The 72,089-nt window shown below is 36.9% G+C and overlaps 1 protein-coding gene across 5 annotated transcripts; it reads right to left on the bottom strand.

The window, feature by feature from the left end:
* Nucleotides 1-25,076: 25,076 nt before the first annotated feature.
* NRB4 (mediator of RNA polymerase II transcription subunit 15a-like protein) lies at nucleotides 25,077-68,371 on the bottom strand. 5 transcript variants are annotated; one of them, XM_088972698.1, is made up of 13 exons: nucleotides 67,980-68,094; nucleotides 67,736-67,866; nucleotides 60,312-60,427; nucleotides 58,493-58,612; nucleotides 56,627-58,060; nucleotides 50,897-50,967; nucleotides 39,162-39,236; nucleotides 37,985-39,002; nucleotides 37,548-37,789; nucleotides 37,069-37,413; nucleotides 26,186-26,386; nucleotides 26,011-26,099; nucleotides 25,077-25,663 (listed from the first exon to the last, which is right to left on the bottom strand). In XM_088972698.1, exons 1-13 carry the CDS (start codon nucleotides 67,998-68,000, stop codon nucleotides 25,456-25,458), a joined length of 4,071 nt encoding a protein of 1,356 aa, XP_088828824.1. In that variant the 5' UTR covers nucleotides 68,001-68,094; the 3' UTR covers nucleotides 25,077-25,455. The 5 variants fall into 5 exon arrangements, with proteins under 5 accessions (XP_088828824.1, XP_088828823.1, XP_088828822.1 ...); XM_088972697.1 differs by lacking the exon at nucleotides 67,980-68,094 and adding an exon at nucleotides 68,118-68,371 and having other exon boundaries at nucleotides 37,548-39,002; XM_088972696.1 differs by lacking the exon at nucleotides 67,980-68,094 and adding an exon at nucleotides 68,118-68,304 and having other exon boundaries at nucleotides 37,548-39,002; nucleotides 67,736-67,906.
* Between the last annotated feature and the right edge of the window lie 3,718 nt (nucleotides 68,372-72,089).

Genomic DNA, 72,089 nt, shown 5'->3' with positions numbered 1-72,089 from the left:
AGGGATAAGGGCATGTGGTATGGTTATAGCCATGAGATAATGGTGTGATCGATATTTTGGGGTGTGGTATAGTCTACACCATAAGATAGTGGATTTTAAATAATACCACACCATAGAAAAACACATTAAAGTGGTGTGGTGTGTTTTGAAACCCACAATCTTGTAGGTTCACTACACTTACCGAACACCACTTAAACTGAAAATGATAGAGGATTCCAATACATTTGGTTAGGATTATAAACAAATAAATCAAATTAAGACCACCAATCGGATTTCAAATTCAAATTTGTATAAATGGATATTGTTTTCATTGGCTACGCCTTTTGGCCTAAAAAAAGGGATTAACATTTGGATTTGAGAAAATTATGAGATCAAAATTACCAATTTTTGGGCTGAAAAAATTTAGTTATGATATTGAAATTCAGCCAAATTATTTCATATTTTGGGTAATAATTATAGCTAAATTAATAAAATAGGCCGAAAAAAAGATAAAAATGCATACAAATATATTTATTATAAAGGTTCCATTTGTTTGCAGTGAAATTTCATTTTCAATTATGCAAATTTATAGAGGCACAAATAAGTTGAGTCTAAATTTTGGTTTAGGGTACCATCAGATTCAAATTGGAGTCCCTTGGAATTGGAATTGAAATAATCTATTTCCTTTAGGGTTTGCCTGAGACAAAAAAATTGGAACTGGATTCCATAAGATATGTGTTGGAAAATAAGAATGTAATATGGCTGTAACAGTGATAATACCAAATTCCAAACAAACCAAATCTGAACTACATGAAAATATATGTACCAATTGATAATAAGTGAGTGATGAACTTATCAATAATAGCTAAGTCACGATAAGTGTCTGCTCTCCTTAAAACTGATTTCATCGCTTCTTGGAGTATTCCCGTTGGTGTAGAAGGTTTTCGGCGGTCATCCTCTAGAATACAATAGCTCTCAGCATTGGTGTTGTGTGCACTCACATCCCACAGTATCGAACCAGAATGTTACATATGCCTAATGCGATTTAACAGAGTGGAAAAATAGTGTGGAAGAGAGAAAAACATGAAGAAGAAAATGCCTAAAATTCAGTGCACCAATACCATAACTATCTTGGCCATTAAGTAAGCTTAATACCAAAATAGAAAATAAAAAAATAAAGATAGGACAAGGGCCTAGACCTACGTGCATGGCTGAGCACAACACAGCATGGCATGACACAGTGCGGTGGATGCGCGTGCGTGTGTTAGCTTAGCTTGGCTTGGTCTGACCCGACCGACGCGTGCATGCGTGTGTTGTGGTCCAAGTGCACAAACCCAAGAGAGTGCTCCTCCTGGTCTATGTGGGACTCAAGCCACTCCATTGGCAAACAAAACAAAAAAGAGACAAAGGACAAAAAGCAAATAGTATTTAATTTGAATTACACAAATCCAAGAAAAATGTACTTACAATCCCTTACACGATTCAAATTATAACAACATGAATTGGTCACACTTCGAGAAGCAAAATGAATTAGTGGCGATGTCTTGTGGACTTGAATTGACACCTAGTGTTTATAAGGCATGTGCTATTGAAATTTAGTGAAACTAAGTCTTAAACTAAATTCTTTAAGTGTAATCCAAACGCACTTATAGCACACACTTTACCCTCTATAAAAACTAGTTCTTATGGTTTGGTACATTTTGGCCATGCACCCATACCTAGATTTTCATAAGCGTTCTAAAGAACAAACCCTTATTTTCATAGGAGGCAGCCCCACCTCTACACTCATATAAGTAAATTCATCAGGTGTGTACTGCAACTATCAATACCACCCATAAGGGCTATGAATTCATTAAGAGTAAATTACTCAACTTCCTTACGCTGTAATTAACCCCATCTACACCATAGGGATGGACACCCTCAACATATTATGATAGTGCTCTAGAAAACTTCCATTGACTTGTTATTATCCATGAATTTTGTTCATGGGATCTCCAATCACAGAGGTTTGGTGCCGCCACTTCTCATTTAATTTATGGGCTTTATACCCATCCCCCTGAATGTATCTAAGAGTAACTTTCTAGTCAGTTCTTTAGTCAGAGGATATGGTAAATTTTTCTCCGACCTCACAAATTTAAATATGACGATACCATCACTTATTAATCTTTTTACTATGTCGTGTCTTAGCTGAATATGTCAACTCTTCACTTTGTAAATACTATTTTTGTCCACAAAGGTAAGTCAACCAATGAATTATGAAGCCATTGGGCCTCCATACTACTAAGGTAATGAACTCATTCCAGTGCTGATCGTGCAATATAGGTTTATTTGGACTTCCATCAAATGGATCCACCACTTGAGGTAAATACGTACCACTAGTGAATTTGGAATCATTTGAATCTGAGATTCAATTTGCATCATAATAACCTTCTAACATAGTTGGATACCCATTAAAATGCAATCCAAAGTCAATGGTACCTTTTTGGTACCTTAAAACTCTAATTAAGGCATTCCAATGTCCATGTCAGGATTATGGGTATATCTACTTACTTTTCTAATGAAAAATGCAATTTCCAAACATGTATAGTGCATTAAAAATATCTAACAACCTATGGTTTTAGCATGTTCATGTTGAAAAACAACATCACCATTATTTTTCTTTAATTTAATACTAGAATCATAGGGTGTTCTTACAAGCAGACAATCAGATCGATTAAATTTCTCTAACATTCTTTTAATATAATGAGATTGTGTCAATGCCAAACCCTTAAGAGTTTTATTAATTTTTATTCCTAAGATCACATTTGCTTTTCCCATATCTTTCATATCAACGTTAGATGAGAGGAATTTCTTTGTATTTTTAATAACATATAAAGTCATACCCAAAATCAATATGTCATCTACATAAAAGCAAATTATTACTCTTAAATTCTTGTTGAATTGCTATATACATGTCGACACAAATTTCATGTATTTCAATTAACACAAAGTATAGAGGCAAATTATAAAAATAAATTTGTAATAAAGAAAACAAACAAAGAAATGAACTCTCTTTGATTTCTGCTCGATGATGTGAGCAACCTCTGATTAACAGTCGGATTCGGTGAAGACGAGGGTCATTGGCCTGTTTTTCGTATTTCTTGAAGTGTTGATGTAGATTTCCTTGATTTTGGTGCTTTGAAAAATTTGATGTAAATTTCTTCATTCTGGGCTTCATGCTTGATTGGTTGTAAAGGATGCTTCTCTAAGAAGGGCCATTTTGTGGTGGTTTGATCTTCTTAGGAGAGCCTGAATCCAAGTGTATTGTTGAGAATGAAGAAACTTTTCCCTTCTTTCTTCTCTCTTAATCTTGCAATTGCTAGAGTTTGCAGGAGCTTTTAGTTGCTTGCAATATTCAGTGTTGGTGTCTGAGGGTTTCTTGTAATGTGATTGTTGAAAGAAAATAGGAAAAAGCCCTTTCTCTTCCTAGGCAATGCTATTTATAACCAAGGACCAGGGCTGCCACCTCAGTGCACTTTGCTAACCAATCCCATGTGACATGGATTATGGGTTAGAGCTAACTCCCATACATGCACCATTATGTAGGAGTTAGTGGTCTTGCCAATGAGACCACCCTATTACAATAGGAGATGGGTCAGATTGGACTTAATACACTTGGATTCTTAGGCCATCAAGACATATTTATGTAGATTTGGGCCTTGGGCTCATAGAGGCCCATATTATTTAGGGGCTATCGTGTAAATTAAGCCCATTTATTTGGCTTAAAAATTCACATGTCTACAATACACAACTATCTACATCATTTACTACAAACCCATTATTTATTAGAACACTATTAAATTTCCTATTCCACCATTTAGGGGCCTGTTTAAGTTCATACAATGACTTGACTAGTTTATAGACTTTATTTTCATGTCCCAGAGCTCTAAATCCCTCATGTTGATCCATATATATTTCTTCTTGTAAATTCCCATTAGGGAAGGTGGTTTTTACATCCATTTGACATGTATAATTAATTTGTATATAGATGCTATGGAAATTAGAATCCTAATAGTTGTTATTTTTGTTACCGGAGAGTAGGTATCAAAGTAGTTTACACTCTCTTTTTGTTTGTATCCTTTCCTATCAGCCTTGCCTTAAATTTGTCTATGGTTCTATCAGGTTTTAGTTTTTTTTCCTAAATATCCACTTACAACCAATAGTTTTAGTTACTATCAGTAGGTCAACCAATTCCCAAGTATAGATAGCCATAACTGACTTTAGCTCACTACCAATAGCTACTCTCCAAAAGGATAAATCTATTGACATTATAACCTCTTGATATGTTTTAGGATCACCCTCCACCAAATAAGTAATGAAATCATCTCCTGAATTTGTTTCTTTTATAGGTCTCATACTTTTTCTAAGTTCTTGTTCATTACCTTTCTCATTTATCTTACTAATTTTCTCACTTATTTGGCCAAGTTCTCTTATTCTTTCTATATTTCTTTGTTTAATTAGAAACACATTTTCAAAAAATTATGCATCTCTACATTCAACTATAGTGTTTGGCTCTAATATATTATTTTCTGTTTGTAAAACTAGAAACCTATATGTTGCACTATTTTCAGCATATCCAATAAATATTCAATCACTAGTTCTCAGTCCTAGTTTCCCCCTTTTGGGTTCAAGAATACCACTTTAGCTAGACACCCTACATTTTCAAATATTTCAGATTAAGTGTATGTCATTTCCATAATTCATAAGATGTTTTCTCTAATTTTTTAGAGGAAATTTTATTTAATATATGACAAGTGGACAAAATAGCTTCCCCCCACATGTTAGAAGGTAGTCCTGAATTTATTAGCATTGCATTTAACATTTCTGTAAGACTATGTTTGGTTTGAAGGAAAAAGTAGGGAAAGGAAGGGAAAGGTAGGGAAGCCTAATACAACCTAAGTGTTCTTTTTTTTCTTTCAACTATTCCATTTTGTTCAGGTGTATAGGGGGATATTGTTTTATGTATTATTCCATTTTCTCCATAATAATTAAGAAACAATGTATTCTCATATTCCCTACTTCTATCATATCTTATTCGTTTTAGTTTTTTGTTTAACTGATTTTTCTACTTCTATTTTATATTTAATAAATGTTTCATCACTTCATCTTTGGTTCTCAATAAATAAACTCTAGTGTACCTAGAGTAGTCATCTACAAAGGTGATATAATAATGTTTTCATCCTCTACTCATTGTGTTTCTAAAATCACCTAAATCAATATGGATTAATTCCAACAATTCAGATTCTCTTTTAACTGATCTTGCTTCCACACAAGTTTCACTTTTTTCAAAATCAACATTTAACAAATTGGATATTAGTCCAAGTTTCTCCATTCTTTCAATAGACTATGTACATATATTTGAGTTTGATTCAATAATGAAAACCTCCCAATCGAATTTGATCTAAACTTCGATTGGGTGCATAAGAAATAAATTTGAGTTCGAGTTTGATCAGATGTATCAGATTTTGGATTTCACTCGACTTCAACATAATTAAACAAAAAAAAAAAATTGAGAAGAGAAACAACTGAACTAGAACAAACACCTGAAGCACAAAAAAATTAAAATTCAAAATCTAGAGAAAACAACAAGAGAGATTGTAACAAACGATTGTCGTTTCTAAATTGTTAAAGTGAACTAGGAAAGAACGTTTTCTCCCTCTCCTTGAAAATGGGGTTCTTTTCAATGCCTATAGTGGAAAAGAACTAGTAGAGATTTGTATTCCTAAAGCACAAAATAGAAATCAAAATTCAAAATCCAGATAAAACAAGAAGAGAGATTGTAAGAGATGATTGTTGTTTATCAAATGTTAAAAGTGAAACGGGAAAGAGCCTTTTTCTCCCTCTCCTCGAAAACAGAGCTCTCTTCAATGGCGACAACGGAAAATGACAAGAGGATAATTAAAAAATAACTAATAGAGATTTGTATTCTTGCTCGTTGGGAGTATTGAAATGGCAAAGATGTTAGGCCATTGAATCCTAGCTATAGTCTTTAAAATGAAGAAGAAGAGAACTTGACAAAATAGAATTCTCTAGATGGGCTTTCAAGTTGTAATCGATGGCTTATTAGATCCTAGGTTCCTAGTGTTAGCCTGTTTGGTTGTCTTGTCATTTATTGTTTGTAATGAGTAATTAGAAGAGGTCATAGGATTAAAGTTATAGATTGTCTTATCGAATTAGGTTGATAGTTGATATCATATATGTACTATTTATAATATATTAAAACTAATAAAAGGATAATCGGAGTTGGATTTTTATCGGATCGAATGCATCTCCATCTGAATTCAATCTGATTTTTAATCAGATTTTGCTCATTCCATCCGAATCTGATTCGATACATATATTTCATCCAACTTCGAGATAATCGGATACAGAGTTTCAGGTATTATTAAACCTAATTGTAGTCCTTCCCAACAAATTCCCCAACAAAATTAATTTATCAAACTCAAACATAAGCTTAACACTAATTTTATTAAGCGGAAACATCTTCCCATACCACAATTTCTGCATCACTTTTCCCTTTCCAGCAACAAGAGAGAAGTACTAGAGTTCCCTATAAATTGTGCTTTCACTACAAGAAATAGGCATTTAGCCAACGGTTTGAACCACTGGACAAAGTGAACAAAACCGCCGCAATAAGGATATCCCAATGGATGGATGACGGTCATGTGAGCGTCGTATAATCCAGTGTCATGGTAGCTTTGGCTAGCGGATGTATAGACCGCCGACCAAAACATAGTTAGGCCAGCGCTCAAAACCGCCATTAATAATTTTTACCAAAAAAAAGATTGATATAAATGACACTTTTAATACTTTTAGCGGCAGGTTTGTTCATGACTGTCGGTAAAAGGTATTAAACATCGATTAAAATTTGAAAAAATTATTGAAATTTGTCAGTAGAAGTTAAAATAGGTGACATTTTATATGGATATCCACCCCATTTATTTTAACAGTTGACCTCTCAAAGATTAAGATATTTTTTTTTTTGTAGATGTTCAAATTTACACTCTCATTTCCTTTCTTCATATTGCTTGAATGTCCCATCTATTTTTTGACTTCCTTTGGTAGACAATAGTAATAATATTAGAGCGTACACTTTTCAGACAAAAATTAATCCTTGTAAATCATCCATGAGTTTTTTGCTTTATCAACAAAACATTCCTACTTGTCACAATAGAAAGTATAAGAGAAATGGGTTTATGTTTACATTGTCTTAGATTTCGATTTTTGTGACTTTCAAGGTGTAGCATGTGATTACTCCATCTTTGTCAGTAGTAGCTACACAACCTTCTACATCTAAAAATGTGACATATCCTCATCCTCCTCTGAGAAGGTTGGTCCTCAACTCAATATTCATTCAACCTGTAAACAAAAATTATAAAAATTTGATTTAGTGACAATAATTAAGCATCATTTTTAAATATAAAAAACTTTTATAATTTAAAACACTTACAAATATGGAGAGGCAAGCAACATGTGCTCCAATTGAACTTTCAATATCTTTGAAAGGCCCATAAGGTCGCATTAAAGGTTCATCTTTAGCAATTGGAACAGTAATTAATACTTCACTCCATCCACGCCCCAATAATATACCACCAACTTTTTTATGTGGGTCCTCACTAATAATTATTCCTTTTGCTATAACTTTTTTAGACCCACTAGAATAGCTCGACAAATTATATTCATTTATTTCCTACAAATTATTAATAAAAAATAAATGAAATATGTATACATTATCAAATTAATTTATGATAGTACATGAAATTGTTGGGACACATTAGGAATAGAGGCGCTGATATTCATGCCCAATGCCTTAAACCCTAGCACAATAATTTTAGTTTTATAAGTTTCTAATTATGTAATAAAAATATTCAAGTAAATAAATAAACATATAATAAATATTATCACCTCATTAGATGGAATTTGCGGTCATGATGCATTAGGAGTTTTAGTTTATCAAATAACAAAAATATATGTGCAATTAAGAGAACAATACCAATTTGTCATTTAAGTTTATCATCATTTACCTAATCTCTCTTATCTCAGTTTGTATAGTTTCAATATTTTCTTCCATTTTTTGTTGTCTCTCTTTTAATGAATCAATCTCTTCTTTGTTTTTTCTATTAACGAATCCATATTTTCTTACATGGCTGGGTGTTGAACTCCAAAGAAATGATGGACTAACACCTAATCCACAACCATGTCTTTCTTCTATCATCTCTGGTAGTATTGTTCAATGATTCTTCTTGGTGCTCAGATATCAAGTTCTTGAGTTGTGTCTATAATAAAAAACCAAGTTAAAGAATAGAAAAAAAAAAAAAAAACAAAATTTAGAAGCAATTGCTATATTAAAAAGAAAAATCTTTATATAAGACTAAACATAAATGTTATACATATCATCATCTCAGTTGATGTTGTATTTACAAGTTGTCCATCCATTTTTGTATGAGTTATAATAAATAACTTTCATATATGGCATCATTTAATAATTACATATAAAGGTCAAAATATTTTACTAAATTAAAGGCACAAAGTTAATAAAATTACCTCCTCTTCCCAATCCTCGCAATGCTCTTGGAACCTATGCTATGACCCATTTTTTGTTTTGTATGATTGGATTTATTAGTCATTATACGTGCCTATAAAATAACATTAATAAAAATAATATATTCTCAAATATTGTAATTTGCAATCAGTAATTGTTGGCCTAAAAATAACCTTGTCCTCTATCATTGATTTGAATTTCAATTCATTTGTTCGGATCCATTCCCCATAAATCATTGCAATGTGTGGGCACTCGAGTCCTCTTTCTTGGAGCATCAAGTGTTCTGCATTTGAACGTGCTGGTTTATTAGAAGTTCCTAATTCTTAGCCACTACGTGATCTTCATAGACTTTGTCGGGTATCCATTGATATCTACTGGTTTAATTAAAAGAAATCCTAGAAAAATAAGAAAGTTAGTATAACCCAAGAGTTAAACTTCAAACAATTAAAAATTCATTACTAAGAGATCTTCTAATATGTGATTTTCAAACATGGTGCTACCCATTAATGGAAAAGAGGAAAAAGGGGGATTGAATGTCAAGCTAGAACTTACGGTATGTGTTCCATCTCCAAATCTTGAGCCATAATATTTTTCTTGTTTTTAGTTTCTTTTCTTATTTTTTATTTGGGCTTTCATTTAATTTTTTGGTTCAGACCTTGCATTTTGAGTTCTAGTAATCAGTTTTACATGTTCCAGTTAGGTTAGCACTTAGGGTTCAAATAATTTCATATAAAAGTAATAGAAAGTGACCTATATGATGTACAGATTGGTGTCAAAATGCTCCCTCCATATAACTAGATTTGGTCTTTCCAATAAAAAAGGGCATTGAAATGGTTGTGGGAAAATATAAATAGGCTTTGCTGCCTTATCGAATCTATATTAGGGTGTATTCTAGGTTCACATTTACATAGAATTGTGTTCAATTTTACAATTGGTATTAATAGTTTTAAATGATAATTTATGACAAGGAGTATTCAAACGTAGTTAACACTTGACAAGTTTATTTTTACAATTTCAATTTTGTAAATACATTGAACAAGTCTTTCAATGTATGCATTCTTTAGCACCTACTTATTAGAAATTAAATCGCTTACTCAATTTACAGTATTTAGTCCAAGTTTCAGCCCTAGAGTATTTTTATGGGACACGTGTCAGAAAGAACTACATATCATTATAAAGAGAGTGCACATGAGAAGATATACACCATCAAAATTATAAAAAAGTATAGCCATATAGAACCACCCCTCATCCGTAAAGACCTTATTAAGGTATATAGTTCTTAGTGTTCAAAAGGGTCTTTCTACATGCAATTTAGCCAGGCTAGAAGCAATAGAATTAACTTGCATAAGTTTAGATGGACCATAGACCAATAACTTGCATGTGACAAAGTTCATGACATGACTACGCCTTTATCAATTGCTAATCTTCACAGATTCCTTAAGACTTCACAAGAACCAAGAAGCATTATACTCTTTCATACTGGCACAAAAAAAAATATATATATATACAATTTACATATTATTACCATCAACAATAGTAACAATGGTAACAACATTAGAACCATATCCCATTTTATATTCATTGTAGTCCATCCAAATCATTTGAACTCAGCAAAGAATATATTTTCCTTCCATTTTGTTCCATGCATCATATCTTCTTTCAAAATACAGGTCTTCAAAATTTTACCACTACGTTAACCATGTTATTGGGCTTTTTCGGATCTTATAAAAAAGTTCAGCTATTTCTAAGTTGTCCCCCATCAAATCTACCACTGAAGGGCCATTACTCAAAGTGGTTCTGAATATCCAAAATATTGGGAAGGGTGGTCTCCAAATGGACCTAATTATTTTTACACAAAGTAGATGCCCTCAAACTTGAACCCTCACACACTTGTCAGCCTCAGATTTTACAATTGCACCAAGCAATGGCCCCTTCACCAAAATCAGCCATACATTCTTTATCACTAAATGGTGTCATGAGCAAATAGCTTGGTGATCCCCTTACTTTATAAAAAAAAATCTATGATTTGCTTTAAATTGACTTACCTTTTGACTCTTGCCACTTATCCATCTCGATATGCTTATTTCAGGGATTCTCATTCTATGGACATCTAGTCCCCCTGACTGTTCACTATCTTACTTCAAAAGCATGTTTTTTTCATAATTTATTCTTTAGTGTCAATGGTGATTTAGCATCTCATAATCACATAATACTATGGAAGGGTGGCAGTAATGCTAAACTTGTCACTTAGTTGGATCTGACCTAATATGAGGTACACCCACCCCACCTGTAAGGAAATAGACAGATATTGTCCCAACCATATATTATAAGGTCAGTAATTAAAAAGCTGTTTTCTTCAAAAGAAGAAACACAAGTAACATGCTTAGAGACAACTATATTATTTAGTGGGCTTATTATGTCTAACACAATAAGAGTTGGTTATACCGGAAAGCCCTAATTCCTAATCATTAGCCAATGTCTATCAAATAGGATCAACCACTTAAATAGTTTTGTTGCTGGCATAACAAGTGGTTCAAAGTGCAATTTTCTGGTTAATTTTGGCCTTTCAGGTATAACCATATGGCAAATGGTTCCAAGTGCAATTTTCTGGTCAAACACCAACTACCTCATAGACACTGTGCGGCCAGACCCACCATTAAATGGATCCCACTTAAGCTAGAGATGACTATTTTTCAATCATGAAATAAAGAAAAGAAATACCCTAATCACTATATTTTCACTAATCACATCTCTATCATCACTGACAAACAACTCATGAATTACCTCAAAAAATGCTTTACTTGAACTAACCACCACTATTCAAGTGGAAAAATGTCTTTTGTTCAGAAAAAAATACCTGCTTAGAGACCTTGATGCTATTTGGAAGCTCTATAACTGATCATTGATCAAAGAACACACTAGACTTGTTGAAAATCTACAACATATATGATGCAACATGCCAAAGTGTTGTCATTCATGTTATTCTACTATCAAAAAAATTAATAATAATGACTAGAATAAAGAGTTGTGTTCTTTTCTCTTGATGATTTCTTTCAAACCCTTCTTTGGAGAAATGAGAAAAAGGAAGGTCATTTTCTTGTTGATAAATACAAAACAGACTAAACTTGTTGGAAGGTGGAAACTCAGAGGTTTCAGCTCGAGATTCCATCCGCGTCCCTCTCCTATTTCCCTTCTTTCCTTTTATGAAAAACCACGAATAGGTGGGGAAACTCAGAGATTTCTACTTGAGAATATATCCTGTAGCGTTTGTCTCGCATTTTTTCTTCTTTCCCTCTCATTTGGATTCTTCAAATCTCAAAACCCATCTCTGAGATTTCCGCTCAAATTTCCTCCCTCACAAGGTTGCACCATTTTTCCCTCCCTCCCTTTTGATTCTTGATTGAAAATGTGAATAGGTTAAAATCGGTGGTTCATTGAAACGCTGGCTTAAAGTGAAAAACCGCCGATCTAATATTTATTTATAATGATAGTTCTATGAACCGCTGACTCAGTCTTTAGTTTCATTACTGATAGATATGTATAAATTGTTGGGAGAATGCTACATCTAATGAAAATTTTAAAAAATCACCAGAATATTTTGTTGTCCAAACCCCAATTTCTTGTAGTGTTCTCCCTCTTTCACACGTTCATAATAGGAGAAAAGGCTTCTTTTGCAGAATATGTGCTTGGTGGCCCCCGTGTCCACTACCCAATTACGTATATCTGTTACTAAATTCACTTGTAATACCACTACGACAATCACCTAATTCCCAGTTAGATTTGCTTGTATATTTCTAGATTGCCAATTTTGTCTTGTGCAAATGACACTCAACTGCACAATGTCCTGTCTTACCACGAATAAAACGTGCACCATCTACAAATTTCTTAAATTCTTTCTTCTTGGGTTTCTAGTCAAATGATTTTTTGGGTATTGTTTCTTAATTGGCTTCTTAACATTCTCTTTCACTTCCTTGGGTTTTACATTCTCTACAAGGTTGCTTTGGAAAACATCTTGGATATCTTTTCCACCTTGTCTTTCAGTCAGTTTATTTCTTCAATTCTAATTCTAACAATTAAATCTTTCAAGGAAAGCTCCTTCTATTTTTGTTTTAATTAATTCTTGTTGTCCTTCTATGATGGTGGTAATTTTTCAGTCAGTGCAGTAGCTTGGAATGACTCATCAATATGCATCCCTTTTGTTAAAACTTTTGCATGATTATTTGATAATCATGTACTTGATCCATCATGGATTTGTTATCCACCATCCAAAAGTCAAGGAAATTTGCAATAGCATACTTCTTTACGCCTACATCCTCAGTGGTATATTTCTTCTTATATGTATAGTATATGTCAAAAAGTAAATTAGGTAACAAATTCAAAGTCTAGCCTCTAACATAAATTTCATCATTCTTGAATATATGATAAACAACACTCTTATCAGGTTCATGTTCTTGAATTGATTTCGCAGATTCAAATAAAACATAAGCCAGATTATGGTTCTCAAGGAAAACCATAATTTTCTCAAACCACCTATGGTAGTTCTTTCCATCAAATGGTTCCAACTTTGATAGATCAAGATGGGGGTTCATCATAACAATTAAAAAGGGAATAAATTTAGAAGAAATATATAAAAAAGATAAAAAATCAAAGAAATAAAATGGTCATGGCCTCATAGGAGGGGAATTTGGCAAAACTCTGGAGTGAAGAATCCCTCTCTCTTCTTAGTGGAATTGTGTCGTTTTATGTAAGACATTAATAAATTTCATGCACTCAAGCCTTGGTTATTTTCTTAATAGAAGAGCAAAAGATTGAGATGGAGTTAAAGATTATAAGATGAAAAAAACATGGCACCCATCTGGTAATGGGTAGCTGAAGGGATGAGAGATCCATCATATGGATGGCTGAACCCTACAGGAAGGTTGGACGAAATTTCAAAAATTATTCTCTCCTATGTGGGAATCACATTCCCTATTTTAGAAAACTATAATTTCAATTATCAATCTTGAACCTAAACCAGGCCAGATCTGTAACCAAAAAGGGAGTGGAGGGTTATACCTGATACGAAGTAGCAATAACCCCCAATGAAGGTGTTCACACCCAAGGAAAAAACCAAAGACTACTTCCACCGAAGATGACACAGTGTGAGGTGAAGCAGAATCAACAAGACGGTTCTTCACCAAGAACCAAATTCTTCAGCAAGAATATGATTGAGGGCTAGACTTCAGATTGCCTCTTCTAGCAAAAGGCAATATCAAGAACTGTTCTTGATCACTCCCACTGGTGGAGATCGAACCGGTAGGGCGGCAAGAGCAGGAGAGAAGAAGACAGTGCAGTCAAACTGTTTTGTCTCTCTTCTGTAATTCAGCAAACTATTAGATTATTTGGATGTTCACCCTGCTCTTCTATTTATAGCCTCAAAGAGAGGATCTCCTAATCCGATTGGAGTTTCCTAATCCAAATATTTTATTTGGATCTAGACTCTCTTTAGGAGATAAGTATAATCCCTTATCTTATCTGCAGATAAAAATCAACCATTCTAATCTAATTAGGAGTTTCTGATCCAAATCTCTATTTGGATCTGGACTCTTTGAGTGGATAGGTACAATCCCTTATCCTATCTGCTGATCTAAATCCCAAAACCGTTCATCTTTAATTAATCACATTAAGTCAGTTCGAATTGGTCTTTAGGCCCATTAAGTCAATATGCTCACTAGCCCCTTAATCTGCTGCCCATCTGGTTATCCTTATATGGCATGGGACCCAAACATTGATCTATACATCAGCCACATGGGTTTAGCCTATCATTTGTTACAAGACTTGGCCGAATTCATTGTAGGAGACAATGAACCCTTGAGTCCATCACCATGGGCTCTTAATGTGCCCAACACTTACACTAAATGGTCATTGGGTCAAGCCACCTTATAAAAATCCAATGACTGTGGGCAGATGCAAGATTCGCTCATTAGGTATTACCCTTAATGGTCTTACACTTAACCTCTCAGCCCATAATGATCAAACATTGCCCGACAAGAGAGGACCTATCCTTCGGTTGCAAAGTACAGTGCTGCACTCTCTACTCACACAGATCCCGTGAATTAAAACCTTTTGCAAACATTTTGAAACCATAATATATATATATATATATATATATATATATATATATTTTGCAAAACAAATTTCAATGGTTGAAACCAACTGCCGGCAGTTTAGGTTTCCATCAGAGAGAGTGCATCCCCCCGATCATTCACTTTGTCTGACAAAGGGGTTGATCCTGTCACTATGATCACCCACTTAGATGAATTCTCAAACTGTCCCAACATACCCAGGTTTTGACCCCCTCTGAGGATCTCACTGATTGGCATATCAAAGGCAGCCCAATCCGACACTTAGTGTAGTATCATAATCAAGTCTAGGGGTCAGGTATAACATTCTAGTTTTGCCCATCTATCTCCAAGGTCCAGGGTAATACTGGAATTTTGGTCCAGTTTAGGGTTTCAAGAAAACCCACACTACATGTACCTCAGGTCTCACCCTAGTAGTTAAGACAAGCCACCCCAACCAACTTGGCGGCACATTAGTGTTAGCCTTGGCAGGATAAATCTCCCAATATCTATCCAACGATTGTGAAGATTCTAAACTAACACGAGTCTCATATATGTCTAGTTTAAGGATATTACAAAGAAACACACCATGATAACATGAATCAAATATGTACTTTATTCATTTAAATTAAATGTCATAATGTACATCATTCTGATTGAAACTAAGGGCATACATTGTCTAACAGTAGCAACATGTGGACCAAAAGTTTGAGTTGCCTTGAACACTTGTCTGATTTCATCGAGTTTATGGCATGTGTATCAAAAGATATACTCCAATAGAGTAGAATTAGTATAACAAATAAAATGGTAGAATTTGAACAAAAAATCAAGGTATTTTGATGATTACCACTTACAATTCTCAGTTTTATAAATGGTTATATAGGGTATAACAAATAAAAAGTGAAAGTTTTTGGACTAAAATTACCCTTTATTTCTTTGTTTAAGAAAGGGCATTAAAGTAATTTTATTATCGTTTTAATGCCAGCTTTAATGGCAAATAAAATACCCTTATTTGTATATTTAGTCAATCTCTAATTGTAAGGGTTGGAAATGTAACTTTAATTATTACTTTCCACCTCATTTAATCCCCTCTCATTAACCACCGGAAAGGACTTAGATGGCATTTCTAGTCATCGTCGATGATCAAGATAGGACAAGACTCTTGTAGACAAGAGCTTTCAGCCCATTTCAAACCATTTAGCACAGGAGACAACTTTTGATATTGCTGCCATCACCAGAAAAAAAAGGTGGAAAGGTAACTTTGAAGATGACATTTTCCATTTTTTGTCATTTTCTTATTTGTAATATGAGATATGAATAAAAAATCCAACTATGACAAATGCATTTGTCATAGTTGATAACTCAACTCATTGATGTTGATCTTTTTTTATTAGGGTTAGGGTTTTAGCTTTGTTGTGTACTTTCATTTAATGTGTGTATGTGAAGCACTCTTAGGTGTAAATGTGAAACCTTATGTTTCCTACTTTTTAGGTTTCATAATGTTCAGATTCATGTTAGTTTTTTTGGCCATCCACTAATAAGAGTTAATAGGTTTGAATTTGTCCATCCACTTATCAAAGAAACTTGGTAACCATGTCCACTTATCAAAGAATTTGGCCATTCACTTATCAAATTAGGTGACTTATCTTTAAGACTCGCAACTCCTTCCAACACTTCATCAATCTAGAAACAGAAAAAGAAAATCAATTTAGAAAAGAAAAATAAAAATTCTAAAAAGAACTTCTCAAAAGAAGCATACCTTTTGAGGCACCTCGCATGCATCAACAACAACCAAAATTGTTTTTCTAACCTGTTCTATTTAAAGCCAGCTCCACAAAGTCCATAGTTGAAAGTGTTTTGCAGTTTCTCTTCACTTAGTTTAGGTAATTCATAAACCCAAGATTATACTTTTACAACTTTCTTTTTAGATGCTAACTTCATTTGCAGCATGGATACTTGGTAACCATGTCCACTAGTTCTTTTAGTTTCTCATAAAAAAGTTTTAGGTATTCTAGTGATAGTTAAATGTTGCATTGTAGCATAATAAGGAAGACTCATGCATTTCATTTGGTTCTTCAACTCTATGGCCTACTAAAACTCACCTACATTATTATTTATCAAAAAAAAATGTTCAACTGCATTAGATGGTTCTAACGTTTTGACAAATGGAAAGCATTCTTAGTTTATAAATAGGTTCTTCATCTATATTAATTCCACAACACTGACTGCATTGATAAGCAACTTAACAAGTGTTGGTTGTTTTATAGGATGCTTGATATTTTTTCAAGAATCCTGAAATGATGCAAGCTATGGGTCCACATGATAAGTTTATTATTCATGATGAATTATTGCATATTATAACCTTTATATCTATAGTCAAATGCATTAAATTTTTTCATTGTTAAGTACCTTCTAGTATAGGTTGTAACAGAGTTATCACGCATGAAGTGTAAACAAAGTGTCTTTGAAAAAATTCATTGCAACATACACATGCATGTGTGCATGTGCATTGTATGGTATCAAATCTCTATATCCAATAATCCCCCACTTTGATTGATTAATTGCATATGTCTCTCTTAAAATTATTATGCATACAAAAAGGTGTTTGCATCTTAAACCTTCAATTAGTACAAGTATCCCAACATCTTGTTTTATTTATTGGTGTTAAAACTATAAACCAATTACTCTTAAGCTAGACTAGAAATATTTATACAAATAGTAATGTCATGTCTTTACAAGAGTTTGAAATCTACCCACACTATTATCTCAAATGAGAAGCAACAACACCACTTCTATATTCATATAGGTGAAACTCCACTATGAGTTCTATTACTTAATACATTTAAAAATTTCATCAAGAGTTTAAGTCAGCCTCCTATCGTAACAAACAACATTGCTTAATACTTTTATGTCACAGTGAAAGATGTCTTAATGTTAATGCTATCAATTACATCAAAGTAACCACCCATTAAACCCAAGACAGATGGTTTACAGTTTAGGTTGAGTTACCATTATTGGTAAGTAAGTAAAGGGTTTAAGTCACATCTATTTAATTATTGTTCTTACCTATTCTCTAGGCAATACCTTGGTAAAATGATCAACTAAGTTTTTACTTGGCTTCACATATGTTATAGTGATAACTCCATCCTGAATTAATTACCTAATATATTCATATTTCAAATTTATATCTCTAGACTTGCCATTGTAGGAGATACTGTAAACTCTTGATAGAGTTGTTTCACTATCAAAGAAAATGGAAGACTATACCATAGTTTTAGGTCTAATAATAAATTTCAAATCCACTCAACTTTTTTTATAGTAACTATCAAGGCTATGAATTCATATTCCAAGGTAGAATGAAATATACAAGTTTGTCTCTTCAGCATCCAAGAGATCACACTCCCATCAATGATGAAGATCCATCCAATGTTGAACTTGTCATCTCCATTACAGTAATTGAATTTGCACCAGTGTACCTTTTTAGTATAACTAGATAATTACAATAAGACAAAAGAAGTACCAAGTCCTTCTAAAGTATCCTAGGACTTTTCTAATTTCCTTTTAATGCTCTGCACTAGGATTTCCTGTAAACGTATTAAATTTACACATAGTTAATGCGATATCAAGTCTAATACAAAGCATAACATACATTATTATTTTTTTGTTGCGTTAACATATTCAAGTTGTAGAACTATTCGACTATAATTTTTCACTAATTTTATACTAGAATCATATGGTGTGCTATATTTCTTAAATCCTAAATGCTTGAATTTCTCAAGTATCTTTTAAAATATAATGTGATTGGCTCAATGCACAACTCATACTATGTTTCTTACCTTTAATGCCCAAGATAGTAACTATTTTTCTTAGATCTTTTATTTTGAAAACAGAATACAAATAGTTTTTAGTTTCATTAATGCCAATCATATTAGTACCAACAATAAGTATATCATTAACATAAAGACCCACAATCACACCATAAGTTTTCATTAAACTTTGAATAAATGCATCTATCAACAATATTATGCTTAAATTTAACAGCTAAAATACTATAGTCAAATTTCTTATGCCACTGTTTATTTGGTTGTTTCAAACCATATTTAATCAATTTAGTTGTACAATATAAACTTCTTCATTTAAGTTACCATTTAAAAAAGTTGTTTTAACATCCATTTAATGAAACGATAAATGAATGCTAGTGCTATGATTGTTCTAATAAAAGATATTCTATCCATAAGTGCATAAGTGTCAAAATTATTAATGCCTTCCCTTTGACTGAACCATTAATTTGGATATCAATTTAGCCTTAAAATTTTGTACGAATCCATAAGTATTGTATTTTCTTATAAATACCCATTTACACGTGATTTATTTTGATCCCGAAGACAAAGGTACTAATACCCACTTGTTAAATATTATTGAATCCATGTCATCACTTATAGCTTCCTTCCAAAGGAAAGCATATCTAGATTTTATGGCCCACTACTATACATTTTAAGATCACTTTCAATGTTTAATACGACGGGTATCTTGTTTAACAACTTTTCTTTATCGGCCTCTACCTAGAATACAATTGATTGGATAGATATAAAATCATAGCCTATCTTAGTGTTTCTCTGACTTCTATGTTCTACTATAGGTCTTACAATAATTCAATATTCTTTCTTAGTTTCATTATTATAAATATATTATAAAATTCAGCATCTCTAGTCGTAATGATAATTCTGCCATGCTTCAAATGATTAATCACTCCACTTACTTGAACAAGTCTACTTTACACCTAACTTTAGAGAATTAACAAGTCTAGCTTGATATTTTTAATTTTCTTTTTTTCTTTCTTTTTCATCTTTTTTTCCTCTTCCGTCAATTCCTCATTGCTAGCCTATTAGCAAGGAGTGCCATTTCAGGTTTTGCACCATCATTCTTAATTCCTTTATTGCTAGCCCATTGGGCTTGTCTAGCGCTAATTACCAATTTTTTTGTTGGATAGACATGGCCAAAACAGATCTAGTGGCTGGGCAAATTTTAAAATTTTTCTAACTCAAACAGAAAACCGATTTTCCCATAATTTGAACTATTAAATTTCAAAATCAAACTTACACTATACCAAACAAGATCTCAAATCCAAATTTGTTTCTGATCATACCTAATACACTGTCTAGAAGAGCAGCTCCCAAAGTGGGGGTTCACACACAATATCAGACCCAAACCAACCTCTAACTAACGATGGTGCAATTGCAATGCGAAGCTAATCAACTATGCCCCTTTCAGAAAAATCAACCTCCCAATTGCCTTGGATATGTTGCAGCAATGTAAGCATGGTTGTATCTTAAGTTTTTGCCAAAAACACAACAAAGGGTTAAAGGATTTTCATCCTCACCACAACCGGTTCAAACTAGGGTTTCTTGGAAGTAAAGGAGAAGAGGAGAGAGCAAGAGGATATAGAGAATAGAGTGAGTTGTTCCTCCCCTCTTGATACCTTATTAGGAGAAAATCCAAATCAGATTTGGATAAGGACTTTATTTCTAATTAGATAAGCATTATCTTCTTAAGATAATGTGTGTTCCATACCCATTTTTTATCCAAATTAAGTTGTCGTGTGATCACTTAATTGATTACATTAATAATGGGCCTTAGGCCCATTTTCTTTAATGGATTATTAACTTACGCATTGCATGGACACATAGGCTAGATAACTAATTGTTAGCATGGGACAAAAGGTCTCACATAAGTCCATAGGGGTTCAGCCCCACCTATAGAACAAGTTAGGGTGAATTCAATCACCTTATAAAAATCTAAGAATGATGGACTTATGTAAGATTAATCCCATCGGATAATCATCCCTATAATGGTCTCTTACGCTTAATTTCTTAACTCATAATCATCAAAACACTAATCACAAGAAAAGATATATTCCCTAAATGTAATATGCAGTGTCACACTCTTTGCTTATGACACTAATATTGGCGATTTAGGTTTCCATAATAAAGAGTGTAAACCCTAATACTCACTTTGTTTGAAAAAATGGTCGATCCTATTACTATGACCATCCACTCAAGTAATTTCCTAAATTGCCCCAATGTGCCTAGATATTTAACCCTTAATGGATCTCATTGATTGACATATCAAAAGTAGTTCAATCCAAAACCTAGTATAGTATCATAATCAAGTCTGGGGTTAAGTACAACTTTTTAATTTTTCGCATCTATCTCCAAAGTCCAAGGCATAACTGAAAATTGGTATGAATTTAGTGCTTCTTCCAAACACCCATTAGATGTGCTTAGGGTCTAACCCTAGTAGCTGAGACAAATTGCTCTACCAATTCAGATTTTATTGGTATCCATCAAGTCCATCTCGGCTTTAATGGCATCTACCCACTTCAAGGAGTCCAGGTCTAACACGACTTCCGTATAAGTTAGGGGATCTTCCTCATTATACATGGTTTTCATCAAGTAACTTTCTTAATCATAACCAAAATGAATAGGAGGTTTGGACACCTAAATAGATCTTCTAAGTTGGGTATTGGTATTTGAAACTTGTGGGTTATCTTCTACTACCCCTAAGTTCTACTCATCTAGAATGATCTTTTGATGATGATTGCTTAGGATGTAGTCCTCTTTAAAAAAGTGAGCATTTTGACTAACAAATACTTTTTGTTCTCTTGGGTCATAGAAGAGATACCCAATGGAGTTCCTAGGGATAGCTTACAAATAGGCAAAAACTAGTTTTGGTTTCCAATTTTTTCATACTTGTCTTTTTGACATGTGTCAAACAATCCCATACATTAAAGTACCTAACACTTAGTTGGAGTATTGGGAATTGACTTGGCTATGACCCAGTTTAGAATGTAGATCACAATCTCTAATGCATGTCTCCAAAAGGATATGAGTAACGCTTAGTGGACGGAGAATGATTGGATCATATTTAATAAAGTTTGATTTCTTCTCTCTAATGAACTACTTAATTGTGGTGTAATAAGAAGAAACAATTGTGATATAATTCCATTATGGTTTGGGGGCTTTTGATGCAACACAAGAGGAACACAAGTCCAAATGGTCTACTACCTACTAGCCCCTCTCTTAATAGCACATGGAACCTTAACTCTAATGCAAATGATGTATGCCAATAGTGAGTGCAATCAAGAATGCAATGGGAAATATTAAAAGGAACAAAACTAAAATCTCTACTTTTTTTTCTCTTCCCTTTTCCATAGCACCAATTTACAAGAACAATGTTGTAAAATCTTCAAATTATTCCCAAAGTAACAAAACTAAAGGTTTGATCAATCTTTAGGAGAGTTATGTTAATTTAAGTTGAATTGATTTATGTTCATTCTTTATTAGTTATTAGTAAAAAGTAAAATCTAAGTTCCTATCCTTAAGCTGAATGATCTTCTCTTGTTACACCTGAGACCCAACAATTTTATTGGAAAGCTAACAAACCCCTAGTTGCTTGAATTTTTTTCAAGGTTAAGCCATGGAATTTAAATTACAATGCCTACTTTCTTACCTAAAGAAAACCTTAAATCTCTCTCCCAATTTCTACCCCACACATTTATTTGAGTTCCAACATTCAAGTTTTAGATTTCCAATTATGTGACTTGTTCCCCATTAGTTTAAATGATTATCAACCCCCCCCCCCATTATTTCAACTCAAGCAACCCAATACCTTCACATGAATTGTTCATTATTCTTGGAAGTAACTTGTATATCATATTTCAGCATAAAGCCTCATCCTAAGGCAATACTTTCCTTCAAGTATTGATTCTAAAAGCTTGTGAAAAACATTTCAGCATGGATGAACTTCCTAAAACATCACTCTTATTATTTCTTGGCATGGGCATTCACATTTCAACATTGACATTTGAACCTAAAATCATCATGCTTATATGTTGTTCCAAACTCATCATTAAACGTATCATTTCAGCATTGAAAACAATGCCCAAAATCCACCATGTTCATCATATAATGAATTCAAAACCAACATAGAACTTCAAATTTCAGCATAGGGAATGCTTCCACAATCTTATGTCACATCTTGGGATAAAAAAGGAACACTCAGCACCTGCAATTTCAGCATAGGACATGCTTCAAAAACCATTGAATCCATCATGCATTGAGTCCAAAAACCATACGAATTTACACCATCTCATGCGAAAATCATTACTTGAAGAGATCTAACGTGATAACAGCCCATAAGATTGTGAGAGAGAGAGAGAGAGAGAGGTACTTAACTCTTTGGAAGTCTCAAGCATCAACTATGACCATTAAGGCAAGAATCCATGTTTGTCCAGGAAAGCTTATAAAATGGCCCATTGGCAATCATTGAATTTGAGTATATACATTATGCTCACAAAACATGGGGGTTTAGAATCCTCTCACCCATTTTGTATGTCTATTGATCACATAAAGAAACAATTGGAAAGGAACACACATGTGGGATTTAATCTTCGTCCCTCTCTCTCTCTCTCTCTCTCTCTCTCTCTCGTTCTAGAATTCTCAACACCCACAAACCTACTTTCATCTTCATACTCACCCTCTCTTTTCAAATTTGGGTTGAATTAGGGGATAGGGATAGGGAAGATGCAATTTGTTGAGTCTTAATCCTTCTCACATACAATTTGAATTTCTCTTTCATCAAAACATGTAATTCCACTATCCTTTTATTGACCTTTATGACCCAATTTTAAGAGTAGGATTGATTGAAAATATGCACATATTCCATTTACCAATGTATATACATATTTTATACATATAAACATGTACATATAATTAGGAAAAATATATTTTTATATAACCTGCTTGGGTTAGGTTGGGCTGAGCTCAAGTTAGACTCAAGCTACCCAAGCCCAACCCAGATTTAGAATAAGCTTGAATTTTTTGGTCCAGGTCCAGCCCACAGCCCAAAAACTTGGGCCCAACAATGCAAAAATTCAGGTTGGGTCGGGTTAGGGCCCACCCAAGTTGTAACCCTAGATGACAAGCATAAAGACAGAAGATCACGTCTGAGCTAAAAGAGGTGATATTATGAATGCTCACTAAAACACTCATAGTTTGACAGATTTACAAAACCTACCTACAATTCGCATTTTACTAAAATACCCCTTATAATTTACAAATTACAACCAATTTACTTTATCAATCTTCCATATTACCATCTAATTAAATTGAGTTGAAAATGCTTAGAAGCATGGGTCATGGTTATTTGTTCCGAAAGTACCCCTTCCACTTTATGTCAAACTTTTAGAAAGAAAACCCTTCCCTACAACAAAACTTGGAGGACAATGGCGTCCAAGTTCTACATCTACAACATATCGTCCTCTAAACAGAATGCAAAATTGACCGAATAGAGTTGTCCGATCACTTTATTCAGAGGCAAGAATGACATTTCGAGTCAAAGGAAATTTATATAAATCAATTGGAACAACAAAATAATGTCTGGAACTCAAAGATTTATATAAATCATAACAGATTTTCAGACTTAATAGATTCAAAGTTCAAATATATAAGTGATTAAATCATCAAACAAAAATAAAAATAAAAGATTACCTTCAAACCAAGTTCCAAGCATACAAAAGATTGTGCCGCCATTAAAGAATTAAGAGAATCAGAGAAAAAAATTAAAAAAAAAAAGATAATCAATGCTTGTACCGTTGATTACTTGAGAATGAATGGCAAAGAAAAACCAACCTGAGATTCTGCACTTTGATCATTAGAAATTAGAAACTAAAACATACCCAAGTCCTAAATGATTGGGTGTGAATTGCCCTAATCCTATTGTAGCTCACCAGCATTAACTACAATAGAGTCACCGGTGTTACATCGCTTCTTGAACGGTGACAGACTGACTCTGTTCTCAAAACCTCAAGCTGAAACTCTTTTTCCTCTGTTTCCTCTGAACTCTAAAACCCTAAGGCTGTGTCTGATTTGAAGGAAAAGGTAGAGAAAGTAAGGCAAAGGTAGGAAAACATAACAAGGCAAAAATTGCCTAGATAAAAATGCTGGGATATAGTTGGAATTTTCAAAAATTTTAAACCTAAAACATATAAATATAAAAAATAACTCAAAATATGAATCATCACCTAATAACGTGATCAGATCGGCTGCCCACAGAGCACACCCCACAGCTGATCCCCTCCGTGCACTGGGAACATCTCCCATGCTTGTAATGGGGAGATATTCCCAATGGACAGAGGGGATGGGCGGTGGGGCGCTGTGTAGCATGCTCTGGGTAGCCGATCCCATCTCCCTAATAACTAGGTCATCCGGTTTGACAGTAACCACCCACCAGTCTGTAAACAGCAAAGAAAAAAGAGAAAAACAAAAAATATAAACTGTAAAGAGAAAAGAAAAATGACAAACAAACACAATCAATAAGTCTGACTTGAGAAAAAACATGAAACTGTACAACCGGAGTACAAGGTAAACCAGATACGATATTGTATTGAAAAACATACAATCTGACAAAAGGAAGTTTGGGATAAAATGCCAATGCTAGCCCAGTTTACAATGAAGATTTCTGGCACTATCAAAAGCTGTAAAGTGTAAAGTATTACACTGGCATTGACCCAAATCTTTGTGTGTACCCTTGAGCCAAATCTGAAACATTATTGTCACATGTTTTACAGCTTACAATTCCGTGCTAGTCCTTTTAGCCCATAGATCTGCCTAGGCAATCACTTGGGCATTAGTTGAGTGCATGGCAACAAGAGCAGTTATCATGAATCTCATATATTGCTTCCCTGAAGTCATTGCCCATACACAACAGAACCAATATCATAAGGATACAAGATGGTCAAGAGGCACTGACACAGTTCTCCCAAGTACCATATCTCGAGCTGAAGCTTCCCCCACCGCTCTGCTGGGCATATTCAGAAACTACTGCACGAGCACAAATATCCCAAGTCTTTGCCATTTCCCAAAGTGACATTGGTTGTGAAAGGCTGCGGAGGGATGCGCTAAATCTTGACTTTGCTTTTACTGAAAGATCTTCATACTCTTTGCTGCAGCGTGCAGAAACCAAGATTTCACATTAGAAAGAAAGAAGGCATTCCCTGGAAGATTACTTTTAGGAGAGGAACACTAAATGAAGGAGAAAAAATCCCAAAATACGAGAAGACAATAGACAAAGTTCCAATCAACAAAAGAACTTTGCATCCACTTCAATGGACACTGAGATCGCAGTGCAGGAAACCTCTTTGACCAGTGAACAGAATTCAAAGAACAAAACCAGCAGAACATAAGATACTGAGTTGAATGCAGTCTCTCAGAGGGACACCATACTTGAGTTGGATGCAATTTTAGAGGAGAACCATAAATAAAACAATGCATGGATTCTTCATTGTCTTACCTCAGTTCAACTGGCAACCTGTCCAATAGTATAGGGGAACACTTCCGATAATTTGTTGGAACAAGCAACCGTATTGGTAGAATCGGTGACTGCACTAACGGTAAATGCATAATGAATACGAGCAAAATGAAGTAAAAATATGCTAAGATAAAAGGTTAGGAATCAGAAATCCAACCATCTGTGCTGAAGCATACTGAGACTTCATGTTTGGACTGAGAGCCACAGCACTGAAGGAGCATTTAACAATGGTACCCTCACCACCTTCAAGCACAGCTGCCCCTGTAGTTGGATCAATATCCTCGTCACTAATATCCACTACAGTATCTATTAACCGCTGGTTTATCTCCCTGATTTCTTCCAAGAGAGCATGGTTGGCCTGCAACAAAGTAGCATAGGAGACCCATTACTTCCGTATAGCATACAAAAAGATAAACAGGAAACTTCATAGTTGGATGAACAAAATAACTATTCTGATAATAGGATCCTATTTGGTCACAAACTCGCCGGGTTACCAGTGCTAGACATGTTCTACCAGAATCCTCAACTATACTGAATAGTAGCTAACCTTATAATTGAAACATTTTATGAGTAATTAACTCCTATAAAAATACAAGTTGCCAAACAGGCATCATACTCCAAATCTTAACATATCTAGACAGATTTCTACTTTCTAAGGAATTGGGAGGATCATTTCATGGAAGCTAATACAAAGGCGCTCTTCTTTATTCAATCTTGATGAAACTCTAATAGTCGCGCTCTTCTTTATTCAATCTTGATGAAACTCTAATAGTCTCAATGTTCACTATATCTCATTAGCCATTAATTTGAAAATATGAAGTTTGTAGATAATGGGTTTGCATTGCTAATCAAGAAGAAAATGAAGACATTCAGGTGTGTTGGAGGCCCATTGCCTGGGCAATAGCATGCAGTATAAATATAAACATCTTAGTGAAGAGATAAAACTTGGTTGATGTAGAATAGAATATATGGATAAGTAGGAAAAAGAAAAAGTAGGCGAGAGAAGAGAAACAGAGACAAAGATCATGAGTTGAGATATGGGCTCACATTCATCCTTCTTAATATTTACACTTTCTCAAAAGTGAAACATTTACAATTATACCCTAAATGACTAAACCAGAACAATACTAAAAAAACTCCAATTCTTTTTGTCCTTCAAGAATCCATTACAGCCAGAAGTTCCACACCAAAATATACAACCATTCAACATTCAAAATGGATTGGAATTGATCGCTACTAGGGGCGGACACAAATCAAGTTTTTCACAAGCTATTCAAGCTCAACTCATGAAAAGCTCAATTTTGCTTATTCTAAATCGAGCTTCCAAGCTCGAGCCCAATATAGAAGCTTTTGCTAGTCGAGCCAAGCTCAAGCCCAATAAATTGACTTGTGATTCTTAATTTTTAACTGTAAAATAAAAACATTTTTTATATGTATATTTATTCCATTTTTATAGGAAGTTTGGCTGACAGTCAAGCTTGAGCCGATCCAAGCTTTGAACTTATGAACTTTTTTTTGGTAGTAGAAAAAAAGGCAATTTATTAAGAGAAAGATGAAAAGAGTACAATAAAGGTGATAAGGTAACACCCACAAAGAAAAAAGAAGGAACCCAAGAACAGACAGCCTCCCGAACCGAAACAAAAAACCAAAGCTTTTAATTTTAACCCTCAAACAATAACCCCCACTTGCTTCCAAAGCATGCAACCCTCAATAAAACAGAACAAAAAAAAAACAACCTATAGATTACCCTAAAACAAAACCCTCAAAACTAACTACACTCTGAGTTAGAACTTTCAACAACCATCGGGTGCTGTAGCTCTAATTCCCAAAACACTTTTCTGGTGTAATCTTCCCCTCCTAGAACCAGTAAGCCTGATTTTTTTCTGACTTGAAGACCAGTTTCCACCACCTTTTCCACATCCAATTTTTCTCAATTTTTCAAACTCTACCTCTTCTGCTTCATCATTTTCCTTTTCTGATCCATCCTCTTCCCCCAACAAAACCCTTTCACCGAAGCTTTTTCAGTAAATTCTACTGGCTTATCTCCTTTGTCACCACAAACTGGAAATTGGTTCAAAAGATTCTCAACAATAGTCTCTAAGCAAGCAAGTTTTGTCTTTCAATTTTTTCCTTCTGTCACTCTTGAATCTGCTACTTGGGCCTGTACTTACTGGTCCATCTTTCAACTTCGAGAAGACCTTGGCGTTCCCTAAGGATTTTGACAAGCACTATCTCAACAACCCATCTTTTCATATTTCCTGCTTCTTCCTACCAAGATCTTTTCCCAATTTCCCCACTAGAACTTCTGAGAAAAAAATACCTTTCTTCTTAGAATTCTTACCAACTTGATCACTTGTAATAATCCTCTTCAGCAATTACTGACCTCAAAACTAAAGTCAAAGGAACATCCAAAAGAGAGACTTCATCTAGCTCTAGTGAACTTTGTTCCTAAAATCTTTAACTTTTGCCGCTGTCTCTCCCTCAATCATAGACAAGGGGAGAGCAAACCCTACCTCTCCGAAGCAAACAACCTGAAGGTGCTCTTGCTCCGCCCCTTCCTATGTTACTAGAATCTCCTAGATTTTTTTTTCTTGGCCACAGTTAACATCCACAACATTCGAATCAACAGAAAAAGGCAAACTCTCCATTGCTTTGTCCTCTTGATAAGGACCATCTTTCAAAGGAAAACTTTCTTGTCTAGGAATGACTTAACTATTTTCCTAGTTGAATTTTGTTACCACCCATTCCCAAATATCATCAGATCTCTTGCTCTTCGACTGAACAGCTATACTAATCTTCTTCTTATGAATACATTTGAAATTCCTCTCAGGGATCAACAGTCTGTCATTCCTAGTTGAATTGCTAAAGCTCAGTCGTGTTGCCAAACTGCCTGTCCTGAAACGAGAATTTCCCTTTTTCTTCCCACTGATCCCCCCCCTGAAGATAAGAAAATAGACCAGCCAAAGGGTCTATCGAAGCACAAGGGCTCTGCTCACATGCTTTCTAAAATAAACAAAACACCCAACTTCTAAAACCTTCAACACAAGGGCTTGCGTTGCGTGACCACTTGACTTGTTACATAAGCCCTTTGAAAAAGTAGCATTTACCTGGTGGTTCAGATGGAACCATGTCATTACACGACCCCTTGTTCACCTTAGCCTAGGATGGGTCCCACAATGGAAATGGATCCAAAGTGGCCCCCTTTTGGACAATATCAACGAAAGATGGACAACTTACACCCAAAGGGCTAAATTCAAAATTATTTGAGAAAAGTTTCCTTCCCAAGCCAACCTCAATTTTACCCCCTTTGACCGGTTGCTTAGCTTCTTTTAAAGTCTTCTCAGTCAAAGCACTTACTCTCACCACTCTTCTTTAACCAAGTAACTGATAGGCCCCAATTAATGCCAGGAAGAGGAAAGGTCAACAATCATCTGAGGGGGGGAAATAATTGAACAATTAATCGCATGAGGGCAATTATAGCTGGAGGGAATAAGGAGTCTTGGGGCATTTATAGCTATGTCAGTTATGAATAAGAAGAGTTTTTGAGCATTTATAACTAGGCCAGCTGGGCATTTATAGAGGGAGTCAGTTATGCTATCAGTAGATACAAGAAGGGGCTTTGGGGGATGGGGGTGGGATGTTTTTTTTGGAGTGAAGAATATTGAGAGTGTTTGGGAGAGCCGGCGGTCTCTCGAAGTACTGACCAACTGTTACTGTTTTCTGCTGAATGAATACTAGTTTCTTTTGTTGATATTCAAGTGTGTGAACGCTGCTGTAAGTCTGTGAACTGCGTGTCAAATTTCTGGGTCATATCAGTGGTATCAGAGCGCGTCTTTCCTCGGCCATAGTGACAGCAAGGAAGTGGCATCGCAGGTGGGGGGTTTCGAAGAACGCTTGACTTCTCTGCATTCTGAATTTCGTGGGGAGATGGATGGCTTACGTGATGAGATAGCAGCTGGACTTTCGAAGATCTCGTCTCTGGAAGGAGCCGTTCAAGACTTGGTAAGACGATTTGATCTGTTGCTTCAGCAACAGACCTTGTCAGCTCCTTTGACTACAACTGACAATGCTCCTCCTGCATCCGCATCAAGTCGTGCGGCTGACAAAAGGAAGAGTGCAGCTGTTCTGACGTCCCCTTCAATGACAGTCCCAGAACGTATTTCTGATTCACTTCCTCGGAAGTTGGAGTTGCCTATTTTTTATGGGGAAAATCCAGACGGCTGGCTGTTTCGCGCAGAGCGCTATTTTGAGATTAATGGCTTGCTTCCGACGGAACGTCTGCGAGCAGCAGTGGTCTGTTTAGAGGGTGATGCATTGGCATGGTATTATTGGGAGGATGGTCGGCAACCTTTTCGAAGTTGGGCAGAATTCAAGGAACTCCTCCTTGAACGCTTTCGATCAACTCAGGAGGGAAACTTGCAGGAGCAGCTTCTATCATTACGTCAATCCACTACCGTCAAGGAATATCGTCGCCATTTCGAGGTGCTTTCTGCCCCCTTACGTGACCTGCCAGAATCAGTCCCTGAAGCAGCCTTTGTGAATGGGTTGCGCCCAGATATCCATGCCGAACTCCGACAGATGGAACCCGTTGGGTTGATCAGGAAAATGGTTGCGGCCCAGAAGATTGAGGATAAGAATCAGGCCCTTTGGGCTTATCAATCAGCAGCTTTTTGCCATACTAGTTGGGAGATCAGTTCCAATAAGTCACTTTGCCCTGATGATTGGGTAATCAGTCCAAATAAGAGCAAGTGTTTTGGGCTGATAGAAAACTCCAGTTATGGGATGAATCCGAGTCCCGATGTAGGGATTATAATGGGCACTTGGCAGCACTGACATCAGCCAAGGAACTAAGTTTCGCTGGAAAACTCTGCACTAATACAGCAAGAGGCGGCTAGGTTGGAGGAAGAGGCTTCAATTCTACAGGTGGTTTTAGTTGGAAGTGGTCTGACAATGCAACACATTGGAATGAGTCCATCTTCCCTGGGGCACCATTTCACTCCAGTTGCTCCAATTCATCATGCAAAGGCATTAATCTGATCAATACCTGTACTTTGGTGACTAATGGCCAGCCAACCCTTGTGGGTGAGAGATGCAACAACTCTCATGAGTTCATCTGTATGCTTGATATAGAGAACACATGCTACCACCTGCACCGCCACAAGGAGTATCTTATCATCCTTGCAACTGTTAGTGGGATGATCCTTTGCACAACTTTGGCCATTGTAATTTGGTTGCTTGCATACAGGAAGAGCAAGAGGCGCAGAAGGTCTCACAAAGCATCTAATCCATTGAAGGAGCTGATAGAGAGGCACTGTGGAGGAGTTAGAGGTGGATGGGATAATTTGCTTACAGAGATACCAGGGGGTTCTTCTGTTCCACTGATTCCAAAACACATATGTGATGATGTGTTGATGGATTATGATGCACTCAAGGCTGTCCAAACGAGTTTAGGGACAGCTGCTGTAATTATGATGGACGAGTCAGCTGATATTGTGGATGCGATTGCTAGGCTCTCTTACTTCTACAAGCTTGAAAGTTGGGGGCAGTACACACCATGTAGGGAGGGGACAGGATGGCTGTGGAAGATCATGGAGAGGGCTGAAGGTTGGAAACGCGAAGCTGGAGGAAATAGACATGCTTCAAGAGGTGACAAAGCAGACACACCATCTGTGCATTGGGCGATGCTGCTGCTTGGCCTGTGCAGGGACATATAAGTACGCGGTGTGTGTCCATCCACTATGCCTGAAGCTACTGGTTTGGGAGTTCTTATTCATTGGCTGGGCCTGCCTGATTTTGAAGATTCTTGGAAGCCTTTTGACTTACTTCGAGACCAGTTTCCTCATTTTAACCTTGAGGACAAGGTTAGACTTTGGGCGGTGGGTAATGATAGGCCCCAATTAATGCCAGGAAGAGGAAAGGTCAACAATCAGCTAAGGGGGGGAAATAATTGAACAATTAATCACATGAGGGCAATTATAGCTGGAGGGAATAAGGAGAGTCTTGGGGCATTTATAGCTATGTCAGTTATGAATAAGAAGAGTTTTTGGGCATTTATAACTAGGCCAGCTGGGCATTTATAGAGGGAGTCAGTTATGCTATCAGTAGAGTATAAGAAGGGGCTTTGGGGGATGGGGGTGTGATGTTTTTTTTGGAGTGAAGAATATTGAGAGTGTTTGGGAGAGCCGGCGGTCTCTCGAAGTACCGACCAACTGTTACTGTTTTCTGCTGAATGAATACTAGTTTCTTTTGTTGATATTCAAGTGTGTGAACGCTGCTGTAAGTCTGTGAACTGCGTGTCAAATTTCTGGGTCATATCAGTAACCCCTCAAGTGCCAGCTCATCATCTTCTTCATCTTCTTAGCTCTCTCCACAATGTCATAACCCATTAGAGAGGACTTCCAGCGAACGAAGAACTTTGTCGAGCTTCACTACAGCGATTTTAACCTTCGCAGCTCACAGATTGATCCAAGTCCCCTACTCAAACCAGACATTTGGTGGGCCGAGCTCGAGCCCCATAGTTTTTTGGTAGGCCGAGCTCAAATAGCCAGATATTTGGCTCAAATCCACCCCTACCCTCTACCATAGTTGTTAAGGTGATGACTAGGGTCACCTCATTTAAGCACCTAGCTTTTTTCGTACACAACACTACAAAACATTTTTATATTCTTTATTTTTTGTGATTGTAATAATAAAATTTACATCATCAAACTAAATTCTTCATTTCGTGGATTTATATACTAGCTTCTTTTTATAACTTTCTTATTTGCTAAGGTTCAATTAACACAAATTTTCTTTCTAACTTTTTTTCTTTCTTCTTTTTCTTCTCATGAATATGTTGATTTTCTATGTTTATTATGAAGTATATACTTTTCAATGAAAATTATAGATAGTTATTAATGAAAGATGGTTCTGGTTGCTGTGGAAGTTAGGGAATTACCCTAGGATTCATGGTTTTTATTTAAAAAAAATCCACCGCCTTGGCAACCAAGCACCCTCCTTGTTGCTTAGCCTCACCTTGGCGCCTTGAAAACTATACCCTCTACAACCAATTTTCTTTACTATTTCAAATGTTTTACCATCTTGGAGTAAATCTATAATTTTTGCATTGAAGTCCCTAAACCTTTTTTTACCCTAACCAAACTCTCCTTTGTCCTAAATATCACCTAAACCCATCCTAACCCTCCTAAACTCACCTATAGATCGTTCATGCCCTACCTATGAGTTGTGTAGGTGATAATTCTTTATATAAAAAATTGGAATAATTTAGTGTGTTTCCTTAATTGGTATACCTAGAAAACATCAAAAGTGATCTAAAATAAAAGAATCAAGCACTAAAAGTAGAAATAAAACAACACCATATATCCTCTTTCAGATCTAACTCACCCTACACAACATGAGTTTCATCCATTTCCAACTCCCTCTCTTGAAAATATTCTTCTGAAACCTCTTCACCTCTTCCTTCTACTTCTTAAATAGGTTTTGTTCTAGAATTTCTGATCCCCAAACCCTGGCTTGTATTTTCTTTGTCCACCGTTGATCCAAACCAAGCTTTTACAACCCACTTTGCTTATTGATCCAACCAATGGATTCCACTCTCCTGTGTTTAACTTTCTAACTTCTCAGTTGCCATTCAGCATAGACCCAATTCAAAACTTCCTCTTCTTCCAACTCAAAATTGACGATACAAGCTACTAAACAAGCTTCTAACCACCTTATTTGATAAAGAATAGTTCCATCTGGACCCATGACACTTTATGTTAAAAAATTAAGTTACTCAAATACTCAATCAAGAGTAACTTCTGGAAATCATACTTAATGTCTCATTCACCAAAAGACATGCCCTTAATGTGATATTTTCATGTTGGTAGTTGGTATACTTGGTAGAGATGAAAATGTGTTTTATTGAAGGCTGAAGTTACTAAAATAAAAAAATAAAAAAAAGGGGAACAAAAGTAGGGGGTGGGGGGAGAGGGAGGAAAATCAGGATACCACATAAAGGTCAAATCAGGTGATTGAGAAACCCTGAAGACAAAACTTGCCTCCATTATTTAGAGAAAATAAGCAACAGAAATCAGGACAGCATATGAAGAGTGGAAACAGGAGCATATCCTTGCTATATCTAGATAACATAGGTCATATTCATCATATGGAGATCTCAAAGTACCATAGTGTTTGTATTTTTTCTAAATCTCCTTCTATTCTCCCTGCCCCCACACCCCCCCCCAAAAAAAAAAAGAAAGAAGAAAAAACAAAACTAGAAAGCTTCTTATTTGATACATGATGTCAATTCCTATAAAAATCTTCTCCTCTTTGCTGAGTCCATGAAATGTTGAAATTCTTAGGCACTGGAGATGAATGCCAAATTTAATAATGTTTGATAGAGTTACATATAATCAGTAGGCAATGATATTAACCATTTAGATTTTTTTTATAGTTATTAACCATTTAGCATTGTAAACTAGTTTCTATTTATATATGCTTCTACATTCAATTTCTTTCCTATTATATCAAATTATTGAATTATTACTGAAAATATATTTATAAAAATTAAAAAGGTAAATTACAGATTGCCAGCCTGTGCTTTGGGGGTGGTGATACTTTACCACCCTGAACGTTTAGATTCCAACACTTTACACCTGCCATTAGTATTCCATTAGTTAACTAGAAAAAAAAAAAAAAAAGATTTTCATTTGACTGTCATCTGTGTGTTTAGATTCCAACACTTTACATCTGCCATTAGCATTTCATTAGTTAACTTGAAAAAACCCCAAGCTGCCCTTCTATCATTTTCTGAGACCATTTTGCAAAAAAAAATATGATAAAATAGAACAAAAAAAGATAATAAAAGAAAATAGGAATTTGCAGAAAATACAAGAAATGCGGCAAAAGTGAATAAAAAGAGGAAAATAAAACGAAATACAGAAAAACAGATAATACAACAAAGTAATAGAGGAAAATACAGCAAAAACATGATAATACAAAAAAAAAACACTAAATTTGAAAAAAAAAAAAAACTAAAAAAGGATTCTTCGTTACAAGGCTGTAAAAGGGTATTCCAGAAATTTTCCAGCAAATTGGCTTTGGAGACTTGTTCAAAATCTGGAAGTCTGAGGACCCATTCTGAGATTTAGATTGCTCACTGTAGCTACCAAGTATTTTATACTTTTTGACCTGTTCTTGAAAACTCTTCTGTTCCTCTCCCTCCAAATGGACCAACATACTGCAAATGGAACAGAATTCCATATAATCCTGGCTTTCTTACTGCCTCTGAGCTTTGGCCACAAGGAGAAGATCTCTACTGTAGTCACTGGTCAGAAGATACTCATCCCAAATAGGAAGGAAAAGAATTTCCATATGAAGCTTGCTATGCTGCATGAGAAGAACAAATGAAGTACTGTTTCTTCCTACTGATTGCATAAATTACACCAGCTGGCCAGATGTAATCCCCTAGGTTTCAGGTGATCATAGGTGAGGATGCTGTCATGTGCCACCAGCCATGCAAAGGCTTCTACCCTTGGGGGGACTGGGTTACCCCATACATTCTTTCCACCAGAGCCCATCTTCAGTAAATCTAGAAATTCAGGTCCCTTCTAATTTTTCCAGAAGCATAATACACTCTTCCACTTCTTGGTCTAAGAAAGGTCTTCTGAATTTCGGATTCCAGATCAATTGCTCCCCTCTCCACTCATAGCATTGGGCTATTGAGACTTGTTGTTCTGTTAAGTATAATCTTGAGCACACCTCACTTTAACTTCCCTATCTCAAGCCACTCATCTTCCCAAAATCTCACTCTAGACCCTTCCCCCACTTTGAACTTAACCAAATTTCTGAACTCATGATTCCTTTCCAAACACTCACCCCATAGGATCTTCTTACTTCCCTTGATTCCCACCCGAATCTTATCACACCATATTTCCCAACCACCACCCTCCTCTATAAGGCTTCCTTCTCTCTCCCTTGCCCAAACCTCAGCCATTTCCCTAGAAGTGCTTTGTTTATTAATTTTACCCTTCTCAGCCCCAATCCTCCCCTCTCTTTGGCTTGCGCACCTTTTCCCATTTGACCAAGTGATATTTTTTGACTCCCCCTACCCCTTCCCATAGAAAGTCTCTTTGAATTTTCTCAGTCTTCATAGCCACTTCATTACGAACTCTTAGCAAGGAAAGACAATAGGTTGGTAGACCAGCCAAGACACTCTTTATAAGCGTAATTCTCCCACCCAAAGATAGATACTTAGCCTTCTAATAGTGGCCTCCAAATGCTAATTGCTGCTCTCTTTGACCCCACCGGAAGCCCTAATACATAAAAGGAAGCTCCCCTACTTTGCATTCCAGCACCCCTGCAAACTGTTCCATCTCCCCCCTACTTATATCTCCAACTCCTATCAGTAGACTCTTCTCTAAATTCACTTTCAGACCAGCCATCGAACTTTAACATACTTTTGTTATTTTGATAATCTTCTTCTCTCAGCCATCGAGCTTTGAATGGGCATTTTAGTAATTTTACCCTTACCAAGCCCATTAAAGAGGCAGGGGTAAAGTTCACAACTTGCCTCCTTTTCTTTACCCTTTTCCTTTGCGTTTTGGTGGGAGTGCCCTCATTACTAAGACAGGAACAGGAAGACACATTAATAAAGGATAATGAAAAAGTAAGTATCATCAGCCATGTGAATGAGTGTGATGAGAAAAAGAAAAGGAAGAAGCATTTCAAGTAGAAACTGGAATAAGGTACATGACTGCCTACTGCATCTTTTATTTATTATATAAGAATAGCAGTACAATTACTAATATCACCCCTACTATGGCACAACAATGTGTACAATATTAAAAGTTAAAAAACTCCCTATTGCATAACCAACAAGAAAAAAATTAAAATATCAACTAGAGGAACGATAAGTCATATTGCATATTAACAATATAATACAAGAAAGGAAGTCATCCCATTATATAATATACTGAATTTTCTATCATGACGACTGCAACAATGAAGAGACCATTTTAACCAATGGTCCTAAAGAAGACATCACAGCAATAAACATACCTCAACTCTGGGTCTCTTGATCCTGGAAGTTGCGGTTGACTCCAAATCAGATGTTTCAAGACCATTCAGCTGCTTGAAACTGTCATTTACACTGCCAGCTGATGATACAGCATTCAAGGGCATGGCAATTGTGTAACGCCTCATTTTCTTTGTTGCAGAACTTCCATCTTGTGAGATGAAGTTCCTTGCTTGCAAACGGCACTTGGTCATAGCCACCAAATCCTCACCAACTGCTGCTCTAGATCCATTACCAGGTGCTGATCCTGCTATCCTATCAATCATACAGACAACTGAACCAATGTCACTGACAGAAGCACACAGTGCTTTAGTTGACATTGATTTTACCTGAAAATGAACACAGGATTATGATTTGTAATACACAATCAATGCAGTTACCAAAAAGCTTCAAGATAGTGATTCTTGATGTGTCATTAATATATGATTGTATAGAGACCAGTTTGGAGATTAATTAAACTAACCACTTTAATTAAGCGCTCCAAAGGCTGCTCAGTGACAACCGATTTCCCAGAAATCATTGTGGATGCAGTACCCTGATTTCCATCTGGACCAGTAAATTCAGCAAGCAAGGGAGAGGCCGATATCCCTGGTGTGCCAATTGCAAGAGACTGAGCTGGAGCTATTGCAACAGATGTTTGTGGATGTCCAATATTTCCTGCAGTTGAGAGTGAAGAAACAGCAGACGTCTGTTTTTCGGAGTCACCTGGTATTGGAGATGGGGCCAAGGGAGGGGAAGGAGAAGGAACAACAAAAGGTGAGTTTGCAGATTGCAATGGTGTTCCAGCTTTTGTAAGAGATGATAGCAGACTTTGTTGGTCTATCTGTGGAGATGAATGCTGAGAAATTTGGGGGGATGCAACTTGGAGGAGTTGAGGAGAAGAAATAGGAAATGAGGCACCTGCTTTTAGTTGTTGGTGGTATGCTGGGCGTTGACTTGCTGAATGATGCTGCTGAAAAATTCCTGGTTTAACACCCATGCCCTGTCTAACCTTCAAGTCATTAACCTCATTCATATGAAGTTGTGGCATTTGGTGTACTGGCAACTGCGAAGTTTGTTGTGGCTTTTGTTGGTGTACCTGCTGCTGTGGCTGCTGCTGCTGCTGCTGCTGTTGCTGCTGTTGTAGTATCTGTTGCTTCTGTTGATGAAGCAGCTGCTGATGTACTGGTCTTTGTTGAAATTGTTGCTTTAGTTGTTGAGACTGTATCAGCTGTTGTTCCTGTTGTTGCTTCAGATGCTGGTGTTGGAGCATATTAGTATTTGGCTGAAGAGAACCAATACTGGGCTGTAACGTATTAACACTACTTTGTGACAAAGTGGTAATGTTTGTCTGCTGGGTTGTGCTCATGGTACTTTGCTGTAAGGATCCCACAGCACCTTGCTGCAATGAATTGGGTAAATTTCCTTGTCCCGGCTCCAAATTAGAACTAGACTGTAAGGAAGTCATTACATTTGGTTGTGCATTTGTAACTGCCAAATGATTCGATACCGGGGGAATGGAACTATGTTGCATAGTAGGCACAGAAATTGGCTGCATTGATGTTACAGAACTTTGTAAGTTAATTGGTTGCACTTGGGGGTGCATTTGGTTGTCATGCTGCTGCTGCTGTAGATGAGGAATTTGAGGTTGTGGCTGCTGCTGCTGCTGTTGCTGTTGCTGTGGCTGAATGAAGTGCAAAAGGGCACCAGGTGGCTGAAGTTGCTGCTGCCCCTGCAGCTGTGAAGGAACAGGCTTCTTGGGCCTGTTAGTATTAAGGACACCAACAATTTGCTTTTCAAGGAATGGCAGCTTGTCCTTGTAAAGTACGCAATTAGTTTTGGCCACCGACAAGAATTGTATAATGCGCTCCAACATGGTCTTGAACAATCTGAGTCTGTCAACATGTTCTGACTTTTGGGGCTGAGGAAGAGAATCATTCTGCAAACAGAGAGAGACAATAAACACAGCATAAAAAGTAACAATAAACATGGAACACAAACAATTTTCCAATCATCACCATTTAGTTTGAATTAATGTTATGGGCCATATGATGAAATATTATGATGCTCTATATAAGAAAATAAATAGGTAAAGTACCTGTTGGCATTTGAGAGCAATCTTCTGATACATCTCATTAATTTCTGGTAGGTACATTTCCTTCATAGACTTTATCTACAAGGTAGTCCAGTAAAACTTTAAATGGTAAAAGTCTTCAAATTTCCATGAAAATAAATATGTAGCATGCCACAATATATAAGAAAGTTAATGTTTTCATCAAATATTGCCATAATATATAGTTTTGCCTTCAAAAATTTCTAGGAAAATATCGATGAATACATAAAGGAAATGACTAGTATATAACATTCATGTCATATAACAAATCAACTAAACAACAAAGGTTTATCCTGGCTATTTGTGGTCCATTCCATCTAAGCCCTGCCTGTTTACAAATCTCTCATTTACCCGGGTAAGTACACTTACCCAGGTAAATGTTTCCTAGGTAACACTTACTTGGGTAACTTTACTTGCCCATGTTCTTTTGATTCCCAGGTAATATGATGGCCTTTTTAACCATAAAAAGCTAATGTTAAAAAGGGCAAACTTGTCTCATCATGTTTTATAAACTTTTCCCCCAGGTGGGAAAGTTACCCACCGGGGATATGGGTAAGTTTTACTCAGGTAAATGAAGCTCTATTTATTGTGGGGCCTAGTACCCATTGACCAACTTCCCCCTCGAAACATGGAAATAACAATTCAAACTAACAAATTAGGCAAAAGTTCATGCTGATTGCCAAAATATGCCAGGACGAATCATGCAATACAAGCTTCAAACTAATGGAATTATATATTGACCAATAACTACATCATTTCATATCATTAAGGAAAGTGAAAGAAGTGTACAATATACGAATTACAAGAGAAAAGACAAGTAAGTCAATGAGAGATAAAACCTCTTATCTCTCCCCCAACAACTCCCCTTACAAGAGTGCCCAAGAGATTCTCCCCCCACCCCTTGTTTTGCTAAAACGTCAGATAATGAGTTAGCACAACATCTAATCCAATTGAATGAGATTTCCATATCTCTTGTCAACAACCTAACTTTCTTCTTTTCATTTAATCCAATTGAATCCTCTCCTTGTAACTAGCTTACTTCCAGTTTGGAATCTCCCTCAACAATCAGCTTCTTGATGTTCAAATCCCTCGCTCTTTGAACACCTTACTCCAAAGCCAACACTTTTGCATCTATCGTGGTGGTGAGCGTATTGGAGGTCGAGATTCAGGGGGGGCTCGTGGTAGAGGACGTGGTAATGGTGTGAGGAAGTGTATGCACTGTGTAATGGAGGGATATACTATCAATTTTTGTTATGATCTACATGGGCCACCCTTGGGCCAAACATGTGATGACTAGTGGTGGTGGTGGTACAAGAGATGAAATTGAGCAAGTTGGTCACACACCTTCTACATCTATAGATATTTCCAGGAAAGAGATGATGAGTGTTCCACGTAATGAGTATGAGTGGTTCCTTCAGGCTATATCTCAACAAAATACAGCTACCCTTGCTTACTCAGGTATGGCTTGTCTAGCATCCAAACCCTCCCATTAGATTATCGACTCTAGAGTTTTCAATCATATGATTGGGATTCCAAGTGTGTTTTCTTCTCTTTCCCAATCCTCTTACATCACACACAGTTACTCCTGCTAATGGCTCCACATCTTCTATCTATGGTATTAATAATGTGGACACAGATTCAGTATCCTTGTCTTCAATTTTGTATGTTCCCAAATTCCCTTTTAACCATATGTCTATTAGTAAATTGACCAAGTTTCTTAATTGCTCCATCACCTTTCATCCTTCTTCATGTGTCAAGACAGGGATGAAGATTGATGGAAGGCATGAAGCTAGTGGATTGTATTATCTTGATGATGGTGGTTTGTCGACAGCTCTTCAGTCGTCCCTTTCTCCTCTCCAATGGCACTGCAGGCTTGATCATCCATCTCTTAAGACACTTAAGTTGCTTGTTCCGTCATTGAGTCGCCTTTGTACTTTGGAATGTGAGTCGTGTTAGTATGGAAAACACCATCGTGTTCCCTTTAGCCCTATGGTTGATAGTCGTATGTCGAATCCTTTTTCTTTGGTCCATTCAGACATTTGGGGTCCTAATAAAGTAGTGACATACAATGGTTACAAGGAGTGAATTGTTTTCTATTTTCCAAAAGTTTCATGCTAAAATTCGTACACAATTTGAGATACACATTAAGATTCTTCATTCTGTTAATTGTCACAAATATTTTTTTACACTGTTTCAACATTATTTGGAACATGGCATTATCCATCAAACCTCATGTACTTACATCCCCCAGCAAAATGGGGTGGTTGAGAAAAGAACCACCATCTATTAGAGATTTCTCAATCCCTTGTGCACCAAATGAATGTACCCAAACATTTTTGGAGTAATGTTGTGCTTACATCTTATTAATTAGATGCGCATGTCTATCTTTAAGGTCATTCTCCCTTCTCCGTTTTGTTCCCTACCATGTCTCCTTTCCCTCTCACTTCCAAGGTTTTTGGATGTATGTGTTTTGTTCATAATCTTGGGTCTGGTATGGACAAATTAGATGCATGCTATACTAAGTGTGTCTTTCTTGGCTATTCTAGGATCTCACTACTCTCTCTCCTAGCAAGCATGTGTTGTAAGTGGGTATACATTGTTAAATATTTACCAGATAGTAGTGTAGAGCAATTGAAGGCTCGGTTGGTTGCAAAAGGTTACTCACAGTTATATGGCATTAACTACACAGACACCTTCACTCCTATTGCAATGATTAGTTCAATCCATGTTTTGATATCCCTAGCCGCTATGTATGATTGGCCTTTGTTTTAGCTCAACGTCAAGAATGCCTTTTCACATGATGACCTTCTTGATGTCTATATGGAGCAACCACTAGGGTTTGTTGCTCAAGGGGATGATGGTAAGGTGTGCAAACTCAAGAAGGCCATTTATGGTCTTAAACAATCTCCTTGCACATGGTTTCGTAGATTCAGTGAAGTGGTAAAAGAATTTGGCATGAGACAGTGTCAAGTTGATTAATTCAGTATTTAGCCATGATTCAAATGTTCGGAAGATTTTGTTGGTGGTATATGTAGATGACATTGTTATTACCAGCAGTGATAGGTTGGGGATTAATAGACTGAAGACCTTTCTACATGATCACTTCCAAACAAAGATCTTGATTCTTGGTATGTTAAAGTATTTTTGGGGGATAAAGGTAACAAGGTCTAAGAATGCTATTAGACTGTGCCAGAGGAAGTTTGTTCTTGATTTGTTAGAGGGGACAGGTTTGTTGGGTGCTAAACTAGCTGAAACACCCATGGAACCAAATGTCAAGTTGAGTAGTGATACAGGTGAGAGTTTGAAGATCTTGGAAGGTATAGGAGGATGAAGGATAAGTTGAATTACCTAACCATTACTCGGGCCAAATATTTCATTTGCAATTAGTGTGATAAGTCGTTTTATGCAAAATCCTCGAGTTCCACATTGGGATGCAGCTCTAAGGATCGTACGACATCTGAAGGGAGTTTCAAGTCGTGGCTTGTTATATAAGCGTGCAGGAAGTCTTGACATAGAGGGCTACACAGATGCTGGTTAGGCCAATTCCATATCTGACAAGATGTCTACTACAAGGTATCGTACCTTTCTTGGGGGCAATTTGGTGACATGGAAGAGCAAAGAAGAAAAATGGGGTGGAAAGTAGTGTTGAAGCTGAATATAGAGCCATGGCAGACACACTAGAAGTTGATTGTCATATAGAAGTTGATTGTCACTTTGTGAGAGAAAAGGTGCACAGTGGAGTGATAAGTATTGTATATGTAAGCTCAAGAAGTCAATGGGCAGACTTGTTCACCAAAGGGTTGAGTTGGGGAAGAGTGGATTACATATGTAACAAGCTGGAACTATATGACATATATACTCACCAACTTGAGGGGGAGTGTTAGAGGCAGCTGTAAAGGGGTAGTTCAGTTATTTTGCTTTCTGTTAAGAGTGTGATGTAATGTCTTTTATATTCTGGTTTAAGTGTTGTGTCCCACATTAATTAGGGGCATAACTATCTTGGTGTTTTTAATTAGAAACCTATAAATCATATCTGGCCAACTAGAGAGTATTCTTCTCTAGTTCGATCCAGTCTTTCTCTTCTATTTCTTCTTCTCTTTCTCTATTCTCTTTCTTCCCTACTCTTTTCTCTATTAGTTTACAATTGAAGCAAGTATAGATCTGAACCATAACAATTTCCAAGGACTTCAATCAATGTACCACTCTAATTATTAGTATTTCCATTAAATCTTCCTTGCTTCTCTCCTTCTCTAGAAAGATTCTGAGTTCCTTTCTTCCCAAATTGTCCATAATATTGCCACTCTTAAGCATCTCCACATAATTCTTTCCCTTTTCTTTGGAAAAATGATGAAAGGGACAACTAGGGAGTTATCTGACCCAATATCTCAACACTCCCCCTCAAATTGAGCATAGATATTGATTGTGCCCAGTTTGCTTATGTAGTGTTGAAACTTAGCCTTAGACACTCCCTTAGTGAGAATATCTGCCAACCATTCTTCTGAAGCAACAAATGGTAGATAGACTTCTCTCGATACTACTCTCTCCCATATAAAATGTCTATCTACCTAAATATGTTTTGTTGGATATATTAATAGCAGCTTGGTTATCACAATACAACATCATTGGTTTGTTATAATGTTACCCAACTCTTCTAGCAATGATCTAAGCCATAGCAATTCTGACACCCCATGAGTCATTGCTCTATATTTTGCTTCTATTGAAGATCTTGCTACAACACTCTGCTTCTTACTTCTCTAGGAAACTAAATTACCAACAATGAGGTACAATATCCAGATGTAGACCTCCCCCCTCAATGCCACTTGTCCATTCTGCATCTTTATACACCTATATCTATCTCCACGGTTAGCAAATAAAAGACCTTTCCTCAAAGATCCCTTCAAATAACATAATATCCTTTCAAAGCAGCCAAATGAGTGTCGCTAAGAGCATGCATGAATTGGTTGATCAAACTAACTGCATAATATATCAAATCGCATCATATATAGGTATAACAACTTCCCAACAAGCCTCTAAAACACATTCCTAATAGCTAATAACTCCTCATTTGTGGTAGATAACTTATGATTTGACAACTTCCCAAGTTTACCTATCTTAGTTAATAAATCTAACACATTTTCTTTTTCTTTTTTTGATGAATATCCAACATATTTTCTCTATGAAATAAAGATTCCATCATTTGACTTTGCCACTTCAATACCCAAGAAATAGCATAGTGCACCAAGGTCCTTAATTTCAAATTCAATATTGAGAAAATGTTAAAGCTTCCTAATCTCCTCCACATCATCCCCACTAACAACAATATCATCAGCATAAACAATGAGAATAGTAACTAAACCATCTCTCCCCTTCACGAAGAGAATGTGATCAGATTGGGTCTGAACATAGCCAACTCCAACAAGCTATAATTGGATTACTAACATTTCCGGCATTTTACAATGTCTCTACCATGTCTATAATTTTTACAATATTTCCATGCGATATTTCCGACATGTTTTCTATATTTGAATTATCGACATTTCCACCAATATCGACATTTTAAACCTTGCTCTTAAGTATAACCCTCAGCAATCGGCCTTGCTTTATACCTCTTAATTAATCCATAAGCATGTTTTTAATAGTGTATACCCACTTACAACCTACTGGTTCTTCCCTTTAAGTAAATCAACAACCTCCCATGTGTTTCTTTTTTTTTTTTTTATAAGTAACCTTCAACACGTTATTCTTACAATGTGCTTCCATTTTGGCTCTCATCCCTACATTCTGATTTAGATAATGCTTCTAACATTTTTGGGTATGAGTTGAGAGGAAACGAAGGCTAAAAAGGAAAGATAAGATGGAGATAACAAACTATAAGTGAGGTGCTTAGACATACAATGTACAATACATTTATGTTTACCTTTTTCATATGGAAATGGGAAGGTCAAGGTCTAGTATAGTGGGTGAAGGCAAGCTATCCGTCGCCTAGTCTGTGATGGGAGGTCCAAAAGGCCCTTATGATGGATGTCAAGGGAACAACCTGCCCATGTGTGTGCCAAAGATAAACTCTCATAGACTAGGGGCTAGACAAAGGAGGAATAGCAAGGGCAGAAGAGGGAACATCAAAGGAAAAAGGAATAGGAACCAAAGAAGAAGGAACTAGAGAACTGGGAATAATCGATGAGTCGCCAGAACTGTCACCAAGGACAGTAGCTCGAAAAGGAATATCAAAATGAGGAGACTTCTCCCCTAAGAAGGAACTAGATAAAAAGGAGATAGATCAACAAATGTGACATCCATGGAAACAAATTGGGTGCCACTAAGAGGATCATTACAATAGTAACCATTCTGCATGGAGGCATACCCAAGGAAGATAAATTTCCCGGCCCTAGGTTCAAATTTATGTCTTTGTGAACTAGGAATATATGCACATAGAAAGTACAACCAAACACTGAGAGAGGAATAGAGAATATGCTCTCATCGGGAAAAAGAAAATGAAAAGGAGATTTGAATCCAAGGACCTGTGAAGGTAAACGATTAATCAATAAGTTGTTGTAAGAACCAAGGTTCAAAGTATCGATACGTATTGGCCAATAAATATCGTGTCAGTCGCTTCCCGATACGCCCCTACAGGGGTTGTATCGGGTCAAATCACGTTTCAAAGGGTAGTCGGGGCTTAAACCGACCCCTCTAAACTGGTTTTGAAAAAAAAATAAAGCATAAAAAAGTACCAATAGACCGACATACCGGCCTGTGTCGATACTTTGAACCTTGGTAAGAACAGCATCTCCCAAACATTTTATAGAAACAAGGGAGGCAAACAAAAAGTTTTGCCAATTTCAACATGTCAATTTTCCTTTCAGCTACCCAATTTTGTTGAGATGTGTGAGGACAAGAGCTTTGATGAATAATTCCAAAGTTAGAAAGATAGGTAGAGAGACCCTTCTCAAAGTACTATTTAGCAATATCAAATCGGAATACCTTGAAACAAGTTTTAAATTGAGTGAGAACAAGTTCCTGAAACTATCTTGTTAACTTTGGTACCTCATCATGAGAATGCATCGAGCAAAACCATGTATATCTGGAAAAATCATCAATGAACAAAATGAAGTATTTATAAGCCCCCATAGAAGGTAAATGATACAACCCCCACACATGATAGTGCACAACATCAAAAGGAAATTTGGATCTTTTATTACTTAAGGGATAAGAATTTCCACAAAGCTTTGACAATTGACATGATTCGCACTGTAATCTAGAGAGACAGACACCTTTAAACAACTTAAAAAAATAAAAGACAAAAAAAAAGAATAAATGACAAACAAAAATGACGTAATATTATTTTATTAAAAGACTCGGACATAGTTGACTCCAAAGCCACCCTTTGTGATGATAACCAGTTCTCAAGCATGTCAAGCAGGTTTATCCCATTCACCTCATGGACACTCCCAATCACCTTCTCAAACTTCAAGTTTTGGAAAACACAATGTGTGGGAAAAAAGGTTATACAACAATTCAAAGATTTAGTCAAGCTACTAACGGAAAGAAGGTTGGTATTAAGTTTAGGTACATGGAGGACAAAGAGTAGGGTAACGGTCTTGATGACTTGTTGAGCAGGAGAAGAAGGAGAAGAAGAATGGAAAGAAGGAAGAAGAAGAAGAAGAAGAAGAAGAAGAGGAGACTACTGAGTTAAGGCCTCAAAAGAACTGCTTCGGTCGAGTGAAGCATTGTATTTATACTATACTGGTCGTACAACACAATAGGTCTACAAAATTACAAAAACACCCCTACGGGCACTAAACCTGTGTATAGTACATATAATACACCTGTCAACATGACTAATGTCTCCCTTTCCAAAAATATGAGCAAGAAAGCCATCAGTAAGGGAAATCTTATTACAACTAGGTAAAAGCTAATAAGAACAAAAAAGATTAGGTATGCTAATCATGTGATTAGATGCACCAAAATCAATTATCCAAGGAATACAATGATTACCTAAAAAGGATGCATGATTAGCAATGGCACAAGTATCCAAGTAGCCAAAGGCTATAGATGTTGAATTGCCTGTAGAATTGGAGCTAACTTCCCTTTCCAAGTGATTCAAGGGTTTCCTATACTTCGCAAATTCAGCTCTCACAACTGCTAATTGCTCCACAATGGACTTCTCCTCACTAAGATCCCTTCTTACTATCTAGTATAATAGCTGCATTAGCATTTCCACCCTTCTTGTTATTTCTGAACCTTACCCACATCAAATGAGGATGCAGTTTCCAGCAGGTATCTCTAGTTTGCTTAGGTTTCTTGTTTTAATCACATATGACTACCTTCTCCTTCTTATCCTCCCCACCCTTTGACTTCACATCAGCAATAGCAAAACGATCAAAAGAGTTCTAAACATGCACCTATTTTCTACTCTCCTCACTAATCACCAAAGAATATGCATTAGACAATGTAACATCATCCTTGGAGAGTATATTTTGTCTTGTAATGTCATACTCTTGATTAAGTCCTGTAAGGAACTCAAACACCCTATTTCTCTCTGCCAACTTTTTTGTATGTCTCTACATCCTTGGTGCTCTCCCACATAGTAGTTTCAAGTAAATCAATCTCTTGCCATAAGCATAGAGTAGCATACTACTGGAGGCCTCACCCTTTGTCTTAAATTATTGACTTCATTTTTCAGCTTGTATGCCTAACATTCATTTTCTGAGAATATGTTTCAGCCACATTGTCCCATATTTCCTTGGTTGTATCCATCTATAGTAGTGTTCACTAATATGTGGTTGCATAGAAGTCACAAGCCACCCAATAACAGTATAATTTTCCTATGTCCATCTCTCAAGACTAGGGTCTCCTACTATAGGTTTCTCTTTACTACCTAACAAAGCACCCTCGCTTGCCTCTACTGCAAACATGAATCTTCAAAAATTGTAACCAAGCTAAATAGTTGGTGAATCTGCACACATGAATCTACAAAACCTCCTAGACCAATGATGGGTTCACTGTTCTGCTTTATTTCAACTCCAGATGTCATCATTGATCAAACAAAAATAAACGAAAAACAATTTAGGCTCCAACTAAGATCTCCCAACACCCAGGAAGGGAGAAAAATAAGAAAAACAGAATTTCACACTAAGCATCAGTAGTAGCGCTAACTAGTTATGCAACTACCACAATCCGATAACTTTGCCATTGTTGATAATGATGGCCACAATGCTGCTACATTTTTATTTTTGATATTACAGAACAAAATTTAAGATATAGATAGACACTTTACAAATATTTTTTTGATAGATAATGATAATTTTATTAATTAGAATAAAAACGCAGTATACATCATACAACTCCCCACAAAGAGGCGCAAGGTGCAGCCTCCAAACTACATCATATAGCTTACAAGTGAGCCCAAAAGAGCTGATTCCTATGTACTCCTTATTTGGCTAGGAAATCTGCCAGCCCATTTGCCAATCTTCTTTCCCATTGAACTGTGACTGATGTTAGCCACTTAAATCTTCTCAAAGCCCCCCATGTAAGACCAGGCTGCCATCTCCAGTTCTTTTAGACATCCAATAACCAACCAAGCCTATGATTCACATCAATGGTTCCTGCTAGCCTTGCCCCCAGTTTAATTGAATCTTGCAACAAATTTAGAATGTATTTCCTTTGAGAAATGAAGATACCATTTGTGACCGGGCAACCTCAATTCCAAGAAAACACTATAGGGGACCTAGATCTTTAACCTCAAACAGTGAAGCAAGAAATCCTTTCACTACTTGGATCTCAGAGTTTCAACATCCGATAAATAACAATATCACCCATGTACACTATGAGGACCACAATCTTTCCTCAATCTCTCTTGACAAAGAGAGTATGGTCTGACTAGGATTGCTTGAACCCAATCTGTTAGTGAGCTAGGTGAAACCTATTAAACTAGGCCCTAGGTGACTGATTCAAACCATACAATGAGTTCTTCAACTTGCAAACTTTCCCTTCACTTTTGGTAAGAACCCCAGACGCTGAACCATATACGCTTCCTCTTCTAGATCTCCATTTAGGAAAGCATTTTTAATATCTAAATGGTGAACCTCCCAATCAAAGTTAGAAGAATGACAAGAGAATCTAGATAGAGTTCATTTTGGCAATTGGAGCAACAGTCTCGACATAATCAACCCCATACACTTGGGTGTATCCTTCTGCTACTAACCTTGCCCTGTATCTTTCTATTGAACCATTAGCCTTGTGTTTTACCAGGAATACCCATTTACACCCAAATGGATCTTTGCCTTCAACAAAATCTACCAACTCTCAAGTATTAATTTTATAAAGAGCACCAATCTCTCATTTCATTGCTTCTGTCCATTCAGGCATAGATAAAGTTTCTACAACACTCTTGGGAATACAGCTGTAACAGCACACAAAAAAGGGAAAACAGCAGATTCCCAACAGAAAACCACCAAACTAGTTCCGTGCAAATTAGTTTCTAAAACAAAGGTCCATAAACCCTAGCTGAACTGAAAAATAGTCTTCTTACTTCACAAATATAGACATACAGTCTAACAAGACTCCAGGCTGTAACATTCAACTCTCACTGCACAATCCTAGCATAAATGAAACAGTACATACCTTAGTATAAGAAGGATCCCACGATCCACAGTACTAAAAAAGGAAGGTATACACCTCCAAACACCTCTTCACAGGATCCAGATGTCACTGAAAATACCACCGGTACTCCTTGATCCTATGACCAAGAGAAACAGGAACGAAGAAGGAAAAGGAGCACTCAGACTAGGCTGATTGAAGATTCTCCTCTATATAGTCAAAAAAGATTAGGGTGACAAGAAAAAAGAGAGAAGAGGGAAGAAGATTACAAAACAAGAATAGTGCTCTGATGCCATGTCATAAGATTACAAAACAAGAAAAAAAAAAAAAAAAAAGAGAAGAGAAGAGGGAAGAAGAAAAGAAGAGATGAGAGATTGAAAAGGCACCAAAAAGTCAAGCTGGCGGCACTCAAACCAGAATATATTAGGGTGACAGCTGTGACAACATACAAAAAATAAATAAAAAAAAAGGTAAATGAACAAAAAGACCCCTGCAACTTATAATAACAGATTTACAACATTCTTATTTTTTAGTGTTCAATCAACACACATATTGGTGTATGCTGTCCTGAACCCTCAAAGACTTCAAAATCTGAATCGATAAACAAGAACTTAAAATTCTGTCCCATCAACATTTTCTTTATTTTTATCATCACCAAACATCATTCTCCTTCCACCCATCTTTTCCTTCTCCTAGAAAAAAAAAAGACTGTCCCTATATTTTCTGAACCACCTTTTCCTTCTCATAAATTTGTTGATTTTACATGTTCTAATACGAAGCTTATACTTCCACCCCTGCGACTTATACTATAGAACTCAGGAATTACCCTAGGGTTCATGGTTTCTATGCAAAAAACTCCACCCCCAACTAGACAACAAGAGTGCACCCTATCCCCCTAGATTCACCTTGGCATCTTAAAAATATGATCCAGACTTGGAGGCTCAACTATCATATCAAATAAGTGTGTCTTTTGTGTATTAATAGCATTTACATGTTCCTTTTTTTCTAGATTCCAATGATGATGATGTGTGCTCAAGAATATTTTACTCAAACATCTTTACTATATCAGAAACAAATAGAACAATATAATAAAAAAGCAAAAAAAAAACATCCCTGTGAATCACCTTCTGATAAACTTCTTCTTGCAAATCAATCGCATTTGCATGTCCTGTCTGAGCTGTGGACTCAATTGATGCTACAAATTGAAGAAGAAAAATAATATCAATTGACTACTGCATTATGGAAATTTTGAAAGAAGCAACCCAAAGAAAAAAAATAAGCATTTTTTCTTTTTTGCCAATCACAAATAAGAAATTACATTTATTTTTTGTTAAGAAATACTTCTAAAGGGAATGAACCTCCATCATAAAAGTAAGATTTATTTACACCAGTAACAATAATGCTTCCTCATATTGCACTCTATATATAGGACCTAACATGACAGAGATCATTTGACCTTACACAAGTATAATCCAAGACCCCTGTCAGAGAAAAAGAAAATAGTAATCCTTATAACAACCTCATAAAAATCTCTTTAATAGCTCCTATAAAATTAATTCTTTAATAAACCTTATTCTTTTAATTTATCTTTGGATCAAGAATTCTTTCCAATTAGGCAAATGGCTCCAGAGTTTTCCCTTGGACTTGGACAGCTTGTTGCAAGCAGTAGTGTAAAACACTCATGGAATGGCAGCCAATGGTTGGGATGCAGGGCTAAATGCAAGAATTTCTTTAGCTTCTCCTTGGAAAGCTATTTCATCCCTTGTTTCCTATTTTATTCAATTCATAAAGTATGATGTTCTCCTGGGCTACAAAATAAAAATTTAGGAAGACCTATGGTGGGGCAATTTGTTCAAGGATAGATTCAATTTCTTTGAATAAAGATAAGATTGTTTTCCAATATGTTTTGTTTACAGAGCAGGGTGTCATTTGTGATTTGGGTCAAAGAAAAAATCTTTGGGGTTTTGAAATATCTGAAGCTCAAAGTTTTTTTCCCAATTTCTTTCTTTAGATCTCTTACTTATGGACGTTAAGACTGCATTTGATTCGAAAGAAGATTTTGGTGGGATGGGAAAGGATGGGATGGGATGAGAAAGGGTAAATGGGTGTAAAAATTTTCATGTTCCATCGTTTGGTTGCAAAAGGAACAATAGTGGGAACATCAGCCCCAATAACAAAGAAATAGTGTTTTCAACTCACAGTCAAACCAGCTGACCTAATACATGGCCAAAATTCAGGGTCCGGGTCCACTTCACTTTTTTCTATAAGTAGCGGGTTCATTTCCCTATTGAACTGCTTTTCAACAAAAAATTAAAAAAAAAAATCATTGATTCGATCAACAACCTAGTGACCCAGTCAGTTGAACTATCTGAGTCATCTGACCTAGTCAGCAGGTCAGAGGTCTTTTTTTATTTTTGAAGAGATAAAGTAAAATTGTATTAATCAAAAAGAAGAAATATACAAGTATATCAGTTCACTGTACAAGAACTTTTCTACAAATCAACACCCTTAAAAGCCACCAAAAAATAGTTTACTGCCATAAAAGAAGAAAACAAAAGATCCTCCTTGAACAGCACATAGGTATTCAGCCAACCTCTAATATCTTCTACAATTAGGTTTATCACCTTTTCTACCTGGCTCTGTTGTTGATCAAAGACTCCTGTTTCTTTCCCCCCAAATAGCACACAAGACTGCCAGTGGAATGGCATTCCACAGAATCCACCCCTTCTTGCACATTCCTCCCACTTAAAAGCTTTCGAGTAGGGATTCAACAGACTTGGGCATATAGGTAAAATACTGAATAGCCTTGAAGAAGTGAAACCAAATTCTAGCAGAGAACTCACAGTGGATAAACAAATGATTAGAAGTCTCTTCCTCCTTACCGCACAAGACATATCAGGTATCAAGCAGCACCATTCCTTTTCTAATCAACAAAACCTTTGTAAGGCTTTTTTTTTTCAGCAGCAACCCAAACAAAAAACTATACTTTTTAAGGAGCAATCCCACCCCAAACAGCTTGATTAGGGAAGGAAACTAGTGAAGCAGGCTCCAAGCCACTATAAAAAGATTTAACCGAAAAGGATTCTGATTTGAACCAAGACCAACAATGGTGATCTGGAACCTGTGAATTTAATATTGTGCTTTACAGCCTAGACAGCAACTCTGAAACCTGAGGAATCTACCAATCATTGAAATTTCTTCTAAATGAGGGAGCCCAGACCATAGAATCTCCAGAAGCAACAAAGCAATCAGCCACAGAAGCCACTTTATCAGAGGCCAGCATAAATAACTCTGGAAACACCTCCTTAAGTGGAAGATCAAAACACCAATTATCATTCCAAAATTTCAATCTAGTGCCATACCCAACCTTATATTTAATTCATTTCAAGAATTGAGGATAAGCTATGTAAATCCCTTTCCAAACCCCATATGCGTGAGAGAGACTTGAATCAGCTGCATCCCAGCCATTAACCTGAATAACATATTTTTGTGCAATGATTCATCTCCACAATGCATTGGGTTCCCTGAAAAACCTCCAGAACCATTTACCTAGAAGGGCCAAGTTAAAAGATTTTAATTTTCTGATTCCCAAGCCTCCAAAATTGACTCGCTTGCAGATCTGTTCCCAGTTACCAGATGATATTTATGAGAATCTTTCCAACCAATCCAAAGGAAATCTCTCATAATTTAATATGGGTCTTTAGGTGCTGTAATTTCATATTGAAAACAGAGTTGGCTGAGCCTTCAAAGCATGCTTCAGACTACCACTTGTGAATGTTTACCTGAAACTCTTCCATGCCTAACCATTTATGCTCAAGTCTAAAAGGGGGATTTCCTTTTGGTAACCCCCAGTATCCAGCAACAATGGAGTATGGTCAGATATTACCCTCTGAAGGGCCTCTTGCAGAGACTGGAGATAAAGCTTTTCCCATTCAGTAAAAATTAAAATGGTCAAGCTTAACCAAAGGAGGGTCTTGGTTATTAGACTATAGACCAGGGGTAATCCCAAATAACTGCCATTCTTACAAAAAAAACTGTAAAAAACAAAAAGCCTCATAAATTTTCCATACCTTTATTCTACTTGTTTATACTCAATCTTCAGCATTACATTGAAGTTGCCTCCTATAACCCAGGGATCAGACCATCTGCACCTCACTGCACTGAGCTCTTCCCATAATAAAGGCTTTAGGGAGTAATCAGTAGGGTCATACATTGTGCATAACAGAATGGATACACCCATTTGCTGCCAGTGAAGTTTCACCATGATGGAGAAAACACGTAGCTGCTTGGTCAATAACTTGAAAGTGGAACTGTTCCAAACAAGCACTACACCCCTGTTGTGTTCACTACTGGAGTATAAAGCCAGTCACATGGATGAAAGACCCAAATGCTTCTTATCACTAGGAATCCACTTTCAATCAAGGTTTTCAACCCGTCATTGACCCGGACGGTCAAACTGTTCGAACCATCACCCGACCGATTTTCCACGTCCAATTCGAACAAAACCCAATATTCCCTAATAAAACCTTTTACAAAGTTAGAAAACCGTCGACCCGGACGGTCGAACTGGGCAACCAGTTAGCGAGGACAGTTTTCATGTCGAGTTAGATATTTTGTTCCAAGTTTTAGGTTTAAAATTTTAAAAATTCCCCTCATGTCCCAAAATTAGCCCGACCCCCTATCCCTTTTATTTCTTCTACTCTTATCTCTTTGTTATAGGGCTTATGTGAAATAGAAAGAGCACGAGAGAAGAGAACAGAGAGATCCTGAACCTGTTCTAGGTTGTTTGTCTTCTCCATTCACCGGCAACACCAATTCTTAATCCTTGCATCTATTTTTTTCGTTCTTTGACATTTGCGTTGAGTTTGGGCGACGCCAATGCTCCAGCCGCTCAGCATGATTCTCGCCAGCAATTGTATTGGGTTGGGCGATTCACACTATAACGAGAGGTGGAACCGTGGATTCCTGGTTAGTCGTTTATTTTATATTTTGTGTTTTAAATTTTTTTCTAGTTTTTTGTATATTTCATTTCCGATTTAGGATTTTTTTGTGTAAGATCTTTAGTTTCTAACTTGCTGGAAGCCTAGAAGTTTGCAAACCGGTTTTTTTTCATTCATTTTAATACATTTTCTTTTTTTATTTTCTGTGATTCCTAAACTGCAACATGCAACCTGAAAGTTGGAAAGTGGAAACCCGAATTTGAACTTGGAGGCTTGGAGCTTCAAGTTCAGATTACATAAGACTGACTAAACAATATTAGGCAATTCTTTCTTGAAATTTTTGCATTTTTATGCATTTTTTGGCTATTTTATATACTTTATTGTAAATTTTTTATAAATTTTGAGAGATTTCAGACATTTTTTTGGCTATTTATAATTTCATATCATTTTTTGGATATTTATATAGGTATTATTCATGCATATATACAAATATATATAATACATTTTGCTAAAATTTTTAATTATGACATCACAGGTTGAACCATCTGAGCTGCCCAATTGAACTAGTGACCCACGACCCGGAGGAAAAAACAGGTCGACCTTCGGGTCGGTTTTAAAAGCATTGCTTTCAATAGCTTAATTTGCTGCAACATCAAGATATCTAGTCTCTTCTCCTTAATGAAATCCCCTACTACTAACTACTTCCCACGCTACCAGACCCCACACTACTACTACTACTACTACTACTACTACTACTATAACAAAAATAAGGGTTCAGCCCCTATATTTTTTGAATTTTCTTTTCCTTCTTTTTCTTCTTCTCATGAATATGTTGATTTTCTATACTTTAACATGAACTCTATTCTTTTCTTAAGAAAATTATGAATAATTATTAAGGAAATATGGCTATGGTACCTAGGGAACTACCCTAGGGTCTATGTTTTCTATATAAAAAAATCCATCACCTAGGCGACGCCTAGGCGACTAGGCGACAAGGTGCCCCCCTGACACCCAGCCTCGCCTTGGCGCCTTGAAAACTATGGATACTTCTGCCTTCTGTATCTTCTGACCGTGTTAGCTATCCACTTTTCCCCTTGCACAACCCCTGCCCCATTATTTATCCTTTCAAGTTCCAGAACTGCATTTTTCTCAAAGTCCCGACCCGCCTTCTCTTCCCTATCCTGGTCATCAACTTCCTCCCGAACCACATTCCATCTCTCCTGAGTCTCATCATATTTTTCCATAGAACTACCCTTGTCAATTTCCACAAACCTATCTCATTCCACTGCCTGTAATATTTTCCTTCCACCTCCCTACAGATTTTCCTCGCAAATTCATCCACCCACAAACCCTGCTCCTTCTCACCAAAACATCGCCATTGCCCACCATGTCTAGGTCATCAAATCTGGTGATGACCTAGACCAACAGACCACTATCTTCTCTCCTCCCATTAGACTTCCATTCTCTAACATTTAACTCCATATTTGAGCGGACTCTATTCTTCAATCAACAAAAGAAATTCCATCTTTGCTCCTCCCTCTTTTAACAATAGACATCCACTTAGCTCCATTTCTTTTTTTTCTATGACAAAAACAGTGTCTCAGCCCCTTCTTTTCCTTAACCTTTTCTGAGACACAAAAAGGTGCTCCACCCCCTTGTCCCCTTCTTCAGTTCTTCTAATAACCATGCTGAACATATATTCTGCTTAATAACCATCACTTAGGTGACACATAGGCAACTAACCACTAACCTATTGCCTCGGTTTGCCTTGGCGCCTTGACAACTAGGAATTGTACTGTTTGAAATAAAATCAAAGATGTATATATATGAAGAATCTAAAGCAGGATTAGGAAGATCGAGCAATATGACAATAGAAATATATAACTTGAACATTATTCAATTGTAATAGCATACTTGATGAAGCCTCTGGAAGCATTCTTTGTAATTGGAATAATTGCTTCTGCTGCTCAATCGCATTCTGAGGCTGAAGCAGGGCACCTGATGTTTGAAGCCGTTGCTGCGCATCTCGTTGTAATGGATTGGACTGCTGCTGCAACCCAATTTGTGGTTGTATTTGTCCCGACTGTGGTTGAAGATGAGACATTATTTGCTGCTGCTGTGGCTGCGGTTGTGATTGTTGCCCTTGGGATGACAACACAGCTGGTGTCTGTTGGTTTGCTTGTTGCTGTGGTGCAACCTTGACCTGTTGGAGCATGTTGACTGAGTGCTGATTTGGATGAATGTTCGAAACGCTAGATTGGGATGCAAGCAATTGCTGTTGCCGTTGCTGCTGCTGTAGTCCAGAAACATTACTTTGTGAGCTCATCTGTTGCATGTTAGACAGATTACTTTGCTGGCTAAGCAACCTCTGTTGTTGTTGTTGCTGCTGCTGCTGTGGCTGCTGCAGTGGTGGTTGTGGTTGAGGTTGCTGTTGCTGTTGCTGTGGTTGCTGAATGTCTGGGACACTGTTTTTCTGTGCAACCAGCTGATTCTGTTGTATGCTTGTTGCATTTGTTTGTTGACCTATTAGCTGTTGTTGCTGAGATGATAACAGTGTCTGCTGAGACATTGGTGTTTGCTGTTGAAGAAGAACAGGAGCCTGTTGATGTAGAGATTGTTGTGGTTGTTGTTGTTGCCTATGAACTGACTGTGGATGTTGCTGAAGCACTGATGCAGTAGATGGTTGAATAGAAGGTTGCTGATTCTGTTGGAGAGCCGAGTGTGGAGTTGATTGAATAACAGAAGACTGTGTCTGCTGAAGAGGGGGCTGGCTTGATGGTAGGCTGGATGATATATGCATAAAAGACTGCTGAGAAGATTGCAGCTGAGTTGGCTGCAACAGCTGCTGCTGCTGCTGTTGCTGTTGCTGCTGCTGCTGCTGTTGGATGTGTGGTTGCATAAGAGGCTGCTGCTGCAAATTTCCCTGCTGAATCTTCTGTTTCAAAAACTGCTGCTGCTGCTGGTAAATATACTGTGGATTTTGAGGCTGCTGCTGGAGCTGTTGGGGAATAGCCTGTTGCTGAAGCTGTCTGCCTTGCATCTGCCTCTGTGAATTGGCAAACATATTGGAAGTTACACTTTGTCCCAGTGGATTACTTACTGAGTTCTGTGAAATGCCTGACATATTTGGCAAGTTGGAATTCTGTCCACCAACATTTGGCACGGTATTTTGAGATAGTCCAGAAACTGATGGATGTGCAGATGAAAGACCAGAAGAGTTCTGTACTCCAGCAGGTGCAATGTTATTTTGAACAGTCTGGGACAGCATCTGCTGTCGTGCCTGGTTAGGCATGGAAATTGGTAGTGGCTGCCCTTGGTTGCGCACTTGGGATTGCATACTTTGAGATGCTATTTTCAATATAAGATCAACAAAAAAATACTTCAGTCAAATGAAAACTCAGAAGTATATAACACAAAATACACATATATCATTCTGTTAAGAAAAAAGAAAATTAGAAAATTTCTATTTATTTATTCCAAGAAAATCTACTTCTTATCAATCAAAAAAAAAAATCTATCATTAAGAGCACAAACAAATTTTTAGTAAATCTTTTTATTAGAATGAGATTCAAAACAAAAGGAGATTTAGCCAGCTCTTTACTTGACAAAATGGCAAGAACGAGAGCTTAAACAACCAAATGCTTATTAATTTAAAAGGTGAACTAGGCATTTATCTTATTGACAAGCATGTGTGAAATCCATGTCAAGTAGTGATCTCAAATGAATAATTCTAATATACCAACTTTCAATTAATAAAGCAATTTATCATGCTCTAGTTACCTGGATCCACAGGATTCGGGTTGCTACCAGCAGAGTTTGATGGCAAGGAATTAGGCACAACATTAGGCTGAGATTTTAACTCCATTGTCAGCATCTTCGAAGATATTTTCCGTAGATAATCTGACTGAAATTTTAAAAAAAAAAAAAAAGTCAGAAAAAATTACAACTCTTAGATACTGCTTTCAATAAATTAAAAGCTCATGAAGAAAAGAATCAAGCACATTTATAGATTAAAATGTATCATGGCCTTCCACTTTATTGTCTCCATGAATTTTTTTAATCGGCAACAGAAACATTTCATTAATTAATTTTTTGAAGAATCCCCAAAAAAAGACATCTAACCCATAGGAGCATGGTAAATAGCATATGCTATCTCCCCCTTCACAAATCTTTACAATTCAGCCCAAAAGACTTGGTTTCTATTGACCCCTTGCTTAGCTAGCATATCAGCCATTGCCATCCTATTAACCCATTAAACCCTAATTTGTAGATTCCTTGTCAACCACTTGCACTTCATTATCAGATTTCTGTCTGCACACATGGCTTTTGGCACGGTTTTTTGAGATAGACCAGAAACTGATGGATGTGCAGATGAAAGACCAGAAGAGTTCTGTACTCCAGCAGGTGCAATGTTATTTTGAACAGTCTGGAACAGCATCTGCTGACGTGCCTGGTAGGCATAGAAATTTGTTTGCAAATGACATTGTTTTATTTGATGGATGTGCAGATGAAAGACCAGAAGAGTTCTGTACTCCAGCAGGTGCAATGTTATTTTGAACAGTCTGGGACAGCATCTGCTGACGTGCCTGGTAGGCATAGAAATTTGTTTGCAAATGACATTGTTTTATTTGATGGATGTGCAGATGAAAGACCAGAAGAGTTCTGTACTCCAGCAGGTGCAATGTTATTTTGAACAGTCTGAGACAGCATCTGCTGACGTGCCTGGTAGGCATAGAAATTTGTTTGCAAATGACATTGTTTTATTTGATGAAACTAATGAATGACTAAATACAAAATTAAGCTTATGGAGAAATGCCCTAGAAACAAAAGGTTTTAAAATAAGTAAGACTTAAACAGAATATATGACATGTAAATTTAGTGATAATAGGAGTGTAAATCAGGATGCACTTAGGATTGGAGACCAAGAGATAACTCAACGTGACCATTTCTAGTACCTTCACTACCTTGGTTCAATAATTCATAACAAGAGAGAGATTGAGGGTGTCACCCAAAGAATTAGAGCAGGTTTGGCAAAATGGAGGGGTGCACCTGAGCTTTTTTGTGATAGGAGAATACCACATGCTCAGAAAATAAGTGTGGCAGAAATATAAATGCTAAGATGGATAAGTGGAAAAAACTAGAAAGCATAGGATCAAATGAAGCCATCCATACAAAACCTAGGAGTAGCTCCAATAAATGATAAAATGAGAGAAAGTAGACTAAAATGGTTTTGGTCACGTGCATAGAAGACCACCAAAAGCTCCAGCTAGAAGAAGTTATATGTTACAAGTGGAAGGGGCTAGAAGAGCTAAGGCTAGATCAAAAAGGACATGGGTAGAAATAGTAAGAAATGATTTAAGCACTAATAAATTTAACAGTGGATAAGGCTTTAAATAGAATGGATTGGTGAAACAAGATTTACGTAGCTGACCCCATATAGTTGGGATAAGGCATGGACAACGACAACCAAATGCTAATCGCATGCCTTCCAACCAATTATAATAAAATCTTTTAGAATTTAGACCCAAAAATAGATATATAAAATGAAGAAGCAACCCAAAGTATTAGTTACCAAGAGAAAAGGCTATCAGTAGCTAACTTGCCTTACTTGAGGCAGCAGTGTAAATCTTTTCCTCAAATCTTACAGCAATCTTTTTTAGTTCTTGTAACCCCTCTGGACCAGAAATCGGGAGGTGCTTCTTTAAAGTATCCATTCTACACATTAAAAAAGTTATAACAGGTAAATTACTAGGGTTGGAGGTGCTTCCTTAAAAAGTATCCATTCTACACATGTTAAACAGTAAAATTATAATGGGTAAATGATCAGGTTTCCTGTATAACATATTGATGATAAATATAAATTCCAAATACGTTTAACTAAGAGAAACTTGTTACAAATGCAGGTGCCAGATCAGAATAAAATTTCCAAATAAAATGCGAATTTACATGGAACTCTACTATAAAAAAAATCTAAACCTAATAAAAGCAACTCTCTCTAATGTAGTCTTCATCTGACTGCTTTCTTAAATCTACAAACAAGAAACTTCAATATTACTATTGGTAAAGAATATGTATCCCATCTTACTAATAACAACTATCACGTTTACCAAAAAGATAATATCACAACTATCATGTTTACCAAAGAAAAATACTATCACAACTATCCCCTACTATAGTGCTTTATGTAGCATGCCAGGCTTAGGCTCAAGGGAAAGCCTTGAGACAGAACCTTGGAAGCCCATGCCTCAAAAATATAAGGAGATGCTTTAGACCTTGAGATGTCCTATATTGAGGATGTATTTTGCATCCATCAATCAAATGACAATTTTACATTTAAGCAAATTATTCACTTATTTCAGTTAAAGATTAAGGTTTTTGCAACTTTAATCCATTAAGTAATGCCAACAATTCTATTGTCAATGAATCACCTTGCTCTGTGGGGCCCAAGTATAAGGCTAGTACCTTTCCATAAAAAATTTTCTGATATTCCATTAAAATCATCATAATATTTTAATAAAAAATCTTTTCCTACAAGAACAAATGGAGGATTCAGTGATTCAAAGATTCACTTCCTATTTTAATATGATCAACTTACAAAGTCACTATAAGTCTGTTCTTTATGTACCCTACTTGTACGGTGTAGTGTCCTAGGGGCAGTCTTGTCCTTTCACCTTGTTTATGTCATCATTGTCATCATCATCCAAGCCTTATCCCAACTATATGGGGTCAGCTACATGAATCCTGTTTCACCATTCCACTTTGTTTAAGGCCATAAATACTGTTAAATTATTGGCACTTAAATCATTTCTTACTACTTCTAACCATGTTCTTTTTGGTCTACCCCTAGCCCTTCTAGCCCCTTCAACTTGCAACAAATCACTACTTTTTATGAGTGTTGTTGATGATGGACTTCTATGCACATGACCAAACCATCTAAGTCTACTTTCTCTCATTTTATCACCTATTGGAGCAACCGAACAACTTCTAGGTCCCTTTGACTAACTTCAGCCCCGTTTGGCACGTCGTTCCGCATGGTCTTTCGGCTGCTTACAAGCTAGGAAGACCGAAAATCGGTCTATTCCCGTTTGGAATGCGGAAGATCTCGCCGCCAAAAGATGGGGTGCCAAAAAGACGTAGGAAGCCCATTTTGGACTGATTTTGGGAAGCTCCAAATGAAGCTTCCCGCGTCTTCCGTGTTTTAATCTCGTGCGGAAAGACCTGAAATGACGCACGGAAAGATGCACGTCTGCCAAACGGTCTTCGGGCTGTCCAGATCTTATGTCAAAAGCTCAATGCGTCTATTGACTGTCAAAGCTACGAGAAGATCTTCTCAAAAAGACTTGCCAAACAGGCAGTTCATTTTTTATCCTATCCTTTCTAGCTGCTCTATTCACCCATCTCAGCATATGCATTTCTGCCATACTCATTTTTTGGAAATGATTCTTGACTGCCCAACACTATGCTCCATACAGCATAGTTGGCCTTACAACTATTTTATAGAAATTTCTTTTTAATCTAAGCAGAATTCACCTATCACATAAAACTCCAGATGCATCCCACTATTTTTTACTCATAATGCTCTAATTCTATGGACAACATCCTCCTCAATCTCTCCCCTGTTATGAATTATCAAACCAAGGTAGCAAAACAGGTCACATTGAGTCATCTCTTGGTCTCCAATGATCCAATCCTAATTGTATTGTACTCTGATATGTGCTCCCATTATTATTAAATTTACAAGCTATATATTCTATTTTAGTCCTACTTACTTCAAAACCTCTTGTTTCTAAGGCATTTGTCCACAAGCTTAATTTTGCATTTAACCCTTCATTAGTTTCATCAATTAAGGTGGTGTTCAATAGTGTGTATATATCGTGAACGACCATTTTGGTCCCATCCACGATAAGATATGGTGTTCTGCTATGTATGGACGGCCCCCGTCCACAAAATAGCATGGATAGGGACGGGTTACACCCCAATTTATCGTCCACAGTATTTTCTCGTGGATGGTCCACACTATGGTGTGGACAATTTGTGAGAAGGTTTCAGTGTAACACACTTGCGTTACATTGGTCCAATTAATCTCATTTTAATATTTTATCAATAACATAATAATTTTTAATGTTAATTCTAGCACAAGTCCAACGGTTCTCCTTCTCAACTCTTTTATCATTATTTAAATATTATTTTTTAATATTTTTATCAATAAAATAATATTTAAAATATTAATTTTTTATTTTTAAATATTTAAAATAATATTTTTTAATTATTTAAAAAATGCAATTGTTGCCTACATATTGATGCCTATTTTTTCAATTTATTTATCATATAAAATGCAAAAATTAGACATTTATGACCGATTGTGTAGATCTCCCATAAAATGTATATGAGATATATGGAATCAAAAAGTATGGTGTGGACCAATCCAGTCCACACCACACCTACAGACGCCACCGTGGGTGTGGACTAGCCCAGTCCACACAATCTATCCACAGTTCAGAACAGCTATGGACTGTGGTGTGGTGTGGATTGGTCCCTACCATAGGGTGTGGTGTGGACCAATCCACACCCACCAATTTCTCATCCACACTACAGAACACCCCCTAAAATGATGCCATCAGCAAACAACATACACCATGGAACCTCATGTTCAATATGTTTAGTCAATCCATCCATGACAAGTGCAAATAAATAAGGGAAAAGTGCTGAATCTTGGTGAAGACATATGGTAACTATAAAACCTAATGTTCTCCCATAGGTGTTCTAACATTGGTTGTTTTTTCTTTTCTTTTTTTTTGAAGAATAAAATGAAAAAATTTATAGATAGAAAAGAAAACAAGATACAACCAGACTAGGGTGTTAAGATCACACCCGAACCAAATACCGCAACAGGAGATTACAAGACACAAAAACTAACAAAAGAAAACAAGGGACCCCCCCCCTTAACACATAACACCTAATGTCTAGTCTTCAAGATCAAACGCCTCATCACATCTATCACCATCCTCGTCCCAAATTAAAGTTTCTTCTGCTCTCTCTCTCTCTCTCTCTCTCTCTCTCTCTCTCTCTCTCTCTCTCTCTCTCTTCCTTTTTCCCTTTTTCAAATATTTCAAAAGCTCTTCTAGCAAACTCTTCGCTTCCACAAAAGAAAAGCCCTAAACTCTTGCCAATTATAACTTCCATGTCCACCAAACTCTTAAGCTCCACTTTTCCCCTCCTTAATTTTATCAATTTGTTGAGACAAAACTAAACTACTCTCATCCGCTTGATTCCTTCCTCCTCAACCCCGAACCCCATCCTGACCTCTAGATCTTCCCTTATTAGGGTCGACATAACCTCCTCTCCTACAGCTTGAAGCTCCTCCTCCTCCCTCCTTTCATCACCCTTCTTCTTTGATTCCAGAACTTTTAATTTCTTCCTCTTGTAAACTCTTTTATATTTATTGGAAGGTCCTGTCCCAATCAATCTATCTTTTAGCCTTGAAAAAACCTTTGACACATGGACAAAGTGAGTCTTACTTGCCTCTTTGGATTTCTACACCCCTTCTAAAGATTCAAAGTCTCCTTCCTTGTGAACACGTCTTCTCCAACCTAAATGGACTCCAATCCTGCTGACTACAATTACCGCATTTTGGAACTCCTCGTGTTCTAAAGCCGAGCCAGAATTGTCATCCTTGTCCAAAGCCTCTTTCTCACCCTCGGCATAGCGTCTCTTGATGTCAATCCCTTCCTCTCCATCCCTGCCTATCACTTCTTCCTTGTCCTCCCCTTCCCCCTTTATTTGTCCCTTCCCCTCTATTCTCCTTTTCCAAACTTCTTTGATGTGACAAGAAGGAAGAGAAGAAAGAAGAGGAAGGAAGCTCGACTTCGAAATCATCAAAACACAGAATAATACCTGCTTACTGACTAGACTCAACTTCTCAATCCTCCCTTCACCGTAGTGATTCTCCGGAACTTCAGTTGTGTTTCCACTTTGATCTGTCTCCTCCCAGTTCTTATGCACAATCCATTTTCGTAGATCTTCAGACTGAAACACATATCCAGCTCTTCGGCTCAGATTAAATTTTCTCTCTTTCAAAACCCCCAGCCTGAAACGAGGTGTCTTCGAAGTTTCCCCAGCTTTCTTGACTGCATTGTCTTTCGAAACTCGAACCTCATTCGAGCCCTCACCTTCTTTACCTCCCTAAGACGCCTCTTCGTCTTCTGACAGTCCCAATTCCATTCTCTCTTTCAACTCCCCTACCCAAGGCCCCAAATAAGTCCAAAGTTCTAACACTAGTTGTTGCACCCTCATACATATCCTTAATTAGGTCTATATACCTAATTAAGAGCCTTTCTCAGTCATCTCTATTTTGACAAAACCACGCTTTTAGCTAGTGATATGCATCCTCATTCTTCTAAATACAAGACATCTTTCATCTAAAAGAAACAAGAAAGACAATAACTCTTCCTTCTCTCCTTCCTTCTCTCCTTCCTTCTCTCCTTCCTTCTTCTTCCTCTTGCGGAGGTTTACACCTCTTTGTGCTTAGAAGGCCTACACCTTTGTGTTCTGAAATCTAAAGATTCTGAACTATGCCTCACACCTCCAGGTAGTAGAATGACGTGCATTATGCCTTCACATTTTAAATCACTGATCTGAACGTGTTTCCTTCAACAATTCTGGACTTGTTTGGGGCCTTGGGTTTAGGAGAGGTTGAAGGGAGTCTGAAACTCTGAATCTGTTTTGTCCTTTGAATTCATGTGTACATTAGAGAAGGTTTCTCTAGACTGAAATAGATCTGGTAGTAGAATTTGAGTTGTTGAATCCTTTGGATTGTTCTCATATGCTCATTTTTTTTACAGTTCCATATCCCACTCCTTCATTCTCCTTCAATCTTCCATGTGACAGCTATTTGGCGAGGACCAGTACTACCACCAAAAGTCAGGGCATTCTGTTGGAAGTTTTTTCACATGAGGATTAACACCATACAGTTTTTTACGGAAGAGAAGGCCTAATTGGATCTTATCACCTAGTATGTGCTTCCTCTGCAATGCAAGATTAGAAAGTACTCACCACCTACTAATTTCATGTTATTATTCTTCTAGAATATGGGAGTTTTTCTTCTCTCTCTCTCTTTTTTTTTTTTTTTTGTTTTGGTTGTAGCTAGGCACCTCTAGAGATGGGAAACCTCTTTAAGGCCTCTTTCTTTTCACCTTTGAAGAAGAGAGGAGTGGTCCTTCTGATAGGAGCAAGAGCTCTTGTCTTTTGTCCATTTGGGAGGAAGAGAGTGTCAGAAGCTTCAAGCAAAAGACCCAAACAATGGAGGCAATAATTGAGAACAGATCAATTAAGGTAGCACATCAGATCATGCCTTTGGGCAGCAGCTCCTCAATGACCACAAATAACATTTTAAGAGGTTGGCAAAGCATTGCAGTATCCTCCACAGCAAGGGATTCTGCACACATTAATTGGTCCCACCATCTAACTTCATTAAGTTCAACTTTGATGAATGCAACATAGGCGACCAAGGTGCATCTGGTTAGAGGTGTCTTACGAAAATGAAGAAGGGTACATTATGACCTTTTTCTTGGGACCAAAAGACCATGGTGACTCCAATAGAGCAGAACTTTTAGCTTTATTGCAGGGACTCAGATTGGGCTACTCTATTCTGGAATGAGGCTTTAAAGTGCTAGTGAGACGCTTTTTAAATGATTGTTCAGGCCCTTGGCTCTACATACATTTCTTAACAGAAGCAAGATAGACGGGTATAAGGTTTGTTTAGACTCAAAGGTCAACTAATAGCCTAGCTGATACCTCAGCCAAACAAGGGGTGAAAAGAAGACAGTTATATTTGAGGAGTATGCCTTAGTCACACATACCACATGTAGAAAAGCATGAGTTAGGTGGCAAGAATCACCCTAAGGCCCTGTTCGCTTTTCGGTAAGTTACTTACCCAGGTGCGTAGGTAAGTGCATTTTACCCATGTTTTTTTATTTCCCAGGTAAATAAGAAAATGACCATTTTAGCCATAAAAATCCATTATTAAAAGGGGAATTTTTATCACATCCAAGTGTTGGCAACTTTTCCCCTAGGTGGGAAAGTTATTTACCCACCTGGGAGATGGGTATCACTTATCACACAGGAAAATAAATTTCCCTAGTCCCCACATAAATCTAAAAAAAGAACATTGGTTTTTCTTGGTAACTTTCCCCCTCTCAAAATCGAAAAGACAAACATCCCCTATGGCCCCGTTCACTTTTGGTAAGTTACTTACCCGGGTAAATGCACTTACCCAAGTAAGTGTTTCCCATGAAAGACTTACCTGGGTTTGTGTATTTACCCGTGTTCTTTTATTTCTTAGGTAAATAATGCAATGACCATTTTATCCATAAAAATCCATCATTAAAAGGGGCATTTTTATCCCATTCAAGTATTAGCAACTTTCCCAGGATATGGGTATCACTTACCCGGATAAGTGATACCCAGGAAAATAAGCTTGCTCTGGTCCCCACATAAATCTGGAAAAAAGAACATGGGTTTCTTGGTCAATGGGAATCAAAATCCCATTGACCAACCTTCCCCCCTCTCAAATAAAAAATGTGCAAACTAATCTGCTTTAACAAATTATAATATAAAAAAAAAAAACCCATATTAGAAATATAATTAAATGTGGCAAGATATAAATCTTGAGAAATGGCATTTAGCTTGATAGCTTCAGAAACTAGATACAAAAGCATGATATAAGCATATAATATGGGATACCAGTATGTCCTAAATGCTATATTTTTTTCTTCAAAAACAGAGGAAAAAAATAATAATAATACCATGCTGAACAAGTGAACATAGCTCACTGAGACATCACTAAACTATCAAACTCCGAAATTTAGCTCAGCTCACTAAGAAAAAAACCACGTAATTTTTTAGGAAACTAGTCCTAATTAACAAAATGAGCAACAATGAAATAAAACAATAAAAAGCAAACAACGGAACAGGATTTGTTCATAGACATCGAGGTTCATGTATCTACAGAGCTAGAAAGCTTACATCTTGTTTACGATCCTTTGCCTGGAATCCGGCTGTAGCTGGCTCCTCCAATCGCTGTTGTCCATAGTAGGCATGGAGGGCATGGCCGGTTCACCTTGAGTAGGCCTCCAATTATTGTTATCCATCGAGTTCTACCAGAAAACAACCCAACTGGGTCACTCTTAAATTCAGCTACATAGACAAATCCGGTAAGAATTCAGAAGGACGAAAAGCTTAAAAATCAATAGTAAAAGGAAAAATATACTGCTAAGAACATCACCACCATGGAACAGAAGATAAACCCTAGATGGAAAAAAAATCCGGATATGGAGAGAACAGAATTTTAAATAAATCGAAGAAGCAAGACACCAAAGAGGAATATGAGATGAAATTGCAGTAATACCTGTAATATTATCAGAGGCTCTGTCGACTAGCTTCTCGTCTTCAGTCTTCGATTCAAATGGAATTTTGGAGCTTTGAGCTTTGAGCTTTCGAAGGAAATAAATAATTTTCAACTGAGAGGTGGACCCAGGTTGGAACAATGCCAGGCGAGCAGGTAACCTGTTTTTCGGGAGCAAACGGGATTTCCCGATAAGTAAGTAGATACATAGCTGTAATTTATAGGGCGATTGTCATTCAGAAGAATCACGGGATATAAGGTGCGGATTAAATATTTTCGAAATGCTAAAACTAACCTTTATGAAAATATATAGAATATTCCTTCCTATTTCCTTAATTCCATTTTTCTCTTCAATATGGGTTGAACGAACGAGAGATGAGAGAAGACTTTACTCAACTCCGACATTCTTCTTCATTCCAAGCATGCCCATTCCATCCCTTTCTCTTCAAACATAGTTGAAGAAACGATAGAGGAGATGAACGACGAAGAAAGGTGGCAAGCTTCACCCCTAACATCTGTCTGCCCCAACTCCCCCAACATTGCGCACAGACTTCATATATAGCCATCTTGCCAAAGGAATCAGAGATGGTGGGACCAAGGTTTAGCTTCAGAACCGCGCACAGTTTTGATATCAAAATGTTTTGACGGAATTTGAAACGAAAGGTGGTTCTGATATGAACCATTTTCATATGAGAATTATGCACAAAATGTTTCACCAGAAAATGTGCGCAAAATAACCAAAATCTTGTCAAGCGAATGCCATTGCTGGAACCAAATCGTAATTGAATTCAAACTTTGAGGGAAGCTCGAATTAGTTATTCGTTTACGAGTTTGGCTCTTGAGTTGGAATTGGTTGGAAATAACAAAATTCAGTCCCAACCCAACTAACTAGAACCAAAATTAGTGACATCTTATCCTCTTTGAGTAAGAAAGGAATGGTTTTAGGAATTGGGATCTCCTCACAAAGCGCTCCTCACATTCATATCTCACCGTGTTTTTGGAACATCTCCCATAGTGCAAGAGATATTCTAAATGTGCAGCTCAAGAAGATTGCTCAGCATCTGTCCAGAATTAGAGTGAGTGTCCCAACTCCTTACGATTAGATTGCTTAACCAGTGTGTATGCTCGGGAGTTGGTTTTCATGTCCAACTTGGATGCAAAAGTCTTCAAATTCAGAAGACGTGTTTTCAGCGTTTACAAGAAAGAAGAAGTGGATAATATGTAAACTTTATAACTCCACTATATATAAGTATATGGATATAGTATCACCATCACTGGTTGTAGTATCAAAGCTTTTGAGCATCGACTCAAGAATTTTCTACTTAATTCTTTTATCTGTAGGCCATAGTTGATAGCGTTTATCTCTTTTAATTTCTCCCCTACTTTCTTTCCTTGTTACAAGAAAAATTAGCGGGTTCTACTAGCAATGGTGTAATCCCAACGGGATACAGGTTCTTCCCGACCAAGTCAGAACTCGTATATCATTACTTATGAAACAAGATTGTCAAAACGAGACAGTTCAAATGCTATGATGAAAGTGGATGTGTCGCGTGTATGATGTTGAACCCCAATTTCTTCCATGCGCGGGGAGATCAAAGAACACAGCTACTTCACATACAGGTCAAAGAAGTCAGAGAATGGATCACGACTAAATCGGGTGGTCAAGAACCCATGAGAAGGAAGAGGGTTTTGGAAGGTAACCACGGTGGATGAGGAAATTTACGAGAATACAATGTTGCTGGGGTGAATTAAGATGTTCGTGTTCTATCATCAATTCAATGGAGAGAAAAAAAATTAGCAAAGGTGCAACCAAGACGAGCTAGATCATGCATGAATACAGCCTCGTCAATAATACCCAATCGTCACAGTTCGAACATTGGATGCTCTATGGAATCATCCATCACAAGAATAATAATCTGGGTAAGCAATATGATCAGAAAAAGAAAGCCGCCGATATGGTCTCTAATCGTGATCAGTCTTTGGAAACACGTAGAAGCCAGTTGGTCCAAGAGTTTTGAGAATATCTAACTGTAAAAGTGGAGAATCATATGCACAAGACCAACAGAACCAATTTGAAGAGTGGACTACATGCAGTCAAAGGGCTATTCAGGAGAGGACGTCAATTGAAGCATCTCAGATGCTTCATAAGGGTGCATGCGGTGACTCAATCACCCAGGTTGTTGATCAAGATCATCATCAGTTGCAAATGAGAAAAGAGGGTCTGAGCATGCCTACGCCTGGACCTTCTTCTTCTTCTTCTTCTTTACCAATTTTAGGAACATAACAGAACGATGATCTCCTCTTCTTACTTAGAATTGATGATGATCTTTATAACTTCAATGGACAAGGAAAACTTATCACTGTCGGACACATTTGATGATGATCAAGAATTCATCACTTCCCTCAAAATAACCAAACTGTGCCCAAAATAACCAAAATCTTGTCAAGCGAATAGCTAATGGGGTCATTTTCGTAACTTCAATTGGGAATTCATGCATTGCTCGAAATAGCTGATAGGTAATTTTATCTTTTTGTCTTCTAACTGACGGTGAGTTAATGTTGGGTACTAAATTGTCGCAAAATGAAAGTCCGGGTACTAAATTGGCACTCGGCCTAAAATACAAGGTATTTATTGGGAATTTTCCCTTTCCAAATTCCTAGTTCGTTCAGGATCGGGAGCATCCTCGGCGGGTGAGTCACCAATGGTCCAACGTTGTCAAAGAGCTAGCCAATTGGCAAAGAATTGGGACCTGCTCCTCACACAGGCGCCTCACACCGACCTCACGGGCACATCCCACCGTGTATTAGGAACATCTCCCATACGGTGGGATGTGCCCGTGAGGTCGATGTGAGGTGCTCTGTGTAAGGAGCAGATCCAGTTCCATAGGCAAATCAGGACAGTTGGAGTGGAAGATTGGCTCCAAGAATCCCTACCCGAGTTTAATGGTTTTCAGCGGAATCCAACTCTCATGTGAACTATGAACCGTGAAAAACTTGCAACCAATCAAAAATCAATTGGAATCATAATTCATTTATAAGTACGGACGGAGAGTATAAAACTTTTATTTAACTAAAATACTCTAATTTTTGAATTTGGTCACTCCTTAAATATAAGGGTATACATGTAATTTAAACAATCATTCTTTTCATAAGTGCATAAGGGGCTACACAAGATGGAGGGTAGCACATCCCCGACAATCAGCAAAACAAATAAAAAATCAAGTCAAAGGGTGCAAAGGTAAATTGGAAGATAAGGTGTTTGGTGTAGTAAGATGAGTCTCATAAGCCAACCAATCCACAACTTGATTTGCCTCCTGATACACGTGACGATATGTTAAGGCATTGTCGAACAGGTCCTTCACCTACAAACAACTTTGAATGATGCTTTTTAGTCTCCAAGGTGGGTTAGTCTTCCTCTTTAAGCATGAAAACTAATTTTGGAGTCTCCCTCCATGGTGATAGGATATTCTTCGAATTCAAGGCTAAGTTATGGGCTTCCCAAGCAGCCCATGCTTCTACTTGACTTATGGTAGAGTAGCTGAGCTTATATGCTTTTTACTCCAACACTTTACCATAATGGTCCCGGGTGATAGAAGCAACAACATTTCCCTTTATTGATGAATGATGCATCAAAATTTATTTTGGTAGTCCCAAAATTTGGATTCCTCTAGAGGATCGGCTTCCATAATTTAAAACCCTCATCCTTGTTGTTTTGTTTTTGGCTTTCCCTATTCTCTGTAAATAAATTGAGAGCCTTGTCTAAAATAACCAGAGGGGGTCTCCAAGTTATTAAGGTCTTTGCAATTTCTGTTTTTCCATACACACCATAGAATGAAGGCTAGCTTTTCCCTCACTAGAGACTTTCTATTATCTAGAGTATTTCCTATTCTCTTCCACTAGTCCAACATCAATTGATTATTTTCACTTAGGCCTTTGAGGTTTGGGCTAACTAACATTCATATTTATTTTGTGTAA

The sequence above is a fragment of the Nelumbo lutea genome, chromosome 2 (assembly GCF_056320005.1).
Source record: "Nelumbo lutea isolate HS-2025 chromosome 2, American lotus-T2T, whole genome shotgun sequence".
NCBI classification, from domain to species: domain Eukaryota; kingdom Viridiplantae; phylum Streptophyta; class Magnoliopsida; order Proteales; family Nelumbonaceae; genus Nelumbo; species Nelumbo lutea.
This window is presented reverse-complemented; position numbering and strand designations above follow the sequence as displayed.

What these genes read in the sequence shown, in the direction of transcription:
- NRB4 (XM_088972695.1), bottom strand. Translation starts at nt 68,000, where the DNA reads ATGGTGGTGATGTTCTTAGCA. An exon ending in CAAAGGATCGTAAACAAGAT is followed by an intron (nt 60,428 to 67,735) that starts GTAAGCTTTCTA and finishes TTTAATGTGTAG; the next exon opens with AATGGATACTTTAAAGAAGC. An exon ending in AAGAAGAAGTTTATCAGAAG is followed by an intron (nt 39,237 to 50,896) that starts GTGATTCACAGG and finishes ACTACCTTGTAG; the next exon opens with ATAAAGTCTATGAAGGAAAT.